General features: G+C 44.6%; 1 non-coding gene across 1 annotated transcript; it reads left to right on the top strand.

Moving 5' to 3' along the window:
* Positions 1-25487: 25487 nt before the first annotated feature.
* Trnat-cgu (transfer RNA threonine (anticodon CGU)) lies at positions 25488-25562 on the top strand. Its single transcript has one exon. It is a non-coding gene; the product is annotated as a tRNA-Thr (tRNA).
* Positions 25563-72089: the final 46527 nt, after the last annotated feature.

The following is a 72089-nucleotide window of genomic DNA, read 5'->3' as shown; positions in this document are numbered from 1 at the left end:
CTTCCGAAGTAACAGTGATTTCAGGTGTGCGGAAGGGGAGTGTCGTAGGACCGTTGTTATTCACTATATATACAAATGACCTAGTGGATGACATCGGAAGTTCACTGAGGCTTTTTGCGGATGATGCTGTAGTATATCGAGAGGTTGTAACAATGGAAAATTGTACTGAAATGCAGGAGGATCTGCAGCGAATTGACGCATGGTGCAGGGAATGGCAACTGAATCTCAATGTAGACAAGTGTAACGTGCTGCGAATACATAGAAAGAAAGATTGTTTATCATTTAGCTACAATATAGCAGGTCAGCAACTCGAAGCAGTTAATTCCATAAATTACCTGGGAGTAGGCATTAGGAGTAATTTAAAATGGAATGACCATATAAAATTAATCGTCGGTAAAGCAGATGCCAAACTCTGATTCATTGGGAGAATCCTAAGGAAATGCAATCCGAAGACAAAGGAAGTAGGTTACAGTACGCTTGCTCGCCCACTGCTTGAATACTGCTCACAGGTGTGGGATCCGTACCAGATAGGGTTGATAAAAGAGATAGAGAAGATTCAACGGAGATCAGCGCGCTTCGTTACACGATCATTTAGTAATCGCGAAAGCGTTACGGAGATAATAGACATACTCCAGTGGAAGACTCTGCAAGAGAGACGCTCAGTAGCTTTTGTTGAAGTTTCGAGAACATACCTTCACCGAGGAGTCAAGCAGTACATTGCTCTCTCCTACGTATATCTCGCGAAGAGACCATGAGGATAATTTGGGAGGAATTCCATATCACAAACTGACATCCGGCACTTGCACAACAAAGTGCCTGTAAGTTTGCATCCTTGCATATAACATTATGGCCGTTACACCGATTATTAATATACACGCGTTTCACATTTGCAATAGCTTATCTCGCACTTGCATTAAACTCTGATCTTGCGATATTAATCACTTAAATATGGTTCAAATGGCTCTGAGCACTATGGGACTTAACTTCTAAGGTCATCAGTCCCCTAGAACTTAGAACTACTTAAACCTAACTAACCTAAGGACATCACACACATCCATGCCCGAGGCAGGATTCGAACCTGCGACGTAGCGGCCGCGCGGTTCCAGACTGTAGCGTCTTTAACCGCTTGGCCACCACGGCCGGCACTTAAATATGTTACGTAGACAAATATATTCCCGAATTTTTTTTTTTTTTTTTTTTTTACGGTGTTGGGACTTTTTTCCCTTCTAGAGTAGAATGACCCTAGAGACGCCACGAGAAAACAGCACACGGGGAAATAAGCATTTTTCCAGGCAAAAATGAAGCTTTTATAGCCACCGCTGCTGCATGATTGGAATTGTGATGTTGTAACCTACTGCACGTAAGAAATGGTCTCCCGTTTCCTTATTGTTAATGTCCCACCACACCACAAGGCACATTGCCACAGTAGCAGCTCCACGACTGCGGCATGCAGATTGGACGGCGCCGGCTCGTAGCGGCTGGATGTGAAAACCGCCTTTTGGCTCTCCATAACACGGCTGTGTACACGGCGCGCACTAGAGGCTATCAGGCAAGTGTGGAATGCGCGTAAGGGTCTGGAGACATAGAATTTGCGAGTATTCTGCGCAGCGTTTATCAGTGTAGACCATAGCCCGGTCCTCTGCACATTCAGAGAGGATTGCGCTCGAAGAAAAGGGCGCAGTTTACTGCTATCTGGCCGTCCACTACATTTCTTTTTCCGTTTGGAGAGACAGTGTGGGACTCTCGCTTTGGTGCGACGAATGGTCAGCGGCCGGCGCCAGCTCTCTGCCTCAGTGGCCGCCCACTTGTTGTGAGGGAGGGAGTGCGCCGGCACAGCACAAAGGCGGTGCGTTGCTGGCCGTTCTTTGCCGCCGCCGGCGTCAGTCCCCCAGCAGGCGCAGCCTCCAGTCTCGCCGCTATCTGCACCCCACACCACCGCACACCACGCCACCGCCGCCCACTCGACGCTGCATAGGAAGGATAGCGGCTGGGAGACACCCAGTTGTCGCCGTCGCCTTCGTAGCTGTGAGGGGAGGACAGGATAGGGGGAGGAGGAAAGCTCTGCTCAGAGCCGGGCTTTGCGTATTACGCGGCACTCTGGAGCAGGGGGGGGGGGGGGAGCAGGAGTGGGGGTTGGGGGGACAGAAGGCGGTAGGCAGCGATAGGGGCGGCTTGTCGGCGCGGCTCAGCAGCGACGACCGGGGAACACCGGCTTGTCAGCTCCAGTCGGCGGGAGGGGGTGAGGCGGGAATCTCTTTCACTCGTACACCAAGTGCTACTCGAAGCTCAAGAGCGTTTGTGAAAACAACAGCACCAGTAAGGACACTAAAGACTGATATGGAAAACTCCAGAGACACATGACAACCCAGGAAAGAGCAAGGATACACAACCGTACATCTGTTTTTAGGTCACCTGTCACGTTTCTTTAGTTCTCTATCGGTGAACCGTGATTTATTTTCAAAGTATGTTCTTAAGAATTTATTTTATTTACTAGTGATTCATCAAGAACATTAACGCATTTAATCACACTATGTAAGCATGAAAGTAGTTGCCAGGGAGTAACTGATGAAATCATAACCAAGTTCCTTTTAACAAATGGGAATTTTATTCACTTTAATAGTGCCTAAAACCATTTTTAAAAGAAACAGATTTACAGTTGGGGAGAAAGCACCTTCTAAATATCAAAGTTACAATTTATTCAGAGGCAGAAAGAAACGAGATTTGACTGTATGAGCTCTTGGGCAGAGAACCTTGCCGCTCCCTTTTGACACGGCCGTAGTTAAGACCGCTCACAACAGTCTCTGAAAGACTACACTGGTGTAAATCTGCAACACACCAGATTACTTTAAACTAAGAGTTTTAACAACTTTCACAAGCACACAAACCATGCCCCCCCCCCGTAGGAGGGATGGAAGTTAAAATATTAACCTTGCCACCGAAGGTGCAACTTAATTTTGACTTCTAAGAAAAGTCTTCCGGTGAAAGGGTGGCAATTTTATACACTAAAATGATCATTTAAATAAAAGCCCATGAAATGCAATCTTATATAAAATTCTACAAGGTTGGCCAAAAAATAGTTAAGATGCTCTACAGTACACAGATACCGCCTCTCAAGATCATAGGCAATAATATCAAAGTTTCCAAATGGCTCTGAGCACTATGGGACTTAACTTCAAAGGTCATCAGTCCCCTAGAACTTAAAACTACTTAAACCTAACTAACCTAAGGACATCACACACATCCATGCCCAAGGCAGGATTCGAACCTGCACCGTAGCGGTCACGCGGTTCCAGACTGTAGCGCCTCGAACCGCTCGGCCACACCGGCCGGCAAAGTTTCCAAAGATCAAAACATATTTCAGGATTACGCCGTTACACTCCAAGCAATAAATTTGTTAACACACCAAACATGACAGAGGCAGCTACTAACGTACGGTAGATTGATAGGGAGATTAGCGAACAACCCGAACCGCAGGTTGCTCTAAGCCGCCCCTACTCCACAAGGGAAAAACGGACCACCCAGTTTATAAACAACCACCTTCCCGCGGGTGGGCAAACGGAGAAGAGTGGTGGGACGACCCCAAAGCAAAACGGCTGGTAGCATCAACAAGAAAACAAGTGGAATTTAACAAGAGTAAATCAGACAACGTATCACCAATCACTTAACTTTTAATAAACTGCGATTTCTCTAGAAGACCTGGCGCAGCACCCCCAAATCACTCTCCCGAGCCAGCCCCTTCATCGGACGCAGGAAGGCGCGCCGATCTCCCGTCTCACGGCGTCGCAGCTCGCACCGGCCAGACTGATGTCGTGGGTTGACTCCTGTTGCTCTCGTATCGACCGCGAAGTCACTACCCCTCGCTATACGCCGCGGCCCACTGGACTTACGTAGCGACCTCACATGCTCCGACGCTCAAGACGGACAAGTCATCTTGTGTCTCAGTGCGCGACCGACCAACCGATCGATCCAACCGCCAATGACTATTGCATGAGCAAACTCGAGCAGACTGGTGCCCTAACGCGCACACTCAGATGCAGGAACTAAGCCCCGACCGGGCGACCACTCGCTGAGCTCTTTTACTGGCGGAGTGGAAAGACTCTCATTTTTCTGGCTTTAAAGATTGATCCGAACGACAGACATACTAGCACTCCGAACGACAGACACTAACTGCCTAACAAATGCGGACGAGAGAAAGACTAGCAAGCTGGGGACGAGAGACTGACCCAGACTGCCCGACTGGCGAGCTCATAGCGCCCCTTAAATGCACGTGAACAGGCAACCTTCCCCCACCAGAGGGAGACAATAAAGCTGCGATTGCCAGAGCGGTGCCACCGCCAAAAACAGAGGGCGACTGCTTCACACTACGCGCTGCGGCGCGCTCTTTGAAACAACAATTTTTACCGCGGCTCAAGCGGCCTACAGTAGAGTTTTTGTTTCTTAGTATATTTTAATGAGATCTACTTTATTTTCAACTTCCTATCAATTTCAAAGTTAAAACTCACCTTGAGAATCCGGTGAACCTTGCTAGAGATGTGTTGCGTAGTGCCTCTAGTATGCCCAACTTACGCGCCATGTCACATTTTTCTGTTCTGAGTGCACAGCGAGGACATAAGTACGCCTAGAAAACCGTGTCTTCTGCCAAGTGTGAGCTGCCTGCTGACGGGTTCCGCCCTATTTCACACAGCACTCGTAACATAACTGTCATGCATTCCCTTCTCTGCCACACGCTGTAGGGGCAATGAAGAGCACGCCGTAGCGGTTTCAATGGGAAGTGATTCATCATCCAGCATACAGTCTGGACTTGGCTCTCTGTGATTTTCGTCTCTTCACTCACACAAACTGCTGGCTATGAGGAGAGCATTTTGGCACAGACAAAGAGCAGAGGTGTTTTATCCATCAACAAGAGCTGTTATTCTGAAGAGCAAAATGGATTTAGATCAGGTCGTTCACCCAGAGACAACGTGATGGTAATTAAAAACTTTAAAGAAAACCACAGAGAATTTAATTAGAAACTCAAATCGCACTTATCAACAATGAGAAGGCTGTTTACCATTTGAGCTGTGATGTAGACACTCATATCACCTAAAAGAGGCAGTGAAAAGCCTTTCCAAAAGTACACACATCTGTAACAAACTCAGATAGGGATCGATTAGAGCCGGCCGTAGTGATCGAGCGGTTCTAGGCGCTTCAGTCTGGAACCGCGCGACCGCTACGGTCGCAGGTTCGAATCCTGCCTCGAGCATGGATGTGTGTGATGTCCTTAGGTTAGTTAGGTTTAAGTAGTTCTAAGTTCTAGGGGACTGATGACCTCAGATGTTAAGTTCCATAGTGCAATTAGTGTACAAATTAGAATTCTCAGCAGTAGAAAAGATAAGAAGAACTTCAACCAACTTTCTCATCCTAGAAGGAGACAAGAGATGCGTCGTTGTCGAATTATTCGTCATATGAGACACAAGAAACGATAACACATGACAAAATAACATGCAAAGATTATACAGGGTCCGGTTCCAAGAGCTCAGAGAAGTTCCTAGATATGCGCTCCATTGCGGAGGAGACTGTTCAATACTGCTACAGAAAGTTATCATGAAATTACCAACAAGTTCTGGGGGGTGGGGGGAGATGCAACAAAAGCATAGAAACATTTAAGACCATATTTTGTGAATTGGAATTTGCATTTGACAATACAATAGAAGGAAGAGATGACAAAACCAAAAGAGAAACTTCAACAGACTGTCTCAGCATTCCCGTAGTAGTTACAACAAGACGAGTGGTTGTTCAGGAGGTGTTAATCAGTTCTTAATATGTCAGGAGGAGGAAATTATGCACATAATTACGGACTGCAAAGGGTAGGTTGGTACATGTACAAGAACCGTGACTCGAACCAGTGATTCATACAGAAGAGAGCAGATGGCGGTGGAAACAGAGAAAGGGCAGAAATTATCGAAATTAGAGAGCCAAAGCCACAGGCTGACCAGTGCAGAAACAGGAGAAATTCCCATACAAACGCGTTTGAACTACACACATTTGAACAGAAGTGAAAGGAACACTAATACGTGAAGTGTACGTATTATAGGATACAAATCACAAAAAAATATAAAAGTGTGATGCATATAATTTGGAGGAAAGAGTTATGTACGACTCAGAGAAAAGTATGCATGCTAGATTAGATGCACCAAAGTCTGGCATGTATTATCATGCATTATGAGTATCACAGGGACATAGCAACGTTGAGATGCATTAGGAACTGAATTTGTACCTCATGTAAGGTGAATGTTGTGTGGAAAAATGGGTACTGATCCTTAATAATGTATTTCGAAGTTTATTATGATTGCACTATAATGGGTTGGTAGTGTTAGGTTAGGTGCTTTTGTATTTAATTCTCGCTGATAAGCGACTATTTGACGTATCTGCTTAGAGGTTCTGACCAGAGATGCAAAGTGGGTGTTGATTTTGGCTGGTTTATGTGAAGTTACAGTCGTTCAGCATCAGAGAATGTAATGATTGTTCAATGGGGAGAGTTTTATTTCAGGGGAACATGTATGTCACAGGTCCAAAGTGGTTCCTTGGCTTATGAGGAGCACTATGGACGGTCCACAGTTGCAGAGACATATGTTGCACTGTAGTACGCATCAGTCTGCAACAATTCCACTTTCAGCACCGTTATATGACTGGACATGGAGCGTACAGGCTACTAATGTTTTTTATTTGTTGTTAAATACATGCAACAGAGTGAGAAGGCACCACAAATGGAAAATAATATGAAACAGGGGAATGACGGCAACGGCCTTGCCACAGAGGAAATACCGGTTCCCGTGAGATCACCGAAGTTAAGAGCTGTCGGGCGCGACCGCACTTGGATGGGTGACAATCCTGTCGCCATGCGCTGTTGCCATTTTTCGGGGTGCACTCAGCCTCGTGATGCCAATTGAGGAGCTACTCTACCGAACAGTAGCGGCTCCGGTCAAAGAAAACCATCACAACGACCGGGAGAGTGGTGTGCTGACCACACGCCCCTCCTATCCGCATCCTCAACTGAGGATGACACGGCGGTCGGATGGTCCAGATGGGACACTTGTGGCCTGAAGACGGAGTGATAGGGGAATTACAGGTTTTTGAGTGTATTTGAGTACCCAATATCATAAGGAAAATAAAGTAAGGCAATGATTACATTTGTATGAAGGTATATATTTCATGGGATTTACAGATTCACACAGTGAGCATTTCAGCTCGTATTCACATGCGATTCTCAAATGTATAATGACTTAATGAGCGTAATACGTATAATATGTGTAAAATGTTGTTTTCTATGTTGTGAGTTTTTTGTTGACTAGTAAACTTTGCAGCCTTGAAGCTCTTGTGAAGAGGATACCGTAGGATGCAGGACTGAACAATGATGATGGGTGGATAAAAAGAGATGGTACTATCATGAGGAAAAACATCAGTTTGTATAAAATGGCCTTAAATGATATAATTATTAATTAGTTACTAATCACTAATAATTCTATCATTTAGGTTACTTGCACAGTCTATATGACAGAGAGGAATCACTGAGTTTGCAAATAAGTAAGATTGCTCTACTTAAGATATGGCAAGAGCAGAAGAATGGACTAGTACTGATGAACTGACATAGCCGACTAACCTTGTACTAACCCCAACACCTGCAATGAAAAATATTCATCATTTACAAGAGATATAATAATTGTGTTGCTGTAACAGACGTTCATTGTCAATTAGATGGTTAATACAACGTTGAAGGCATCAACGCACTATACTAATAGGGGCTAAACAGAGAAATTTTCTAAAGCTCACATAATCGATTGGATTCTGTGAAAAGACTTTCTCTATTTATACTAATTATCGTTATACTTGGGTCTCAACTTGCAGGCATATTTAGTACATTTTATGCTATAAGATTCACACAAGATGCAAAATTTTTAACGTAATGATCATGGAGATATAATTATAGGTCTACATCTACATATATACTCCGCTAGCCACGAAGCGGTGTGTGGCGGAGGGCACAATTGCAGCCAAACTCATTTCCCCCCCCCACCCCCCCCCCCACCCCCCATCCCGCTTCCGTCCTCTCTGTTCCACTCGCGGATCGCGTGAGGGGAAAACGAGTGTCTGAACGCCTCAGTACGAGCTCTTATTTCCTTTATCTTTGAATGGTGATCATTGCGCGATTTGAAAGTTGGTGGCAATAATATATGCTCTACATCCTCGGTGAAGATCGGATTTCGGAATTGTAGTAGGATAGTATTTGTACTGAATCTTGCCTTGAGTACAGTATAGTCACACGAGCGAGAAGTGATGGCGCGACGGTGCTATCTTCCACAGAAAGGCGTACAAGGGGAAACATATGGGAAGCAACCACCCCAGCTGGTGACGGCTACAGCCAAGGCCAACCAGTTGCGACAGGTAGAGCAGTTTCACTGTTGACGTGAACATGAACTGCAGACCGGCGGATTTGGAGACACAGCATAAACTCCCAGGAGAGGACGGGTGAAAGGGAACACAGCTAGTTTCGCCGGCACAACTTAGTTGTGCTGCAGTCCAGGACCATACAGGTGTTAACTTAAACAGGGACTCTCGTGCATTATAAGTACGTTAATGACTCGTCATTCAATCTGGAACCGCACTGCTGCTACGGTCGCAGGTTCAAATTCTGCCTCGGGCATCGATATGTGTGATGTCCTTAGGTTAGTTAGGTTTAAGTAGTTGTAAGTTCTTTTTTTTGGTCATCAGTCTACTGACTGGTTTGATGCGGCCCGCCACGAATTCCTTTCCTGTGCTAACCTCTTCATCTCAGAGTAGCACTTGCAACCTCCGTCCTCAATTATTTGCTTGACGTATTCCAATCTCTGTCTTCCTCTACAGTTTTTGCCCTCTACAGCTCCCTCTAGTACCATGGAAGTCATTTCCTCATGTCTTAGCAGATGTCCTATCATCCTGTCCCTTCTCCTTATCAGTGTTTTCCACATATTCCTTTCCTCTCCGATTCTGCGTAGAACCTCCTCATTCCTTACCTTATCAGTCCACATAATTTTCGACATTCGTCTATAGCACCGCATCTCAAATGCTTCGATTCTCTTCTGTTCCGGTTTTCCCACAGTCCACGTTTCATACCATACAATGCTGTACTCCAGACGTACATCCTCAGGAATTTCTTCCTCAAATTAAGGCCGGTATTTGATATTACTAGACTTCTCTTGGCCAGAAATGCCTTTTTTGCCATAGCGAGTCTGCTTTTGATGTCCTCCTTGCTCCGTCCGTCATTGGTTATTTTACTGCCTAGGTAGCAGAATTTCTTAACTTCATTGACTTCGTGACCATCAATCCTGATGTTAAGTTTCTCGCTGTTCTCATTTCTACTACTTCTCATTACCTTCGTCTTTCTCCGATTTACTCTCAAACCATACTGTGTACTCATTAGTCTGTAAGTTCTAGGAGACTGATAACCTCAGGTGTTGAGTCCCATAGTGCTCAGAGCCATTTGAACCATTTGACTCGTCATGTTGGTGCAATATCATAGAAAATGAACATTTACCTGTCACATAAAGGGATTCAATCACCATGGTGTAAATTTACCTTTTATTCATTGGGCAGCCTGTACTACAACACAGCACAGCACTACATACCTGTTACATGTTATATTTGTGTTCTCATAATGAGAATGCCCAGATTATACCTGCTGCCACATTCGGTTCTGATCTTGATACTCCTTTTCAAATTAAACGTTTGGATAGTGACGACCACTGTCCACGCTACTCGACAACTAATTATTGTTCAGCTCAAGGGAGCAGGATAGCAACATGCTGTCAGAATACAGTCAAGTCGCCAATATAAATGACCGGAACTGTTAACAATACTGCCATAGGCTGTTGGTTACTGCTCACATACGCATGTTGGCATGAAGCTGATACCATGGAAAAGCCGAGCCCTGCCGTCATTGTATAGGTGACGTCTTACCTAGTTTCATTGACACCCCTTTCTAGCCCACGCGTGTTCTAACTGCTAGGTGATGCACGTGCTATCCAGCACAGTTGCTGTATACGCCATATGTATTACACCCACACTGTGAGTGGCGACCACATGGAGGTGCTACAAACTGATTCACTGCCCTTCCACTATACATTTTGTGTCGATGAAAACTCGCACTACAGTGAACCCTGCAGTACTTTTGAGAAAATACGAAATGATGTTACCCCAGTATTTTCAGAAAAAAGTTCATATTGTAATCATATCATATGTAGGGTGATTCAAAACGTGTAATATATTGATTATTCCTTGTTACTGTAGTGTTTCTTGAAGCTGTGAGAAAGGACAGGCGCTCCAAGGCGTGGAAGCAGAGACGATGCTGAGGGCAGACGAAACTAGGAGAGGTATTGTTACATAATGTAAACCGTAAGGGGGGAGCCTTGGCCGGCCGGTGTGGCCGAGGGGCTCTAGGCGCTTCGGTCTGGAACCGAGCGACCGCTACGGTCGCAGGTTCGAATCCTGTCTCGGGCATGGATGTGTGTGATGTTCTTAGGTTAGTTAGGTTTAAGTAGTTCTAAGTTCTATGGGACTGATTACCTCAGAAGTAGTCGTGTGGTCGGTTGGTCTCCTCCCTACTCGTGGCAGCTATCAGCAGCCCAAGGTGCCTGAGTGTTGAACAGCAACATGGACCCCAAGAGAACTTCGCTCGCTTCTTCACTGAAGTCCGGTACTAGCAGCACACTGCAATGTTGTGTTGTCGGAAGGCAGTTTCTCCATCAGTAGACGGTAGTCGGTAACCAGCATGGAGTTCATCAGGTGAAGGCCATTATCTTGAGTACATCTAAGGCTAGTTCATAGATTGTGCTGGAACATCTATGACATAAATTGACTACAGTATTGTAATCAAGGAATCAAGTGCTATTAAAGCCATCAGTATCCATGATCAACTTACTGCAAGAGCTGAAGTATTCAGAGGGAGTTAGCATGAGGCTATGATGCAAGGATCGGTTTGTAATAACTCCATGTGCCCCCCTTATTCTGCGATATTCACTTAATGGGCTGTTAGTTATTGTAAAAAAAATGGCTCTGAGCACTGCGCGACTTAACTTCTGAGGTCATCAGTCCCCTAGAATTTAGAACTACTTAATCCTAAGTAACACACATCCACGCCCGAGGCAAGATTCGAACCTGCGACCGTAGTCACGCGGTTCCGGACTGAAGCGCCTAGAACCGCTCGGCCACCCTGACCGGCGGAGTGCTAGTTCTGCGAGGTTCGCAGGAGAGCTTCTGTAAAGTTTGGAAGGTAGGAGACGAGGTACTGGCAGAAGTAAAGCTGTGAGGACGGGGCGTGAGTCGTGCTTGGGTAGCTCAGTTGGTAGAGCACTTGCCCGCGAAAGGTCCCGAGTTCGAGTCTCGGTGCGGCACACAGTTTTAATCTGCCAGGAGGTTTCAGAGACAGAGTTCCTTGCAATATGTCTTACTAGGCAATGCTTGTCTTGCTCCTCTGGTTTGCTATCACAGTCCCCTGAATGCGGTAGACATTGTTATGATGTGTCGTCGACCGGACCCACTGGTGACCTACTAGCTCACATCGTGCTTCTGCCTGTGGCTCTGACACGACTTGAGTTTGCCTGTGGCAATGTGAATGAGTTTTAATGATTATTTTCTAATGTCTACCCCTTTACTATTCTGTGCCATAACAGCCTGTTGCTGTCCCTGTCTAACGTGGACCACCTACAGTGCAAAATTTTGGTGCTAACGGCGACGTTATGAAAACCAGCTAACCATTTGGTGTGTCCTTTTTCATTTAAAATGAGAATTACATCCGACTAAGAGGATAACACGGACGCAGAATATTATAGTCAGAGCTTACAAAAGCGAATTGGACTTCAGCAAATGTCTGCATTGATCTCTAACGAACTTCATGTTTAAATACATTTAACATGGTGCAGGTTTTCTTTTTCCTTGCTTTCTGAGATTGGTTTAGAACAGCGTGCACACTATATTTTAGATGGGCAACGAGTGACTGACGTAAAAAAAGCGGGGCCTGAGCAGTTAGCAGGAACTCTGTCATTCACAGAGACCAGTTAGTGGCAGACATTGTCAGTGTGAAGGTTGTATCCCCAGGAGTCGGTGCTGTTGTTGATTAACGATACATCTCCAAACTAGCAGCTGTTCAGCTCTGATGGAAAGAACTTTTATCAACTGGAGACTAGCACTCTGCCATGTTCAGAAAGTGCCTTTAGCAGATCAAATTTTATGCTTCCAAAAAAGCATGGAATTCTGCAGTGCGATGTGGATATTGGCGCTCACCGAATCTCAGAGGGCAGCAGACTTCATTCAAGCAGTCGCCCAGGGTCCACAGTTAGTGTTAGCGGAAGGATGACCCTATCCACGTATTTCAGAGAGCAAGTTTCCATTGTAAAACTCAGTATTTCTGATGCCGATAATTTGCGGTCAGTGTTATTACAAGAATCAGCACCTTATGATGATAGTCGTTCAGACTTTAATCATCGTTATTGTTATCTGTCTCACGTCCACCAGTGCATTGTTATATGCATGCGTTTTTCAGTCTATCTGTCAGGTAAACATTCATTGTCTCCATTTCTTTAGAAACTCGCGTGCCTTTCAGAACGTGACTTGCATCTAGAGGGCACATTCTTAAACCTACCAAGTAACTCTGAGAAAGAGCACGCTCACTTGTTGTAAACTACAGTAAAGACCCAAAGAAGCTAGTACACCTGCCTAATATCACGTAGGATTCCCCGCGAGCAGTCGGAAGTGCTGTAACACGACGTGGCATGGACTCGACTAACGTGTGAAGTATTGCTGGAGGGAAATGACACCATGAATCCTGCAGGGCTGTATATAAATCCGTTAGAGTACAAGAGGGTGGAGATCTCTTCTGAACAGCACGTTGCATGGCATCTCATATATGCTCAATAATGTTCATGTCTGGGGAGTTTGGTGGCCAGCGTAAGTGTTTAAACTCAGAAGAGTGTTCCTGGAGCTACTCTGTAGCAATTGTGGACTTGAGGATTGTCGTATTGTTCTGCTGGAATTCAAAACTGGCTCTGAGAACTATGGGACTTAACTTCTGAGATCATCAGTCCCCTAGAACTTAGAACTACTTAAACCCAACTAACCTAAGGACATCACACATATCCATGCCCGGGGCAGGATTCGAACCTGCGACCGAAGCGGTCGCGTGGTTCCAGAGTGAAGCGCCTAGAACCGCTCGGCCACACCGGCCGGCTCTGCTGGAATTACCCAAGTCCGTCGGAATCCATACTGCACATGAACTGATCCAGATGATCAGACAGGATGCTCAGGTATGCGTCAGCTGGCACAGTCGTGTCTAGACATATCAGGTGTCATATATCACTCCTACTGCACACACCCCACACCATTACAGAGCCTATACCAGCTTGAATAGTCCCATGCTGACATGGAGAGTCCTTGGATTCATGAAATTGTCTCCATACCGGTACATTTCATCGTCTCAATACGATCTGAAACGAGACTCGTCCGACCAGGCAATACTTTTCCTGTCATCAACAGTCCAATGTCGGTTTTTATGGGCCCAGGTGAGGCGAAAAGTTTCGTCTTGTGCACTCATCAAAGGTACACGAGTGGGCCTTCGGCTCCAAAAACCAATATAGATGATGTTTCGTTGAATGGTTCGCACGCTAACACTTGTTGACAGCCCAGCACCGAAATCTGCAGCGGCCGGCCGGAGTGGCTGTGCGGTTCTAGGCGCTACAATCTAGAACCGAGCGACCGCTACGGTCGCAGGTTCGAATCCTGCCTCGGACATGGATGTGTGTGATGTCCTTAGGTTAGTTAGGTTTAATTAGTTCTAAGTTCTAGGCGACTGATGACCTCAGAAGTTAAGTCGCGTAGTGCTCAGAGCCATTTTTGAAATCTGCAGCAATTTGCGGAATGGTTGCACTTCTGCCATGTTCATCGATTCTCTTCAATCGTCGTTGGCCCTGTTCTTGCAGGATATTTTTCCGGTCTCAGTGATGTCGGAGATTTGATGTTGTACCGCATTCCTGATATTCGCGGTGCACTCGTGAAATGGTCGTATGGGAAAATCACCACTTCATCGCTACCTCTGAGGTGCTGTGTCCCATCGCTCGTGCTCCTACTATAACACCACGTTCGAACACACTTGAAGCCTGATAAACTGCGATTGTGATAGCAGTGACCGATCTAAAAACTGCACCAGACACTTGTTGCCTTATATAGGGGTTGCAGAGAGCAGCGTCGTATTCTGCCTGTTTAGATATCTCAGTATTTGAATACGCATGCCTTTACCAGTTTCTGTGGCGCTTCAGTGTATATGGTCCATTTTTGTAATATTAACTTAGTATTGTCAGGTAGTCAGATGCGTTTCATGTTTGCGTTTTATTTCAGCAAATTAATGTGTTCATTTACGCTTTAAGATCCACAGGCAGGGCTTTAACATTTCATCAGATTATTTAATCTGTTTACGCACAGTAATTCAGCTTGGGCCTTAATGGTGTATATGTTCCTTCATTAATTTTGTGAGTCAAGTTAACAAATCCAAACACACGCAGCGTTTCGCATCATTGGTAGAAAACTGGGCCATAATGTCAAAAACAGTGATGGCAGTCCCTGCTTTATTCTATGGAAGGTACAGCTCAGTTACCACAAAAAGAACAAGACAACAGCCGTGCTGTTCTAGGCGCTACAGTCTGGAGCCGAGCGACCGCTACGGTCGCAGGTTCGAATCCTGCCTCGGGCATGGATGTATGTGCTGTCCTTAGATTACTTAGGTTTAATTAGTTCTACGTTCTAGGGGACTGATGACCACAGTAGTTGAGTCCCATAGTGCTCAGAGCCATTTGAACCATTTTTAGTGCTCAGAGCCATTTGAACCATTTTGAACAAGACAACAAAATTCAAACAGCAGAGACGAGATTCTTAAGTGTGTGTGTCATATACGAGGGTATCACAAAAATAATTATATCATCCAAAACAGCACCTTCTCGAACCTAGAACCGACTGGGTTCAACTACGCGGACTGACAATACTCTGATCCGTATCCCCCATTGCGCCCGGTAATTTTAAGTTAATTCCCACCAGGAATGCTCCACTTTTCCTCAGTTTGGCTGAATATTACTTTCACACATGCAAGTAAGTACCTAAAGAGCCGCGCGGCGCAACCGCTGCTTCCCGAGTGGGAAGGCGTGCCGGTCCACGGCACGAAACCGCCCGGCGGATTAGCGTCCACGTACGCGTACCATGCAAACATTTGGGGCTACACTCGTCTTGTATGAGACGTTCCTGAGGGGGGGGGGGGGGGGGGGAGGGGGGGGGCACTGGTGGCCGAGCCGCACAATAAGCCGTGGAGGGTTCGGTGTGGGGCGGCGGTGGGGTGAGTAGACTGCTGTAGCCTGTTGTGCGGTTGTGAACCACTGAGGGCTACGGTAGAGACGAAGCCTGTCAGTCGTTTCCAGGTCCCCAGTCCAATACACAATACACAAGTACCTAAAAACAATAACACTACGGATGATCGCGTATTATCCCAACTAAAGCAAATTACCACTGATAAAATATTCTCCTAAACAAAACTTAACAAGTCGTGACGCGTTTCTATCTATTAATGGAAATGACGAATAATGCATAGCGCTCAAAATTCACATGCAAGGCACAGTAATTCGTACTAAATTAAATGTAGAACAGCCGACCGAAGTGGCCGTGCGGTTAAAGGCGCTGCATTCTGGAACCGCAAGACCGCTACAGTCGCAGGTCCGAATCCTGCCTCGGGCATGGATGTTTGTGTTGTCCTTAGGTTAGTTAGGTTTAACTAGTTCTTAGTTCTAGGGGACTAATGACCTCAGCAGTTGAGTCCCATAGTGCTCAGAGCCATTTGAACCATTTGAAATGTAGAACAACAAAACATCCAAATGTAGGTAAACACTGACAGAGTACATCAATAAAGAAACGAAGCCAATTAAAAAAAATGAAAAGAAAGCATAATTATTTAACTATTATCTCGTTTGTGTTAGTAGCTAGTGTTTGTCAGAAATTAATAGGTTTGAAAAGTTATTATGACTTTCAAAAGAAATAATTAAATGAATGAAACTAAGTTTTAACTACTGTCAGTGTCACTAAACGTAAAGCTGTTTAGTATTACAATATGCCCATGTATAATTACGTAAAATGAATGGCCAAGAAAAGTTATTGTTGTTCCTATTTAAAGAGTCTCTATATCATTGATTTGAACGATGTAGTTCGTTGTCACTCTCAGCCAATGTTCCTTCAAAACAATTTCTACTTAACTGATGCATCGTTAGTCCGTGATCCTTGAGAGTGTAATCCAGTACTTGCTGTCGTCCTGCTGATCCTTTTGATCGTGAGTGCCAGCTGTGAATGTAACAGGTACGCTCAGTGTTGCAGAACTAATTCCACTCTGAGTATCTGCATACAACAAAGAAAATGAAACACATCTCTTTCCCTTAACGCATGAAGTAATCTGACATCATAATACTTATTACACGCGTTAGCCACAGTTTTCAGATTTATGTTTTACAGTCACGGCACGGCAATTTTCACAGTATATCCGTCCGCACTACGAAAGTAAATCGCGTCGCTTGTACTGTAAATCATTAGTCCGTAGTTTAAATAGAACAATAATCTCCATGCACAATTGTCTACGCAATCACTTGAGTCTCGCTGCGATCAACACATCGTACATTCACAGTTAAAGTTCTTCGTATCAGTATACGACAAGCCAATGTGTTACCATATTTTCTTTATCATACCACAGACCGTGATATGCACGAAACAGTTTGTGCTGTCTACAATCGGAAACAGTATCTTTATGTTGTGCACATAGGTTACTGGTCTGAATGTCGAAGTTTTATGCCTATTGAGACAAAAACCCTGTGCCGACAAGTGAGCAACATGACACGTCAAATCAATAGTTCGTTAGTCGCGGTACACATCCAGATCATAAATGTAGCGCTGTCCAGACGCTGACATTTTCATCGGCCACGAACACAAGATGAAAATGCAGCAAATGAAGCTGGTGAAAGGGAATACTAGCGTTTAAAAATTAAACTGACAGGAGGTGGAAAATGGCTAAACAGGAGTGGCTAAAGGACAAATGTAAGGATTTAGAAGCAGATTTCACTACGTGAGAGACAGATACCGCCTACAGCAAAATTAAAGAGGCCTTTGGAAAAAACAGAAGTAACTGTATGAATATGAAGAGCTCAGTTAAAGTTCTTCGTATCAGTATACGACAAGCCAATGTGTTACCATATTTTCTTTATCATACCACAGACCGTGATATGCACGAAACAGTTTGTGCTGTCTACAATCGAAAACAGTATCTTTATGTTGTGCACATAGGTTACTGGTCTGAATGTCGAAGTTTTATGCCTATTGAGACAAAAACCCTGTGCCGACAAGTGAGCCGACTGGGAAACCAGTGCTAAGCAAGGAAGGGAAAGCTGAAAACTGTAAGGATAGAGGACTACGCAAAGAAGATGAACTTGACGGCAGAAAGAAGACATAGCCGAAGATCAGATGTAAGATATGATCGTGCGAGAAGAATTTGTCAGAGTACTGAAAGACTTAAGTCAATAGCCCTTGGGAGCGCCAGCCATAACAAAACTCTTCCACCTGGTATGCAACATGTATGAGATAGACGAGACTCCCTCAGACTTCAAGAAGATTGTGATAATTCCAGTTCCGAAGAAAGCACTTGGTGACAGGTGTAAAATATTACCGAACTTTAAGTTTAGTAAGTCGTGGTTGCAAAATACTGACACGAATTCCATACAGGAGAATGGAAAACCTGGTAGAAGCCGACATTGGGGAAGATTAGTCTGGATGTCGGAGAAATGCAAGAACACGCGAGGCAATACTGACCGTACGACGAATCTTAGAAGATAGGAAGAAAAAAGGTAAGCTTAAGTCTTTAGCTTTTGTAGACTTAGAGGAAGCTTTCCTCCAGAATATCCTGTTTGAAATTGTGAAGGTAGCAGGGGTAAAATACAGGGAACGAAATGCTATTTACACCTATACAGAAACCACAGAAACCAGACGATAGTGGTAAGAGTATAGGGGCATGAAGGGGAAGCAAGCATTGGTTGATAAGGGAGTGAGGCAGGGTTGTAGCCTATCCCCAATGTTATTCAATCTGTACATTGAACAAGCAATAAAGGAAGCCAAAGAAAAATTTGGAGTGGGATTTAAAGTCCAAGGAGAGGAAATAAAAACTTTGAGGTTTGCCGATGACATTGTAATTCTGTCACAGACAGGAAAGGGCCTGGAAGAGCAGTTGTATGGAATGGACAGTGTCTTGAAAGGAGGATATAAGATGAACATTAACAAAAGAAAATCAAGGATAACGGAACGTAGTGAAATTAAATCGGGTGATCGTGAGGAAACTGATTAGGAAACGAGACGCTAAAAGTAGTGGATGAGTTTTGCTATTTTTGCACCAAAATAACTGATGATCGTCGATGTAGGTAGAATATAAAAAGTAGGCTGCTAATGGCAAGCAAAGTGTTTCTAGAGAAGGGAAATTTGTTAACATCGTACATAGATTTTAGTGTTAGTAAGTCTTTCCTGAAGGTATATGTCTGGGGTGTAGCCATGTACAATAGTGAGAAATGGATGATAAACAACTTAGACAAGAAGAGAATAGAAACTCTTGAAATGTGTTGCTACAGAAAAAATGCTTAAGAATGGATCGGTGGATCATATAACTATTGAAGTGGTAGTGGATAGAATTGGAGAGAAAAGAAATTTGTGGCATAACTTGACTGAAAGAAGGGATCGGTTGATAAGATACACTCTGAGACATCAGCGGAGAGAAGACTGGAGGGTAAAATACGTAGAAGAAGGCCAAGAGATGAATACAGTAAGCAGATTCAGAGGGATGTAGGTTGCAGTAATTGCTCGGAGATGGCGAGGCTTACGCAAGTTAGAGTAGCATGGAGAGATGCATCAAATGAGTCTTCTGACTGAAGACCACTACAACAACAACATATTTATAGTAACTAATTTAAAATCATCTATATGGGAGATTGCTGTACTTTCTCTACTTTTATTATATACTAAAGGAAATTAAATTTAAACTGAGCCGTGCCGGCTCGTATCGAGTGATCGATCGGGTCGGCATGGTGTGATCTTCGGGCTCGGCCGCGACGGGCGAGTGGGGCTAGAGAGTGACAGCCGGAGAGCCGCGCGACGCTGGGGAATCAGTGGGAGCGTGGTTGAGCAGGCCGGGACACGACGCAGAGGTTGTGGTGTGTTTAGGACGTTTGCAAGACCGAACCTGGCTTGTAGAGTGGGAACTGGACTCTGCCACATTACCCGAATCTAGCCGTGCGGCCCTGATTTGGATGTGTAAAGGATTTCATAAGAGATTTGGTGAGAACTGCTTGTCATGTTTTTGGTGCGCATCTTATACTGATCCTTGCTTCACAAGTATCGGTACCATGACTGGAAACTGTTGTCTTGCCAACCAAAAGGTTCCCTCTATATATTGCTGTTTAAGTAAACACGTGTTATTGTGTTTGGTTAAAGGTTTACCTGGATTTTGTGATGTGGTGCAGTCCGAGCAAGCGAGATGTATTAATTGGTACTATTGTTGTTCGGAGTGACGGACGCCATAAGCCAATATGGTGAAATTGTAATATTTTTCCTGGTACACTGAGCTGTGTGGACGTTGTTATAGTTGGTTCAAAGCACAGGCTTAACATTGAATCTGTACGTTCTATGTTATCTAATTGCATTACTTGTTCACTCGTAAACAGTGAAATGGTAGCCTTAGTTGACTGTTTAAGTTTATCAGTATCCTGATTAAATGAGCTCCCCAGCTTCAGTGAGCATATGTTAACCTACTAATGTAGTTTAAATTTCTAAGCTGACTTGGTACTATGCTATTCGCCCTCGTCCTTTAAGGTTACGTCAAGGGCATTAGTTTTTGATTCACCCTTGACTATTTTATTTCAATGTTCGTGAAATAGGCTATCATTTTATACATTGTAGTTATTTTACGTTTCAGGAATTAATGTTTGCCATTTTGTCCCCCCCCCTTTCTCTGAAATAGTATAGTAGCACCGGCTCTAAGACCATTTTTTTTCCAGTGCGTTATAGTGTAGCGTGTGCAGCACCCCGTCCAGGTCGTCCGCTTGCTGTGAGTTCTGGGTCTAGCCGCCTCTGGTCTGGGTCCAGTGGGTCCCCCCCTTCTGCTGCTTGAATTAGCCCGTGCCTATGTGACGTCACCTGTTTTGAAAATCTGTCACGAAAGGGTGTATCTGTTTGTATTTTATTTTTAAAAAAATTTGAGATATCCACGATTGGTTAAACTTTATCTCATTATTGCTGTCTCCTTTTGCGAGTTTTACTGTGTACTGAATTTAACTAACTTGCGAATCACGTAATGCCTGTTTAAAGATTAATGTTGTTATTTGAATAGGGCGTTTACCCGTGCTTGTAAGGATTCTTTGCTAACTTACCTTATCACAAAAATTTTAAAGATAAATTTTTATTTCCTAAGGAAAAGTTTAATAAAAGTGTTGTTGTTATGAACTGTGAATGTTGCTTATGTGGCCCGGCCCTCCTGCTGAACAGCAATTGCCTGATTTGCGTGGATTGACCACCACATAAACAACAGCAGAGTGAAGTTTAACTGCAAATATTACAAAGATATGACTGTACACGATTCCCCATTCCATGGTATAATTCTCCGTACAGGTATTATCGCCATCATCACAAATGCTAAATACCTCCTATGCCTCTGGTGTTCCTGGCTTACTTCTGCATTTTTCTTCATTTTTGCGTGCTGAGTAAACCACCAACGTACAGCTTTCACATTCCTGTTCTGTAACCGAGTCTGCTGTTTCCTTTCATTCCTTACCTTCTTGTACGTCAGCTACTCCCAGCTTCTCTTGCACGGGAGGCCACATCTGTTTTCATTCAGTGAAACATTAACCCAGCCTGCTAATACATGCTTGATTGGTGGGTTGCTTGGGGATTAAGGGACTAAACATCGAGGTTATTAGTCACTGTATGCGAATACGTACGAACGCAATCATATTCTGCATATTAAATCGCCATTTTTACAAACCAAATCCTTGCAATAATACAATGAATTGCATATTTGAATACCATATTCAGATAAAAGTGAATCAGTAATAACTGTAAGGTAACCTACTTACTTTTCTCTCTGCCGAAAATGTCAAGAAACGACATATTTGGCTCACAGTAGAGCAATCCGTAGCTCAGAAGGCGCGATTCTTTCTTGCTGTACTTGCTGTTGTTTTAACAGGAATCAGAAGAAGGCATCAGTAGTGAAAACTCGTCACGCTTATTGCAAGCTTCAAATACTGAATACCTGCGACAACCCTCTGCAGACCGAGCGAGGTGCCGCAATGGTTAGCACAGCGGACTCGCATTCACAATGCCGACGGTTCAAACCCGTTCCGGCCATGATGATTTAGGTTTTCCGAGATTTCCCTTGAATCGATTCAGGCAAATGCAGGGATGGTTCCTTTGAAAGGGCACGGTCGATCTCCTCCCCATCCTTCCATAATCCTAGCTTGTGCTCCGTTGGTACTGACCACATTGTCGACGGAACGTTAAATACTAATCTCCATCTCCTTCCTCCTTACCCGCTGCATACAAAAGCCCAACTCGCCCTACTGTAAGGCAAATCGTTGTTGATGTGGAATTTTTAATTTCGTGCGGTTCGGTGACCGACAGCAAGTCTTTCAATTGGACGCCACTTCGGAAACATTTGTGTACCTAACTTACAGCAAATCTCCAATTTGAGGAAAGGGGACCTACAGTTTAAAGCGGAACCCGAACCACGTGCCGCGTCTGGTGACTACCAATATCATTGAGAGGAGTAGGCTAGATTGAAAGCAGACTGAAAATTTCTACAGTCGACTAGGATACGATTCCGCGACCACTCGGTTTCCCATCATGCATTTTACGGCTAGACCACAGGGTTCGACTACGATGTAGAGTCCATTGGCTACGAAAAACTGAAAAGGACCGCTGTCAAATGACTGAAATGTAGTGTTTCATCAACCCGACCCTAGTAGTGATGTCAGAAGAAACGGCACCATGCGTTCAGCTCGCTTTACTACATGGAGCGTTCCGTAAGAATTGAACCACAGTTTGGGGACCCTTTTTGGTGGAAAAAATGCGGAATTTGGTGTGGGGCATCTTGGAATATTCTCGCTTCAGCCCTTATAATTTCATTAAATTCCGTTACGTGGTGGAACTGTAGGTAGCCTTCGAAATGGCGTCTGTGAGGGAGATGGGTTCCAAGCAGGGATCTCTCATTGAATTCCTTTTGCGGGAAACCAGAGCATCGCTGATATTCATACGCTCCTGCAGAGTTTGTTTATGTGGCCATCCTCCAAAAATGGCTCTGAGCACTATGGGACTTGATATCTGAGGTCATCATCCCCTAGAACTCAGAACTACTTAAACCTAAGTAACCTAAGGACATCACACACATCCATGCCCGAGGGAGGATTCGAACCTGCGACCGCAACAGTCGCGCGGTTCCAGACTTTAGCGCCTAGAACCGCTCGGCCACCATGACCGGCGGCCATCCTCCGCAGCAAGCATGTAAATACTTATTTTCTAAATAAAACTGCCTTTTCCTGCTGCTAGTTACTTTATTTATCCCATACGCGTTTCGCCTTCTCCTGTTCTAAGGCATCATCAGTGGGATCTATAACGATACAGTTTTGTTAGTTACAGATTATCAAACACTTCACTTCACGATTTTTTGTAAGAAATGTAATTACTTACCATCTGCTGATCTGCGTTTCCTTACATATGGTCTAGAGGTCGCACTACCACTTTTATCACTGCCATATACTCACATCTTTGTGTTCTCGCCATTCACACACTGTTCACCATGTTTCTCACTCTTTTTTGTGGTGGACTATTGTTATTTTGTCACTCGATACAACTATTTCGTAGTACATTTCTTTTCACAGGCTGAATATTGCGACTCCATTACGTGTTTCATCTTCTTTGGTATGTTTACCTATTTGTTGCCAACCTAACGAAGTATATCTTCGTTAGTAACTTCTATTTATGATGTTTATACCGTGTGTGTGTGTGTATGAGTGACGGAGAGAGGGGTATAGAGCCGACCTTTTTTTGTGTGTGGGGGGAGGGGGGTGTTGTAGTAGCCGTTAGCGAGCGGATGAAAACTTTGGTGACAGCTGTTTTTACTTTTCGTTTCTATATTCTGTGGAGGGGTTCATGGATGAGTGAGTGAAAAGATGTTGGGTTCTATAATTATTGCATTGGACAGTATTATTATATTAATACTTTTTGTGAACGTTATTCTATTACTTTATCTATTAGTGTAAATAATGAATTGCTTGTCATGTGTGCTGGGCCATTCAACATTTGATGTCAGATACAAGGAAAACGTGAGAGCCTGGAAAAATGGAACAATCCACTCCACATCTGCAGAACACCTAAGAGAAAATGACTACAAACCAACCACTAGAGAAGATGACATGAAAATAATTAGAATCAACAATAAAAAAACCTCGTGACCATTCAAGAAAATTACCACATACATAAAACCAAAGCAGAGAGGAAAATCCTGTTGAATGACCACGTATACATGACAAGCTACTCATTATTTACACGAATAGATAAAATAATAGAATTAAAAAAGTGTCAGCTCTATTCTCCCCCCCCCCCTCTCTCTCTTCTCTCTCTCTCTCTCTTTCACTCATACACACACACGGTAGAAACATCATAAATAGTAGTAACGAACATATACTTCGTTAGGTTGCCAACAAATCGGTAAACATACCAAAGAAGATGAAACACGCAATGGGGTCGCAATATTTACGCTGTGAAAAGAAATGTACGACGAAATTGTTGCATCAAGTGACAAAATAACAATAGTTCACCACAACAAAGAGTGAGAAACATGGTGAACAGTGCGTGGAAGGAGAGAACGCCAAGATCTGATTATATGGCAGTGGTAGTGCGACCTCCAGACCAGATGTGAGGAACCGCAGATCAGGAAATCGTAAGTAATTACTTTTTTTTTTACAAAAAATCGCGAAGTGAAGTGTTTGATAATCCAAAACTAACAAAACTGTATCGTTATAGATCCCACTGATGATGCCTTAGAACAGGAGAAGGCGAAATGCGTATGGGATAAATAAAGTAACTAGGAGCAGGAAAAGGCAGTTTTATTTACAAAACAAGTATTTATCTTGCAGAGGGTCCAGGGAGACCTTGCAGTGAAGAAAATCAAGTTGGATCGTAGGACGAAGCGTCTGTCACCATGCAACAAGGTCGCGTAATCCTGTCCGACCTTCTGCGTGCCTGCAGGTGGGCGCACAGCTGTGACTCTTGCAGAGTTGGAACGTCTGGACACTCTCATTCGATGTGATCGACGTATCGAAAGACTGTAGGACTGAACGGAAATTACGTTGAAAAATAGGATTTTGTAGAATGGGGAATGACATGATTAACTGGAATCCTGAATAAAATCAATCTGATTTCAGGAGAAAATGTGTTGTACTTACTGGTTGACCATCGCATATGTAGTTTTCGCTTCTCTCCTCTGTTGCTGAGTTGGAAAATTAGGACCAGTGTTTGGGGGCCAGCTTTGGATATGCAGTGGCGTAACACAAAGTACGCCCGTACTCACAGTTTTGTAGCTTTGCGAATATGAAGTTTTGACACTAGGGATATAGCGTCAGCGTATAAGAATTGTCCGGTGTGATTTGGTACCGGCTGGGCACTCTGCAGAACAAACGTCAGTCTGTTTACCCTGAACGTGCCAATATATGCACTGTGTATTTCCCGTATCCAGATAGACCTACAAATAATGTTACATCGAGTTATTGAAAATAGTAACATGCCAGTAATAACTGTAATAATGTAACATTAATAATAATAATGAAAACTGGGGATTCATGTGGATACAGTATGCAACCAGTGTTTTTCTTGAATGATGACAGGATTTATATTTCGCAGCATTAACTAGTTCTCAAGCCACCGCACGTTAATCGACAGACGGAGGTGTTACGGGAATATAACCTGGACCATGAGCAGCTGGAAAATATGGTCGTGTAGACGGCGGAAATGACGGAAGTTTTCTTACAGCTGTACACGGTCCAATTTATGTTCCTGTGACACCTCCGTCTGTAGATGAACGTGCAGTGGCTTGAATCCCGTTTAACGTTGCAAAAAATAAGTCATGTCAAATTTAAAATAATCGGCTTGTTGCATATTATACTAAGATCAAGTGCCAATTTAAATGACAGTTGTTCGCCATGCGCAATGGGTATTGTGAATAATATAAAGATGAAACTTCCTGGCAGATTAAAACTGTGTGCCGGACCGAGACTCGAACTCAGGACCTTTGCCTCGCAGGAGAGCTTCTGTAAAGTTTGGAAGGTAGCAGACGAGATACTGGCAGAAGTAAAGCTGTGTGGACGGGGCGTGAGGCGTGCTTGGGTAGCTCAGTTGGTAGAGCACTTGCCCTCGTGAGGGAAAGGTCCCGAGTTCGAGTCTCGGTCCGGCACACAGTTTTAATCTGCCAGGTGGTTTCATATCAGCGCACACTCCGATGCATAGTGAAAATTTCATTCTGGAATATAAAGATGTTTCTGATTTGGTTTTTCCACTGTGTATTTACAAAGATAACTTTGTTCGCGAGTATTGTAAGGTTCCGACTAGTGCAGGTTGCACTGAGATTCTGGCTGACTACGAGCTGTCCTTCAGTTAGTGGCAGTCCGAAGCAGCATCTCTCAGCCCTATTCAGGTATCCCCATTTAAAGAGATTATTGGTTTCACGTCTTGAAACTCCAAATGAAACGTCCCCTTTGAACAATTCTACACGAGACTGTGCTTAAACTGACACACAATATTTTGTTAGCGCAACGCAATCTGACTTTCAAAATTCCCTACAAAAGAATGGCCCTGACTAACATTAAACTATACCTTTCACAAATCACTTACCTCACAAAAATCTTCGCTGCTCAAGCTACTGCAATACAGCAAGCGCCACTACTGCCAGCTAAATAAAAGATTCAAACTACTGAAGGCACTAACTACTGATAGGGGTAGTTAGCAAATGAAAGATATTAATAGAGAACAAACAATGTATTTACCTTGATATCATCATATATAAATATAGCAGTTCATGACAAATTACAAATCTCCGCCATCTCTCTCCCCACATCCACCACTGCTGGCGGCTCACCTCCAACTGCGCAACGTTACGCGCTGTTCACAGCCAGCTGCCTAACACTACAATGGCGAGTATTACAACAATGCAAAGCAGCCACAGACTGCACACAGCACAGCCAGTGATTTTCATACAGAGGTGGCGTTACCAATAAGAAATCCTAAACAGCCTACTTACATAAGAACCTAAACAGCCTCTTACATAAAGAAAACATAAACAGCCTACTTACATAGCCCCCATGCTCCCCACAAAAAATTTTTACAAATGGTGTTGGGCACTGGCCAATACAGATTTGACAAAAATTTTTCACAATTACAGTAACAAAGATATAAAATGCACACACTTATTGATACAACGTTGGTCAAAAGCTCAAATTTTCTCACAGTCCATAAAGACAGTCCTAATCGTACATAACAGCAGAATAGCAACATGCTGACAGATAATGGGCCACAACAGAGCAAACCCACAGCAGAGTCATTCGACGTTTTGAAGAATATTGGTAGGTAGGTCATCACAGAACAGACCCACTGTAGTCCTGGTAGAGATTGTGGTATTGGTGGGCCACCAGAGGTGCAGACCCACTGTAGTCCTTGTAGAGATAATGGTAATGATGGATCATCAAAGATGTAGACCCACTGTAGTCCTTGTAGAGATTGTGGTATTGGTGGGCCATCAAAGATGCAGACCCACTGTAGTCCTTGTAGAGATGGCCAGCAGCCATCTGTTGCGATTGTGCAGGTGCACATTCACCATCGAAGAGTCTTGCGGAGAATATAGCAAGTCCATAAACCACCACTTGTGCACTCACAATGTTTTTGGAATTGTCCTTAGAACCAGCAATGCTGTTATCCAGTCCCTTGCTGAATTATTAACACACGTGCAAACACTAACAGTCCCTACTTCTCACATATTGTCCATATACTATGACCAACAGAAACGTGTGCAGTGAAATGTTACTTAATTTGAAGAACTGGTAACAATTACAATTTGGTAACATAAAAATACAATAACAAAGGTACATGATACATCATTAAAAACATAATAATACAGATAACATCTGTAGTACAGGCTTTACAAAAGAATCGAACTAACATATACATCAGTGGAATTATGACATGAGTACATACATAAAAGATCACAATAACTTTTGAAACATCAACTTCACACATGAGCATGAAACAGAACAGAATTAATAATGTCTAACATCTTTACAAAGTAAATAACATATTATTAATGCCAATTATATTCGAGGATAACAGTATTCCTCATCATAGTGAATGTAGCTTAATATTAAAAGAAGAAAAAATTCTATGAAACTACACAGAGACAGGAAGAAAACAAATACACAAGGGTACACACACACATAGTGGGATAACACCAATAGGAAAGGACAGGGTTCGTTTTCAGTGTAACATTTGGTACTGCAGTCCAACCCAAAACTTCATACATCTTTCCTCTTATTTCATCCTTTGTTTCCACCAAAAAAAATTCTAACTAAGCATGCTTTCTGTGTTTATATGTTCACACATTTCTTACCTCATTTTTATTTTCCATTATCTTACCTCATCATTTATTTCCAAGAAAATCCTACCTAAAATACTTTTTTTTTTTTGGCCAAACCATTTTCTTATAGCGTCTAAATGCATTTCTTCCAATTCATCATAGTTAGTTTCTTATATAGTCTACCCCTCTTAAGCTAACTTAAATCTACTGAGCTCAGATGCTAAACTAAGGGACGAGGCAATGCAGCAGCACATAAAACAATTAACACAAGCAGCAATGACCAAAAGTTCAGATTGGCAAAGCTAGCAGCAGCAACTGTAATAACTTATATCAAAACATGACATAGCTCAAGCAGAAAAAAATATTACACTAAAAATGGCCATGTCTAATACCTATATCACATCTTAACACTAGAGTGATGCATCACAATTTATTCTACAAAAGAAATTACCAAGTACTTGAAAAGAAAATTATGTGTTACTGTTACTAGTTCCTTCTTATTGTTCTTTCCTTTCCAAGTGCTCCTTTTTTAAAGAATGTGGATCATAAAATAGTTATTTAATAGATCTGTTGACAGAAAGTGTTCACATTAGCAAATGCATTTTATTTTATAAAAGCAATGCTACAACACAGCTGGAAACCAGATATCAAATGAAATAAGTAACTATGAAAAGCAAAGCATAAAAATATCATTCAATAGTCATGTGGCATTTCGTAAGTCAGTAGCTCTCAACTCTCGTAGAAAGACATTTGTCATTATCAGGTTTGCAGATGTAAGTATCTTTCCAAGTAATCGCCTCCCTTTTTTTTCTTCCTGTGCTCTGAAAAGGCACGCGCTAATGGCTTTTTCTCCAGGCGTTTGACACAGCTGGGTGCCCACGACGCATTGCGTGCAGGTGGTCACTTAATTTTCTTACGGAAATATTTACGACAGCAGTTTCCACTACAGTGGCAGTCACATATAAAAAAATTCACAGGTTAAGAATTTGCGTTACAAATCTGTAGAAACAAAATGCTATTGATATAACAGTGTCCAAAAAAAATTTTCGTCTGCATTGTAATACATTTACGCATATACACACACATTTCATAACTCTTAAAGTACGATTCTTGGTTTCCAACATCCTGTTTCACAAGTCAAGAGTCCCTACCCACTATTCATTACTCCTTACCTTATTACACATATACGTATCCATCGACACTCGTCAATATTTCGTCATTATAAATATGAAGCATAATAAACATTCCTCAACAACATAATACACATCGTCGTTGTAATAATAACATCATAACACTTCAGTCAAATCTCAAAATCGTCATAACTTCCTCCAATAATTTCTAAGCCTAAAAAAATTCTCTGCTCATGTCAAAAGTGTCAGCTGCCTCAAACGTACTTTAAAAATCATGATCTCATACCAAATACATCATTCAAAGCTCTCATAGTATCACAATGATTCCGAAAAAATATGAACAGTTTACAAAGTACAGACAAAATACAGTTTTATAAGTGTGAAGTTATCCAACTGTGTAATTACGTAAACATCTGTCACTGATATAGTAAAATAAATGTTTGTCTCTCTCAGTTAAATGATCAGATAGCTGTGTAATTTGTGTGTTAGAGAAATATGGTACCGATGTGTAAAGTTGTATAAGCAAATACCATATTAGCTAGGGTTCCTTGTGCTTCCCAAACACATGGTACACAAAGTAGGCGTGTACCCCCATGAGGATTAATGTAATTATACCCTCAGGTGTTACAGATTACACCAATGGAATGAAATATATCACGGAAAACTTTCTTTGTAATTCAAAAATCTTTAAAAATAAATGTTTTAAGTATAAAATTGATCACTCAAATACGTGTACTGTAGCGCTAAACTGTGCGTCTTGTAACATAATCTCTGTGGAAGTGTCGTAGTTATCGTCCTCCGAAAGCTAAGTTCTGCAGAAGTCAATGTACTTACCTCATGATAAACAAAAGTGAAATGCTTTATGTATAGATATCTTAGTTATTACGCTTATTGCCATGATGAAGAAAGTACTGTGCTGTAACGTATTGTTGTGCTACGGAAAAGGCAATCTCATTGTAGCTATACCACAAAAGTTACTACTAAAACATGTTTTACTTTGCAGAATAAAACAGAAAACTGTGCAGATATAAAACAGATACACCGCAAAAGCAACAAGGTAAATTGTGTCACACATTAGTAGCGTCGTGATATAGTCATGTAGCTATCAAATAAACTAACCACTGTGTCACCTGGTATCTCTCAGAAAGCACCTTGAATCCATAATGTATTTTCAAATAAACCAAAATGTTGCATTAAAATCTCATTAGCAGTACTGGTAAATGTTCTAAGTATGTGAGCCTTATAGTCGTTACGTAATCGTGCAACAAACAAGCAAGAATGTACACACACAATAACACTGTGACGTCTGTTCACTATAACAATGCATTCGTCATTTCTGTTTAAATAAGTTCTCTTGGTTCTTGATTGTATATTTAACTACAAACATTGTTACATGTTAACAGATTCTAAATCTGACAAAGCATACTAGAAATGTGAAGTGAAAAGTTTTATGGCAAAGACAAAGTTAAAAGGCAGATTATCTTTCAATAAACGGTTTTACATGTGAAATGTGGTGTAAACCTTTACTCTTCCTAGTACGTAGAGTTTCAACTTCAACGCAATTATCATGTGGTATACGTCGGATTCTGTAAGGTCCATTGTAAACTAGAAAGAATTTGTGACTCAAGTGTTTCTTCTTATGTGACAATGAATGAGCTTTAATGAGAACTTTCTGACCAATATACAATTTCTTTGCATTTGCTTTACCGTGTAGTTTTCTCCTTTTGTCTGCTGCAGATTTTATATTTTTAAGAGCCAAATCAATTATGTCTTTGTGTCGAAGTTTACGTGTATTTGGGAAAGGTACAAGCTCTCTGATTCTGTTCGGTGGTTCTTCATTCTTTAGTACAAGAGTAGGTGGTAAAGCAGTGGAATCATGAGGCATTTCATTCAGCACATTTTGAAATAAGTGTAAATATCTGTCCCAATGCTGATGCTTTCTGTGACAATAAAGTCTGCAAAGCTTATTGATTTCTTTCATAATCCGTTCAGACGGGTTACAATGTGGTGAGTACAATGAAATAAAAACAGGTTTGATTTTATGGTTGCGAAGCATGCGTGACCAAACAGCAGATCTGAATTGCGGTCCGTTATCTGAAATGACTTTACTAACGTGTCCAACTTCACGTAAGAAATTTTTAACAAAGGCGTTGGATACAGACCGTCCAGTGGCTTTACGTAACGGTGTGAAAGAAACAAATTTTGAAGTAAGTTCAACAGCGACTAGAACGTACGAAAATCCATTAGATGTTCTGACAAGCGGTCCCAAGAGATCAACAGCAGCAAATTCTTTTAATTTAGAAGGAATGATAGGAAACAGCGGAGCACTATGGGAGATAGTAGATGGTTTCGCCTTTTGACAAAGTTTACAAATAGACAAGACTCTTCGAATTCTCTTTTCCATATTGTTAAAATAACAAGTCGTTCGAAGAATATGATAACATTTTCTTGGGCCAAAATGTGCATAGCTGAAATGAATGTACCAAATGAGCTTATTAACAAAATCGTCAGGAATGCAAAGTACCCATAGCTTGTCATCAACAGTGCAGCGTTTGAAGAGTATGTTGTTTCTAACCAGGTAATAATGCCGAATCTGAGTGTGTGTCTTTTCATGCCATTTGCTCTTGATGTCTTTCCAAATCGGATCTTTATCTTGTTCACGAGCAATGTCCTTTAAAGATGTGGTGATGAAGTTTTCAAAGGCGACTTTCTGAATGTAAAGAATACTGAAATTTTTCTCGAGGTTGCCTTTTGTGTTACTTTTCTCAAGCCCAGCCGGTGCGCGTGACAGTGCGTCCGCAACAATGTTCTCCTTGCCGGGAATGTAGACTATTGTGAAGCGGAATTCTTGCAGAAACAATGCCCAACGTTTTAACCTGTCATGATTTAATTTTGAGGACATAAGAAATTGTGATGCACGATGATCACTGTATACTTTTACGTGCTTACCAGAAAGAAAGAAACGGAATTTGTTAAATGCCCAAACGATAGCTAAAGCTTCTAATTCAGTAACGGAATAATTTTTTTCAGATTTGGTTAGCACTCGGCTAGCAAAAGCAATGGTTTTCTGAACAGTAGTGTCATTTTCTGTGGCTTCTTGAAATAAATGGGCACCAAGTCCGACTTTAGAAGAATCCGTGCTAAGGCAGAAATCTTGTGACAGATCTGGATGAGCTAGTATTGGCGCGTTAAGTAGCGATTCTTTCAAAGAATTGAATTCCATCTGTGCTTGTTCGTCCCAGTTCCAAATAGTGTTTTTTCCAGTGAGAGAACAAAGTTTTGGTGTAACAAGAATTTGCATATTCAGAAAACGACGGTAAAAATTTACGAGACCTAGAAAACTGCGAACTTGTCTCTTTGTGGATGGAACTGGAATGGCTCTGATTGCTTCTAACTTTTCAGGATCCGGCTGAATGCCTTCAGAAGAAATAATATGTCCCAAAAACCTCACCTTTGACCTACCGAATTCAGACTTTTCCAAGTTAACTGTAATTCCAGATTCTGCAAAAATATGTAACAAACTGTTGAGAATGCGATTATGTTGTTCCCATGAAGCTTCTGCTATCAGAATATCGTCCACATATAAGGTGATGTGACGTTTTAAGAACTCAGGTAATATGGAATTTAACCCACGAATGAATGCTGCCGAAGAAATGTTCAAACCAAAGGGAAGTTTCCGAAACTGATAACAAACGCCGAAACAAAGGAAAGCTGTGTATTTTCTACATTCTGGATGAAGTTCGATCTGATAAAAGCTGGATCTGAGATCAATGGAAGACAACACTTTTACACCATTAAAATTTTGAAGAAGTTCTTCCAACGTTTGCGGCCTGTCTGTTTCAGGAATAATGATCGTATTGATTTGTCTCGAATCCAAGACAAGCCTGATCGATCCATTTTTCTTCTCAACAACATGTAACGGATTGTTGTATGAGCTTACTGCAGGCTCAATAATGCCCTCGTCAAGCATAGATTGTATTTCTGTTCTAACACGGTCCCTATAATGCGCCGGAATTACGTATGGTCTAACACAAAATTTAGTATGCTCACGAACACGAAATTGGTATTGAAATCCCTTGATTGTTCCTGTTTTGTGAGTAAAAACTGTGGAATGTGCTTGTAAAATTTCAAAAAGGTCCTGCCTATCAGTGTCATTACAATTCTCAATTGCTTGAATTTTATTCTGAATTAACTCATTAATTTCAAATATGCCGTCGATGTCATCCCTGTCAGTACTTGCAGAGTGATTGTTAGTGTCAAGTTCCGTCGAAAATTCCGAACTGTTGTCTAACAGGAGGTAAAGCCGATTAATTTCCTCGTCATGGTTTGAGAGCCAATCTTCAAATTTCAAAGCTACTGACTTACCTTCTTTTTCTAAACTTATTTCAGCATCGTGAAAGCTTAAGATTGCTTTGTATTCATTTAAAAAGTCTACTCCCAGTATAATTTCCGTCGACAATAATGGAACAATAAGAAAGTTCATAGAGAATCTGTGGCTTTGACAAAAGAATTCTAGGTTGGTTTGTTGGCGTACATCTACACTTTTTCCAAAGATTGCACCTTGCAATTTAATCTTACGTAACGGAAGTGTGGGGCAATCGTTCGATTTGTTGCATTTGCTAAAGGCTGTTTCACTGATTACTGAAATGGGACTGCCAGAGTCAAGTACTGCCGTAAATTTTACGTCATTTACTGTAATGTGAATCACAGGATATGCAATTTTGTTATGTTTTACGTCGTGTTCTTGGAGTAAGATGTCCCTAATGTCTTCCAGTTTTACGTAATTACTAGCTACGGCAGCTGCGTCGTTAGTGTCATAAGAACGTTTTGTGGCTCCCAGCGGTGTGAGTCATTGCCTATTGTCTCTTTGTTGGCGAGCGTCGTTATTGGGATTTGGAGACCTAACTTCTACAAATTCACCGTGACGAGAGGGCCCTGCCCTGTTTAAATCCCGCCAGTTCTGATGCAATTCAGGTCTGTCGTTACGATCACATCGTCTGTCGTCATGTCGATAGTTCCTGTAGTTTCTTTCTTGTCGGTTAAGTGGTGGAGAATTTCTCCCTGAATCGTAACTGCGCGCTGGACCGTTGCGTCTAAAGTTATTCTGTCTCCCTTGATAATGATTGTTTTGGTTCCCATATTGTCTGTTTCTCTGATTGTCTCTGTGATAGTCATTACCACGGAGAGGTCATCTTTCCCTGTAGTTATTACTACTCTGCCAACGGTTGTCATACGGGTGGTGTCTGTTTTGGTCACGATATGTGTTGTGAGAATAGCCTTGTCGTGTCCAGTTATTACTTCTTTCATCGTGGAATTGTGACAGATGTGACCTGTAATTGTTGTGCTCCTGTTTCCGCGTTCCCCGATTGTCAGTGTCAATTTCCAATTCTTGTAACAGACCCTGAAATGCTTCAATGTCATCTTTGCAACGTCCTGCTAAAAATAATATGTCGTAAATGTTCAGCCAGTTTGATTAAGCAAATGCGGATGAGTTCTGAGGGGCTGTATGGGTTTGACAGGTACTGATTCTTGTGCAACATGTCTTCAAAATATTTGACAAGACTGGAAAATTCAGATTGTTCAAAGTGTTTCATCATCATGATGCTATGTTTTACGCGGTCTTGTGTGGCTTGAGACCAATATGCTGAGAGGAAGGCATGGTAAAATTCTCCTTCACTGTGGCAATCGTGAATGACCGATCGCATTCTTACAGCTGGTTCATTCTCTAAGTAGCCACACATAAATTCTAACCTGTGCTCCAATGACCAGTTGGGAGGGAAACAATGAGAGAATTGATGGAGCCACGCTTGTGGATGAATGTCATTGGCAGAATTCTTAAACGTTTTGAATTTACGTGTAGTAATGAACAGCTTATAATCAAAATCATCGTGTCGGCGAGTGGCATATCGGTCATTGTTACGTCGTGTCGGCGGTTCCATCTCAAAATTTGGTGCACATTGCCAATTTCTTTCATAACTTCCGAAATGCCCTGTGTTATTATTTTGTGGCTGTTCCGTATTTCTATGTCCCTCTTCCCTTATTGGGGCGCGAGTGTCCTCTGAAATACGTAATTCTTGTATTACCTGTGTCAGCTGATCTTGTACTTCCCGGATTTCTCTTTGGTGTTGCGTATTAATTTGATTCTGATTTTGTTTGAATTTCCTAATTTGTTCATACTCTTCTGTGTCAGTGAAGGCTACAGGTGTTGTGTCATTCAGATCATCATCTACCTTTGTAGATAAGTTAGTGAACTGATCTGAAAGTTCGGCTACTTTATCCGATAGTGTACTTATTTCCTCAGTGTGTTTTTCTGAACCAAGTTTCAGAGTATCTACTGTGTCCTTTAAGTTTTCCTGAGTTTTTGCAAGTTGCGTAACCGAATCGGTAGATGTAACTGAGTCAAATTTAGCTTGCAAGGTCTCATGATTTTCATGAACAATAGTTTGCAGTTCTTTTATGGCTGCTTCGTGATTCCGTAATGCATTTTCATGCCACGAAAAAATAGGTTGAAAATGCTCACAAATTTGAGTTTTTACGTCATTACAGACCTTTTGACATTTCGATTCGATGTTATGTAACTCAGTGGTTAAATCTTAACGTGTTTGTTCAAGTGTAGTGTCTAACTTTTGAAGATTTTGTCCCATTGCGTCTAACTGTTGCTGTGTTTGTCTCTGGTGTTGTTCCATTGTGTCTAACTTTTGAAGATTTTGTTCCATTGTGTCTAACTTTTCAAGCTTTTGTCCCATTTGTTGCATTAACTGTAATAACAATGCACTGGTGTCTGAAACATGTTCCTCAGTGCTTTTCGGCAGTGAATTTGCACCGGCAACATTCACATTTTGACAAGCGGAAAATGTGTCTTGACTCATTTGAGAAAACGGTGAGGACGCAAAACCTGAATCTACAGTATTTGCAAAATTGTGTCCTGTCATTTCGGATTCCTGAGGCGAGCTGTTGCCGACCGATCGATCGATAATGCTTCCCTCTTCACTAATTGTTTCACTGTCCGTGCCATTGTTTGCCGCCCGCTCCATTTCCCTATGCACGATTACCAAATTACTACTTTGAACATCAGTTAATTCATTACTCGGTGGCGCTAACACACTGCTTTCATTTTCACTGTCATTTCTCAGTTTACTTTGGAGCCTAGTGTTACGTTTTTCACACGCCATTATTGTCACAGTATTTCACACGACAACACAGAAAAACACAATTTGAAGATCAAAAATAAGAGAACACATTAACATAGCACTGAAAATAATATCTAGTTAATTGCAAGCGCAGCTGCGAAATACTTAGTGCAAATCTACATGCATGCCACAACTGTTTTACTATACAACAATGAAAGACTGCAACTACAAAGGAAATTCTCTCTATAATTACGCGCTAGCAATAAACAAATCTACACTAATTACACAAACTACAAGAAAAAATCAGAAGATTCCAGTGAGGTATCCTCGGCTAAGGGTCGACATATGAAACGTCCCCTTTGAACAATTCTACACGAGACTGTGCTTAAACTGACACACAATATTTTGTTAGCGCAACGCAATCTGACTTTCAAAATTCCCTACAAAAGAATGGCCCTGACTAACATTAAACTATACCTTTCACAAATCACTTACCTCACAAAAATCTTCGCTGCTCAAGCTACTGCAATACAGCAAGCGCCACTACTGCCAGCTAAATAAAAGATTCAAACTACTGAAGGCACTAACTACTGATAGGGGTAGTTAGCAAATGAAAGATATTAATAGAGAACAAACAATGTATTTACCTTGATATCATCATATATAAATATAGCAGTTCATGACAAATTACAAATCTCCGCCATCTCTCTCCCCACATCCACCACTGCTGGCGGCTCACCTCCAACTGCGCAACGTTACGCGCTGTTCACAGCCAGCTGCCTAACACTACAATGGCGAGTATTACAACAATGCAAAGCAGCCACAGACTGCACACAGCACAGCCAGTGATTTTCATACAGAGGTGGCGTTACCAATAAGAAATCCTAAACAGCCTACTTACATAAGAACCTAAACAGCCTCTTACATAAAGAAAACATAAACAGCCTACTTACACAAAACCTCACCGATTGAGGAATAACGAAGTTGGATAAGGTAGATAGAAGCAAGCAGAGGAAGCCTCCTAAAGCTCCAGTAATGGGGCTCGTTGTTGCTCTCTCCACAGTTAATTTCTGCGAGTTTCTGCACTACCAGCAAATGGTTTAAAAAGTTCCATCTAGATCTTAGTCTGGATGGCACCTTGTAATGGATGACGTAGGTCAACAGTTCGCTTTACTCCTCGATTTCTCGTGCGACGATACTCCCCTGCGTAAGGTGGAGTAATTCCTACAAGGAGGTATATTTTCTCAATAGGGGTTGGTTACACGCACCCTGAAACAATACGTCCACTCTCTTTAAGTATGACATCAGTTTTCTTGGCGTGGGTGCTGTTTCTTCCAAGCTGGTAGTGCATTTCTGCAGCTGACATGCAGAGTGCAGTGCCTGAAGTGCAGACGGAGTGAGGATGTGCACCCACACCTAGTTCCGCTCCGAACAGCTTTCGTATAAAGTTGTCTTGGTTCTAATAGTGTTGGTTCAAAGATACAATGGTATCTGCGGCAAGATACTTTGGTGTTAGCGGTGATCAAGATCTTGTTGTCTTAATTTTATCGATATATTCGTCCAAGGTTGCCTGCTCCTTAGGTTTTGTGGGGTTTTGAATCATGTAGTTCAGGTAGTACTGCGCTGTCTGATCAAAAGCAACCGGACTCTTACCAGCGGACATTGTTATAGCGTGTATCCAACGGCCGCCTTTATGATGGTCCGAAGTCTGCTGGGAGCCCTTTCAATAAGGTGTCTGAATGTGTGGAGGAATGGCAGCCCATTTTCTTCAAGATCCGAGACCAGAAGACGTAGTAATGTTGGGTTCTGGAGTCTGGAGCGAAATCGACGTTCAAACTCATCACAAATGTATTTCACTAGATTCAAGCCGGGACTCTGGACGGGCCTGTCCATTTCAGGTACGTTATTGTTCACAAGGCATTGCCTTACTGATTCTGCTTTATGACAGAGTGCGAGTGAAACAGGAACGGAAATCTCAAGTAGTAGTACAGGGTACCTTCCACCACGCACCGCACGGTGGCTCGCGGAGAATATCTATGTAGCTGTAGATGTAGACTGTCATGTCGATACAGTCATCAACGCCGAATTGTTCCTTTATTGCACGGAGTACACAGTGATGCAAACAGACAGTGTATAAAACTATCGAGAACATCGAGTTCACCACGACAGCTGGAGACAAGAAGAACCGCATACCAGTTAAGAGTGTTGCTGCTACCGCACTTGTCGACGGACCTTGTGTTTTCTGTGGTTGTAGACATAATTTTAGTATTGATATTAACGATACATTCTCACATGGTAATGGTTGGCTCACAGTAGCCATTGTACGTGGAGGTACGGGAGTTCCTAACGTACCTGGACTGGGAAGTTTTGTTGATAGAGACATTATCGCCTATCGTACGTACCATACGGCAGAACTTGCAAATAAAGACTTTAGTAAATCAGGTCATTTAGCGTTTGCATAGGCTAAATAAGGAGACCACACTATGACCATGAAAAACATCCCCGTGCCGCAACATCACCTCATCTGTACAGCACTGTTGGCAGTATACATAATCTTCTATTGGATTATCCTAGGGTGTAACCTGGTTCATCACTCTAAATCACTCGTATCCAGACATCTGCTGTCCAGTGGCATCCCTGTTTACACCACCTCCTGCTTCGATAACCACTGAGTGCAGAAATGTGTGGCTTGTGAGGAACTGTTTCACCATCGCATTGCTTTGTTTATCACTCTGTACATGCAGTCATTGCGATAACTGGACTTGTGATATTGTAAGTGGGCTTGTCTGCATGTCAAGAGTCAGCATTGTCTTTCCGTTGCAAGGACAAGACTACTTCTTCAAGACTGCATGGAAATCCACTACTTCCATGAGCATTTTCTTTTACTGCTAAGACTTTGAGAAAAAAAACTGCAATTACTACTGTGATGAATGATCAGGACTTTCTTTATGGACTGTGAGAGAATCTTTGCTTTTGACCAACAATGTATCAATAAGTGTATGCATTTGACCTCTTTGTTCTTGTAATTATGAATTTTTTTTTTCAAAGCTATATTGGCCAATGCCCAAAACAATTTGTAAATATTTTTGTGGGGAGCATGGAGGGTATGTAAGTAGGTTGTTTAGGTTTTTATGTTGGTAACGTCACGTGGCGCTCTGTATGAAAATCACTGGCTGTGTTGTGTGCGGTCTGTGGCTGGTTGGCATTGTTGGAATATTCGCTATTGTAGTGTTGGGCAGTTGGATGTGAACAGCTCATAGCGTTGCGCAGTTGGAGGTGAGCCGCCAGCACTGGTGCATGCAGGAAGAGAGATGACAGAGTTTTGAGAGCGGACAATCTGGACGTGTGTCCATCAGAAAAACGAAATTTGTAAGACTGGATGTCATGAAAGACTTTTGAATATTATTAAGGTAAATACATTGTTTGTTCTCTATCAAAATCTTTCATTTGCTAACTATGCCTATCAGTAGTTAGTGCCTTCAGTAGTTAGAATCCTTTATTTAGCTGGCAGTATTGGCGCTCGCTGTATCACAATAGTTCGAGAAACGAAGATTTTTGTGAGGTAAGTGAAAGGTATAGGTTATTGTTAGGCACGGCCATTCTTTTGCAGGGATTATTGAAAGTCAGATTGCGTTGCGCTAAAAATATTGTGTGTCAATTTAGTGATGATCAGAGTCACTAAAGAGAGAAATGTCTGAGTACGTTCAGTTCTCCTCAGCTGTTTGAAAATCAAATAACGTAAGAGGTTTTCCAGCCCAGTAATTTTCCTAAGGGGATGTTTCATCACTTGGGAAATCACGACTGGTTCCTTCCCGCCGACTTCACGAAATATTTTACTACCACTACCTGCAATGCACGACGGTCTCTGCTGCTCAGTATATGAAGTGTACCTGGTACTGATTTAGCTATGTTAGTTCCTTCGCTTATACAGTCCACAATCACGTCAGCAATAGCGAACTTTGGAAGGGTTGAAACGTCCCTGATGCATTTGGTTCTCAGGTGTCACCAAATAACTAGTACACGTTCAAAATCACTAAACTCTACTTACCCACCAATTCTACTGTCACTGTTTCTGTGCTGACGATATTCCAAGGTTCCATACTGGCGGTACGCATCACGCGACATCTAATAGCCAGCTTCGCATTTCACAGCGATTGTGCGGCTACTTTCCATTAGACAGTGTACGAGTATCGGCAGAATTCTTGCAATGATCTAGTGTTCTACGGGTCCTAAGACATGTAGACTCATTCCGCCACCTGTGTATCTTCAGCACAGCACTGCTGCCTGACCTCCAGATTAACTGGGTTGGTAGAATCCCATCGACTCAAGATTTTAAAATCGGTGAACAGAGAGCGACTCTACGAAGGAATAACTGTACACTACTGGACATTAAAATTGCTACACCACAAAGATGCCGTGCTACAGACTTGAAATTAAACCGACACGAAGAAGATGCTGTGATTTGCAAATGATTAGCTTTTCAGAGCATTCACACAAGGATGCCGCCGGTGGCGACACGTACAACCTGCTGACATGAGGAAAGTTTCCAATCGATTTCTCACACACAAACCGCAGTTGACCGGCGTTGCCTGGTGAAACGTTGCTGTGATGACTCTTGTAAGGAGGAGAAATGCGTACCATCACGTTTCCGACTTTGATAAAGGTCGGATTGTAGCCTATCGCGATTGCGGTTTATCGTATGGCGACATTGCTGCTCGCGTTGGTCGAGATCCAATGGCTGTTAGCAGAATATGGAATAGGTGCGTTCAGGAGGGTAATGCGGAACGCCGTGCTGGATCTCAACGGCCTCGTATCACCAGCAGTCGAGATGACAGGCATCATATCCGCATGGCTGTTATGGATAGTGTAGCCACGTCTCGATCCCCGAGTCAACAGATGGGGACGTTTGCAATACAACCACCATCTGCACGAACATTTCGATGACGTTTGCAGCTGCATGTACCATCAGCTCGGAGACCACGGCTGCGGTTACCATTGACACTGCATCACAGACAGTAGTGCCTGCGGTGGTGTACTCGACGACGAACCTGGGTGCACGAATGGCAAGACGTCATTTTTTCGGATGAATCCAGGTTCTGTTTATAGCATTATGATGGTCGCATCCGTGTTTGGCGACATCGCGGTGAACGCACATTAGAAGCGTGTATTCGTCATCGCCATCTACATCTACATTTATACTCCGCAAGCCACCCAACGGTGTGTGGGGGAGGGCACTTTACATGCCACTGTCATTACCTCCCTTTCCTGTTCCAGTCGCGTATGGTTCGCGGGAAGAACGACTGTCTGAAAGCCTCCTTGAGCGCTCTAGTCTCTTTAATTTTACATTCGTGATCTCCTCAGGAGGTATAAGTAGGGGGAAGCAATATATTCGATACCTCATCCACAAACGCACCCTCTCGAAACCTGGCGAGCAAGCTACACCGCGATGCAGAGCGCCTCTCTTGCAGAGTCTGCCACTTGAGTTTATTAAACATCTCCGTAACGCTATCACGGTTACCAAATAACCCTGTGACGAAACGCGCCGCTCTTCTTTGGATCTTCTCTATTTCCTCCGTCAACCCGATCTCGTACGGATCCCACACTGATGAGCAATACTCAAGTATAGGTCGAACGAGTGTTTTGTAAGCCACCTCCTTTGTTGATGGACTACATTTTCTAAGCACTCTCCCAATGAATCTCAACCTGGTACCCGCATTACCAACAATTAATTTTATATGATCATTCCACTTCAAATCGTTCCGCACGCATACTCCCAGGTATTTTACAGAAGTAACTGCTACCAGTGTTTGTTCCGCTATCACATAATCATACAATAAAGGATCCTTCTTTCTATATATTCGCAATAAATTACATTTGTCTATGTTAAGGGACAGTTGCTACTCCCTGCACCAAGTGCCTATCCGCTGCAGATGTCTCTCCATTGATAACAACATGCTGTGTTCTGTTTGCTAAAAACTCTTCAATCCAGCCACACAGCTGGTCTGATATTCCGTAGGCTCTTACTTTGTTTATCAGGCGACAGTGCGGAACTGTATCGAACGCCTTCCGGAACTCAAGAAAAATAGCATCTACCTGGGAGCCTGTATCTAATATTTTCTGGGTCTCATGAACAAAAAAAAGCGAGTTGGGTCTCACACGATCGCGGTTTCCGGAATCCATGTTGATTCCTACATAGTAGATTCTGGGTTTCCAAAAACGACAGATACTCGAGCAAAAAACATGTTCTAAAATTCTACAACAGATCAACGTCAGAGATATAGGTCTATAGTTTTGTGCAACTGCTCGACGACCCTTCTTGAAGACTGGGACTACCTGTGCTCTTTTCCAATCATTTGGAACCCTCCGTTCCTCTAGAGACTTGCGGTACACGGCTGTTAGAAGGGGGGCAAGTTCTTTCGCGTACTCTGTGTAGAATCGAATTGGTATCCCATCAGGTCCAGTGGACTTTGCTCTGTTGAGTGATTCCAGTTGCTTTTCTATTCCTTGGACACTTATTTCGATGTCAGCCATTTTTTCGTTTGTGCAAGGATTTAGAGAAGGAACTGCAGTGCGGTCTTCCTCTGTGAAACAGCTTTGGAAAAAGGTGTTTAGTATTTCAGCTTTACGCGTGTCATCCTCTGTTTCAATGCCATCATCATCCCGGAGTGTCTGGATATGCTGTTTCGAGCCACTTACTGATTTAACGTAAGACCAGAACTTCCTAGGATTTTCTGTCAAGTCGGTACATAGAATTTTACTTTCGAATTCACTGAACGCTTCACGCATAGCCCTCCTTACGCTAACTTTGACATCGTTTAGCTTCTGCTTGTCTGAGAGGTTTTGGCTGCGTTTAAACTTTGAGTGAAGCTCTCTTTGCTTTCGCAGTAGTTTCCTAACTTTGTTGTTGTACCACGGTGGGTTTTTCCCATCCCTCACAGTTTTCCTCGGCACGTACCTGTCTAAAACGCTTTTTACGATTGCCTTGAACTTTTTCCATAAACACTCAACATTGTCAGTGTCGGAACAGAAATTTTCGTTTTGATCTGTTAGGTAGTCTGAAATCTGCCGTCTATTACTCTTGCTAAACAGATAAACCTTCCTCCCTTTTTTTATATTCCTACTAACTTCCATATTCAGGGATGCTGCAAAGGCCTTATGATAACTGATTCCCTGTTCTGCACGTACAGAGTCGAAAAGTTCGGGCCTGTTTGATATCAGTAGGTCCAAGATGTTATCTTCACGAGTCGGTTCTCTGTTTAGTTGCTCGAGGTAATTTTCGGATACTGCACTCAGTATCATATCACTCGATGTTCTGTCCCTACCACCCGTCCTAAACATCTGAGTGTCCCAGTCTATATCTGGTAAATTGAAATCTCCACCTAAGACTATAACATGCTGAGAAAATTTATGTGAAATGTATTCCAAATTTTCTCTCAGTTATTCTGCCACTAATGCTGCTGAGTCGGGAGGTCGGTAAAAGGAGCTAATTATTAACCTAGCTCGGTTGTTGAGTGTAACCTCCACCCATAATAATTCACAGGAACTATCCACTTCTACTTCACTACAGGATAAACTACTACTAACAGCGACGAACACTCCACCACCGGTTGCATGCAATCTAGCCTTTCTAAACACCGTCTGTACCTTTGTAAAAATTTCGGGCAGAATTTATATCTGGCTTCAGCCAGCTTTCTGTACCTATAACGATTTCAGCTTCGGTGCTTTCTATCAGCGCTTGAAGTTCCGGTACTTTACCAACGCAGCTTCGAAAGTTGACAATTACAATACCGATTGCTGCTTGGTCCCCGCATGTCCTGACCTTGCCCCGCACCCGTTGAGGCTGTTGCCCTTTCTGTACTTGCCCAAGGCCATCTAACCTAAAAAACCGCCCAGCCCACGCCACACAACCCCTGCTACCCGTTTAGCCGCTTGTTGCGTGTAGTGGACTCCTGACCTATCCAGCGTAAGCCTAAACCCCACCACCCTATGGCGCAAGTCGAGGAATCTGCAGCCCACACGGTCGCAGAACCGTCTCAGCCTCTGATTCAGACCCTCCACTCGGCTCTGTACCAAAGGTCCGCAGTCAGTCCTGTCGACGATGCTGCAGATGGTGAGCTCTGCTTTCATCCCGCTAGCGAGACTGGCAGTCTTCACCAAATCAGATAGCCGCCGGAAGCCAGAGAGGATTTCCTCCGATCCATAGCGACACACATCATTGGCGCCGACATGAGCGACCACCTGCAGATGGGTGCACCCTGTACCTTTCATGGCATCCGGAAGGACCCTTTCCACATCTGGAATGACTCCCCCCGGTATGCACACGGAGTGCACATTGGTTTTCTTCCCCTCTCTTGCTGCCATATCCCTAAGGGGCCCCATTACGCGCCTGACGTTGGAGCTCCCAACTACCAGTAAGCCCACCCTCTGTGACCGCCCGGATCTTGCAGACTGAGGGACAACCTCTGGAACAGGACAAGCAGCCATGTCAGGCCGAAGATCAGTATCAGCCTGAGACAGAGCCTGAAACCGATTCGTCAGACAAACTGTAGAGACCTTCCGTTCAGCCCTCCGGAATGTCTTTCGCCCCCTGCCACACCTTGAGACGACCTCCCACTCTACCACAGGTGGGGGATCAGCCTCAATGCGGGCAGTATCCCGGGCAACCACAGTCTTAGTCCGATCGGGGGATGCGTGGGACGAGCTGGCCGTCCCCGACAAACCCCCATCCGGACCCACACAGTGATGCCCATTGGCAACAGCCTCAAGCTGTGTGACCGAAGCCAACACTGCCTGAAGCTGGGAGCGAAGGGATGCCAACTCAGCCTGCATCCGATCACAGCAGTTGCAGTCCCTATCCATGCTAGAAACTGTTGTGCAAAGAACGTCTGAACTAATCTACAGAGAGCGCAAACAAATCGACAAAATTTAAACGGGTATTAAAATGCAAGATTGCCTAGTAAATGCAGTAATGCTGCTACTTGCGCACTGCTGACACACTGCTCGGCGGCGTAAAGAGACTACGCGATTTTACACCATTCAGGTACTAAAACGCGATGCTACAACTCTCAAATACTATAATACGCCCGAAATTTATGAATTAAACAATGCAAGTACCAAAAACACGCAAAGAAATTAAGAATTAAACTATGTAACAAATGAGTGAGCTAGGAGTATAAGACTTGCTGCTGCAGCTGCTTATCCAACGGCGGCAGGGAGCACGCCATACTGGCGTATCACCCGGCGTGACGGTATGGGGTGCCATTGGTTACACGTGTCGGTCACCTCTTGTTCGCACTGACGGCACTTTGGACGTTACACTTCAGATGTGTTACGACCCGTGGCTCTACCCTTCATTCGATCGCTGCGAAACCCTACATTTCGGCAGGATAATGCACGACCGCATGTTGCAGGTCCTGTATGGGTCTTTCTGGATACAGAAAAAGTTCGACTGCTGCCCTGGCCTGCACATTCTCAGATCTCTCACCAATTGAAAACCTCTGGTCAATGGTGACCGAGCAACTGGCTCGTCACAATACGCCAGTCACTAACTCTTGACGAACTGTGGTATCGTGTTGAAGCTGCATGGGCAGCTGTACCTGTAGACACCATCCAAGCTTTGCTTGACTCAATGCCCAGGCGTATCAAGGTCGTTATTACGGCCAGAGGTGGTTGTTCTGGGTACTGATTTCTCAGGATCTATGCACCCAAATTGCGTGAAAATGTAATCGCATGTCAGTTCTAGTATAATATATTTGTCCAATGAATACCCGTCTATCATCTGCATTTCTTCTTGGTGTAGCAATTGTAATGGCCAGTAGTGTCCCCAACTGAATTTTTACCATTCTAGCTGCTCGCTCTTGAAAAACTTTTTTTTTCTTATTACAGCACGGGGCTCATCTTTTATGATGCTTTTAATTCCAGACATTTATGGTAACTGCGTGCTGCATACCGTCTGAAAATTGGAACAAATCTTTTTCGACTACGACGATAATCATGCAGACGAACATTAACAGCGCTGAAGAAACGTCGTAGAAATTAACCGCGGGTATCAGTCCAGGTTGAAGTTTTGTTTGTTTTCTGTAACGTAACGCTGGGTGATGCCTCTGTGATTTACCCGCTGTAATGATGACGACTGGCTACGGGCAAATAACTGCCGCGGTGCTCCGGCGAGTGCGGAGAATAAAGTAACAGAGAGGGTGGGGGCGAGCGGCTGTTAACTGCGGTCGTTGCATCATACGGTCGCGGTAGCCGCTACTGCGGCCGGTGCATTATGCACTAATTAAGCACCGGGGACAGAGCGGGCAGCGGGCAGCGAATGCGTCACGCCGGCCGCCGCCGTCACTCGGCACTGCGCAAAACTGCCCAGCCGCGGCGGAAAGGGCCCTCCGTCGGCCTAAATTAATAATTAGGCGAGCGCGGCGCCGTCACAGCCGGGATGACAAAGCGCGCAGAGTCTGCCTGCAGTCCGTGCGACGCCACACAGTGGGCGCTGCGCTGTGTGTACAGCATGTGGAAGGGCCGTATCGCTAACGTCGCTGACACGCACGCCTGGAACACGACCTGAACTGGCTGAGTTGTTTGTGCGGAACTTGGTACGAGTTTTTTTGTGCAGATGCCGTCCTTATATACAAAAGTGACAAAACTCATGGGATTGCGATATGCGCGTATAGGCCAACAGATGGGGGTAGTATCGCGTACACGAGGTATAAAAGGGACTGCCAAAAGGTGACATCTTATGGGACTTAACTGCTAAGTCCCAAGACTTAACTGCTAAGTCCCTAAGCTTACACACTACTTAACCTAAATTATCCTAAGGACAAACACACACACCCATGCCCGAGGGAGGACTCGAACCTCCTCCGGGAACAGCCGCACAGTCAATGACTGCAGTGCCCGAGACCGCACGGCTAATCCCGCGCGGCTGGACTACTATTTGTACTCATCTGATAGGAATTAACAGACTTTCAACGTAGAATGGTTCTTGGTCCTATGCGCATAGCACATTCCATTTCAGAAATCGTTTGGGAATTCAATATTGCGACATCCACAGAGTCAGGACTGCGCCGAGAATAGCCAATTTCAGGCGTTACCTCTCACCACGATAACGCAGTGCTAGATCGCCTTCACTCAACGACCGAGAGCAGCAGCGTTTGCGTAGAGTTGTTAGTGCTAACAGACGAGCAACAATGTGTGAAATAATCGATTAACGTATCCACTAGGACAGTGTGGCGAAATCAGCTGTTAATGGGCTGTGGCAGCAGACGACCGACGCGAGTGCCTTTGCTAACAGCACAACATCGCCTGAAGCGCATCTCCCGGGTTCCCAACCGTATCGGTTGGACCCTAGACGACTGGAAGACCAGACTGGATGAGTACCTCTTTCAGTTGGTAAGAGTTCATGGCAGGGTTCGATTGTGGTGGATACCCCACGAAGCCATTGTTGTAACTGCGACCAGAACGGCCGCGGAGTAGAAGTTACGGAAAGCGCGCCGGGACCCGCGGAGCGGCCGACGAACAATAACAAAACGGGAGAGGGCGGACACGACCAACGAAGGACAGCACGAACAACAACAAGTACGACACAACGGAGTAACTAGGAAACCTAACAACCACTGATCAAGAAAGTAAGAAGCTGTCTAACGCAAGGCGATGGGTACAAAGACATATGCAACATTAGACTGGCCATTTTGAGCTCTTTTTTTTTCCTTTATTGCTATTTTAATACCTGAACAATCAAGTAGGCTGTCAGCGGCATGCTACGCCGCTCTTCAGCCATAGTGTTGACAATAACAGAACACAGAATGGAGAATCAGGATGAACATAGTGACGGGCAAAAAAAAAGTGGTCACAGATACACAAAAAACACGGAGCCGTTCACACTCGACGATAACGACACTGAAAACACGTTGACACGGCGCACATAACACTGATGAATCCGACGGCACAAGTGAACACAAAAGGACGTCACACACACGAGACACTGATGGCGATGATCTCCGGCGCGCGGAAGTCCACGTAGCGTGTGCGAGTCCGGGGACCTGCCAAGAGGGGAAGAAGGGTGAGGGGCGGTGGACGGTGGAGAGGGGAGAACAAAGATGCCAATGGCTGAGGAGATTGGAGGAGGAGTAGAGGAACAGGGGAGGGGAGGCCTGGGGGAGGAGTGGGGAGAAAAGAAAGGAGGTGGGAGGGAGGGTGCTCAAAGGAACAGACACAGGAAGAGGGAGGGAGGATCAAAGTTGGTAGGAGGGGTATATGGAGGGGAGGAGGACATCATCAGGGAGGGGGAGCTGGCGGAAGCCACCTTGGGAGAGGGTAAGGAGGGTGGAGATGGAGACCGGGTGGGACGTGGGAATACAGGCGTGGCAGCGGGCGGCGGAGGGAGAGGATGGGCGAGACAAGTGGGTGAGGAGGATCGAGTTTGCGGGAGGTGTACAGGATCTGTATCCTTTCAAGGAAATGGAGGAGGTGGGGGAATTGAATGAGATCATACAGGATCCGTGGAGAGCATGGCGTTCAAGGATTTGAAGGAATTTATAAAAGGTGGGGGGGGGGTGGAGATCCAGGCTGGATGGGCGTAACAAAGGATAGGACGGATGAAGGAATTTATAGGTGTGGAGTATGGTGGAGGGGTCCAGACCCCACCGTACGGCTGGAAAGCAGCTTGAGGAGACGGAGTCGGGAGGTTGCCTTGGCTTGGATTGTCTGGAGATGGGGAGTCCAGGACAGTTGACGGTCGAGGGTGACGCCAAGGTACTTAAGGGTGGGGGCGAGGGCGATAGGACGGCCATAGATGGTGAGATAGAAATCAAGGAGGCGGAAGGAAGCGGTGGTTTTGCCTACAATGATCGCCTGGGTTTTGGAGGGATTGACCTTGAGCAACCACTGGTTGCACCAAGCAGTGAACCGGTCAAGATGGGATTGAAGAAGGTGTTGGGAGCGCTGCAGGGTGGGGGCAAGGGCAAGGAAGGCGGTGTCATCGGCAAACTGGAGAAGGTGGACGATGGGTGACGGTGGCGGCATGTCCGCCGTATATAAAAGGTACAGAAGGGGGGAGAGGATGGAGCCTTGGGGCACACTAGCAGAGGAAAAAAATGTGTAGGAATCCATGTTATGGATGGTGACGTAGGAAGGACGGTGGGGGAGAAAGGAGCCGATCAGACCGACGTAATCAATGTGAAGGGCGAAGGTTTGGAGCTTGAAGAGGAGACTGGAATGCCAAACGCGGTCATAAGCACGTTCGAGGTCCAGGGAGAGGAAGATTGCGGAGAGACGGGAATTAAGCCGTTCGGAAAGGAGATGAGTGAGGTGAAGGAAAAGGTCGTCGGAAGAGAAGGATGGCCGAAAGCCATACTGGGTAACGGGAAGGAGGTGGTGCTGGCAGAGATGCTGGTGGATGCGGCAGGTGAGGACAGATTCCAGGACCCTGCTGAAGACCGAGATAAGGCTGATGGGACAGTAGGAGGAGATGGCGGACGGCGGTTTACCAGGTTTAAGGAACATCAGGATACAGGAGGTTTTCCACAGGTCGGGGTAGTAACCGATGGACAGGGCTAGATTGTAGAGCCTGGGCAGGGTGGAGAGGAAAGAGAGAGGAGCTTCACGAAGGTGACGGTAGGTGACACGATCGTGACCAGGAGCGGTGTTGCATTTCATGTGGAGTGTAGCAATGAGATCCTGTGTAGTGATAGGGGCATTGAGTTCCGTGTGTGCAATGTTGTCCAAGTACTGGAAACCAGGAGCGAGGGGAGGGACAGAGGTGTCAGTTCGATCGCGGACATCTGGGAAGTGGGAGTAATCGAACTGGGGATCATCGGGGATGGAAAAGACATTGGAGAGGTAAGAGGCAAAGTGATTGGCCTTCCTAAGGGTGTCAGGGAAGGGGTGATCATCACGGAGAAGAGGATAGTAGGGGGAGGGTTTAGTTCCGGTAAGGCGACGGAAGGCTGACCAGAACTGGAACGAGTTTATAGGTAGGGTAGCATTTAAATGGGTGCACGTCTGTCGCCAGTCCCAGCGTTTCTTAGCCACAAGCAAATTTCGAATCTGTCGCTGGAGTTGTCGGTGGCATTGTAGTGTGTCCGGGTCACGCGTGTGGAGGAAGGTACGGTAGAGACGGCGGGATTCACAGAGGAGGAGAACGGCCTTTGGGGGTAAGTTAGGATGGTGCGGGTGGATGGCGACAGTAGGGACGTGGGCCTCCACGGCCTCAGACAAGGTCTCCTGGAGAAAGGAGGCGGCATGGGTTACATCATCAGGGTGGTGGTAGGTGAAGGGGTGGCTATCAGCCTGGGTGGAGAGGGTATCCCGGTAGGCATTCCAGTTGGCACGGGAATAGTCATGGACATACATTGAGGGAGGGTCATTACGAGGGTTGGGGCGGGGGCGACGACCGTTTGAAACGGTGAGGAGGACAGGGAGATGGATGCTACCAATAGACTCAAGGACATCCACCATTATGCGGCCAAGGAGGTTAGGGGAGGGAAGGATAACATCAGGAGTGGAGTTGGATTTCGGATGGGTGTGCTGGGGGATGGGGATGAGTTCGCCTTGAAGGGAGGAGAGGAACCGATGCCACTGCCGTAACTGGGCGGCGGAACGACTATGGATGTTGAGGTCGGCGGCGATCACGTAGGAGGAGAAGGTATGGTCAATGTGGGAGAGGAAGTCGAAGGGATTAGGGACGTTAGGGCGGACATAGATGGTGGCGCAGGTGACGGTAAGGCCGGGGAGGAAGAGGCTAAGGATCAGGTGTTCGGTGGGGTCGGGAAGGAGAAGTTGGAGCCGAAATGGGATCTGGCGGTGGTGACCAATGGCAACACCGCCACGCGCAATCTGGAGGGGATTATCGGAGCGGTGGAGGAGGTAGGGCGATGTGTGGATGGTGTGGTGGGGTTGGAGGAAAGTTTCATTGAGGAGGAAGGCATCCACGCGGTCGGTGGCAAGGGTGTGCAGGAAGAGGTTCTTGTTGGTGGGAAGGGAGCAGATGTTGTTGAAAAGGATACAGTGCTGTCGCGCCATGACAGGGATTTAGACAAGGGTGTCAAGACGGGAGAAGGTGAAATGGGCCTGGTTGTTGGAGTAGGTGGCATACATTTTTAAGTGGAAAATGGAACGGGCGGCGAGGGACACCTGTTGGAGGGTGTGAGGATGCTGGAAAGGGTGGACGTTCTGTAGGACAATGGTGAGGAACCTGGTGATGTACTCAGCGGTGGGGGGGGACAAAGGGAATTGCCAGGAGGGGTGGAGACGTCCAGAGGACGGACAGGGACGGTGAGTTCAGGAGTGGTCGGAGGGGGTCGGGCTTTCCACTTTTGGGAGTAGGTGGGATGGGGGACATTGCAGGTATTGCAGGAGGGAGGGGATTGAAGGTTAGGGCACTGCCGGAGGAAGTGTGCTTGCCTACAATGCGGGCAGGTGGGGGCCTCACGGCACTCAGCTGTTGGGCATGCGTTATAGGGCAGACACCTCTGGCAGCGCAGGGATTGAGGAGGGGAATGGGAGGGGTCGGCCTTATAGTGCTGGTTGAAGAGGAGGGCACCCTCCTTCAGGAGATGGTCAATGGAGGGGGTGTCCTTGGAGAAAACCCACATAAGGCGGGTGGGGATGGCCGAGTTGAAAATGCGGCGAACCGCCCGCAATTCCAGTGTGGGATGCGCCTTGTGCTGCGCCAACACCTCCTCCTCCGTGATCGACGGACTGAGCCAAGTGATCACGGCGGTGAGGGTCGGCGGGCGACGCAGGGGTTGGGGTTGGCAGGTAGGAGATGGAGAAGGAGCAGGGGTACGGGAGGCGTTGGGGCCAAAACGGGTGATGGGGAGGTGGGAGAGGATGTCAGTATGGAGTTTGGGGCTGGGGGAGGAAATGAGAACGGAATCCCGTCTGGGAGTGAGGAGAGAGATGGGGGTACCAGGGAAGTGTTGGCGGAGGAGGAGGGAGAGATTCCGTGCCTCAAGAAGGGAAGGATCGGGATGGGTGAGGAGGTATTTGTATAAAGAGGGGGGGAGGAGGAGAAGGAGGAGGAGGAGGTGGAGGGAGCAGGGCCAGGCGGGGAGACATCCATGGCATCCTGGGGGTGGAAGGAGGACGGGGCGGGGCCTTTTTCGAAGCGGAGGAGGCGGAGGTGCCATTAGGGCGTTTAACGGTGGCAGAAGCGTGGGTGGTGATATGAGGGATGGGAGCTATAGGGAGGTGGCAGAAAGGGGCAGGTCCCGGCGTGGACGCAGCAGTCGGCGCCGGAGGTGGTGATGGCGACGGCGACGGTGGTGGCGGTGGTGGCGGTGGTGGCGGTGATGGCGAAGGCGATGGGGAGAGCTGGGCATGGGCTGTGGCCCAACTGGCCACCACCCTAGCTGGAGTGGCAGGCTGGGGGAGTGGGGGAAAGGATCAGAGGGAGAGGAGCGGGAGGAAGAAGCTGGAGAGGGGGCGGCAAAGAGCGAGGGCGAACGGAGAGTGAGAAGAGGAGGGATGGAAAGAGGGGGGTGTGACTGGGCATACCATGTAATGGTGGTGGTGGCGGTGGAGGGGGGAGTATAAACTATGGCTGTGGTGGTAGAGGTGGTAGTGGTGGTGGGGGCTGACATGACGACAGGGATAAACAAAAATGCAGAGGACGAAAAGGAAAGGAAAAAACCGGGGACAGACGAAGACGAAGGATGAAGACGAAGACGGACGAAGACCAGAGTCGCATGCTGCTGGCGCAGGTGCTGACGCCGACAACAGCTGGCAGGAATGCCGCAACTGCTGCTGCTGCCGCGGACGGGGCCGGGGCCGGGGTTGCTGCTGCCGCCGCTGCTGCCGCTGCTGCTGGAGGGCTGGCTGGCTCGTTGGCTGCTGCCGGCTGGACCGCTTCTGCTGACTGGGACCGCTGCCGCTGCTGCTGCTGCTGCTGGATCACTGCTGCTGCTGCTGCTGCTGGACCGCTGCTGCTCGGCTGGACCGCTGCTGCTCGGCTGGCTGGCTGGCTGCCACCTGAAAATTTAGCGCTTCGATTAGTGCTGAAATGGCACAATCGAAGGGCGGTATCCTTGCGGAGTACCGCCGGAGATGCCGGCTGAGCGGGAGGCAGGCGCTTAAGTACGCTATGGGGCACGCCGCTATTGGCCGCTGGGACCACGTGTTCCACTGTGGCGCCCTCACACTAAAAGCGGGCCAGGAGGCGCGCGCCGCCACATCTTACGGCACGATGGTGCAGAGACCTCTAGGGGTCTTTGACGTCCATGAAGTCTGGCGGGGATTCAAAATCCCCGGGGCGCGGTACCTGAGCCATGGTCTCAAGTTTTGAACAAGGCACTGAGCAAGCTGATGGTGGCTTCATAATGGTAGGGACTCTATTTAAATGGAATGAAGTTGGTCCTCTGGTCCAATTGAACTGATGGTAACAGTGTGGACTGTGTTTACATGGAATGGACTGGATCGTCGGCTTTTTTTCGCTACTTGGAGATGATGTGCAGCCTTCCATGGATTTCATGTTCCCATAAAACGATGGAATTTTTGTGGATGACAATGCGCCAAGTCACTGGGCCACCAATCGCGATTGGTTTGAGGATCATTCTGAACATTTCCAACGAATGATTTGGCCACCCCGATTCCTCGACATGAATCCCATCAAACATTTGTGGGACATCACCAAGAGGTCAGTTCGTGGACAAAATCCTGCACTGGCAACACTTTCGCAATTAGGGATGCCTATAGAGGCTGCAAGGCTCAGAATTTCTGCACGGGACTTCCCGCAATTTGTTGAGTCCCTGTCACGTCTAGTTGCTGCACTACGCCGGGCAAAAGGAGTTCCGAAACAATATTACGAGGTATTCCACAACCGAGGTGACTGGGTGTTGTGATGTCCTTAGGCTAGTTAGGTTACAGTAGTTCTAAGTTCTAGGGGACGGATGACCATAGATGTTAAGTCCCATAGTGCTCAGAGCCACATTCCACGAGCGACCTTTGTCACCTCAGTGTATGTTGGTTACAAAATTTTAGGAGTTTGATCCGGAAGTACACCTCATCTTCACTGATTTTAGACAAGCGTATGACAGTGTTGACCTCTGCATGCTATGGAAAACGTTAGAAGAACTCGACATTCCACCTAAGTCATCCGACTAATAGCAACTTCCTACTCCGAATCAACTTGCCAAGGAATGTTCGGCAGCCAACTATCATCACTGTTCGGTATTCAAAACGGATTGCGGCAAGGGGATCCATTGGCACCAATACTAGTCAATTTGACCTTGTAAAAAGTAAGTCACGACACTGGTCGGAACAGAGAAATGAGGACTGTGGGAACAGACACAATCCTGGCATTTGTAGCCGATATTGTGATCCTTGGCGACACCCAGTTCCTCCGTAACGCGAAACAAATAGGGCCGGTAGCGAACGAGAGTAAAACAAAATATCTCGTTGTCTCGCGACATCAAGCTCCACTCCCCTCTGTTATTGTTGACGGGCATGCCTTCGAACGATTAAGAGAATTCAGATGCCTGGTATCAATATTGACCAATAAAAATGAAGTGACGAAAGAGGTGCAGCAGCGAATAACAAGCGCTAATCGCGTTTTCTTCAGCCTAGACAATCTATTCAAATCCTGGCTGACATCACTAAAGAACAAGATTCGGATTTACATGACATTAGTATGGCCGTTACTTTTATATGGTTGCGAAACCTGGGCAACTTCAGCTACAACTGAAGAAGCAATGTATGAGTTCGAGACGAAGGTACTTTGAAAGATATATGGACCCGTCGACAATAACGTGGAAGGTAAATGGGAACAAAAGGAGACCTTCACCAGTGGTATAGAAACCCACACATCAGCCGAAGAGGGTACAGAGGTTTGACATCTTCCGAGCTGGTGGACCCCTCGCTGACCGTGTTCTTCGTTCCCAACCTGCTGGGAGACACCCAAAGGGGAAGGCCGGGGATGCGATGAAAGGATCGGGTACTGGCACTACTCAAACAAGTGAGACCGGCAGCGGTAGAAGATGAGGCTGGGGACCGACAGCGATGGACCGCCACCTGCAATAAATGTCTCCTATACTGAGATTGTGACTGACTTCTTTTTGTAATAATATATTATAATATGCAGTTTGTTATATTCTTTTTTATTGTGGTTTGTACCCTTTATTTTTCTATAGGTCTTAAAGGCCCATAAATGATGGTGATGATGATCTGAACTATTTATAGACCACGTTTCGCTTCTGTACGAGGTAAATACGCTCATTTTAACTTAGGGAAGTCACGAAAAAATCTACATCAGTTGCTGGCCCTCGAATCATGAAACGACGCAGTCATGTTTTCGATTCATGAGTGTCAGCAACTGATAAAAAAAAAAAGAGTCCCCCGGGGTCCCAAGGTCGCGATGGCGGCGTCACTGTCCCGCCGAGATAATTTGTCCTTTTAGGACAACTATCTGAGCAAGCACCCACGCCAGCAAAAGGTTGCCCGACACGTGTTGATAACAGGATTTGTTTTAACCGTCTGTACCCGAATTTTAGTATATAAGGAGGATGATTTGGAGCACAGCACATCATGTGCTCTGAACCGATAACGTCGACATCTACGAGGAGCCGCAGTAACACCACATTTGTAAGTACATTTCTGAATAATGGAGACGCTATATAATTTGGCCAAAGTAGCAGTATGTGGTCAACTGGAAAATGCATTAGATGCTTTTTCAACTGTTTCGCCACTCGTATCCAAGTCATCGAATGTTGGATTATCTCCATACCGTATACGAGTAGCAGCATCCTCTCTTTGCACTGTTCGAATATCATTACTGCTACGTGAACGATTAACATTTGTTAATGGAATTCTTTCCGCCATTTCAATGTCTTCCTCAGTTCCCGGATGTAAAACACCTCCTTCGTATTGTATAGATCCATGGTTGCCCGTGCTTAAATACTGATATATCCAAGACATTTTGCTGACTACTCTAAATAAATTATTACCACCTTTTATATACATTACGTTATCAAACAGCACGTGTCGGGCAACCTTTTGCTGGCGTGGGTGCTTGCTCAGATAATTGTCCTTAAAGGACAAATTATCACGGCGGGACAGTGACGCCGCCATCGCGACCTTGGGGGGCCCCTTTTTTTTTATCAGTTGCTGACCCTCATGAATCGAAACATGACGCGTCGTTTCATGATGAGGATTTGAAACGTTTTCCTTCCCAGTGCGAGTCCATTGTACTGAGCACTGCGCCATTTCGCTCGATTTCAAAACTACGTTGGCAGGCTGGTCAATGCCGGATGAGCCCATTGGTACTGTTTCTTTTTGTGTAAAAAGCTCGTTGTTGAAGGTGAAGTAGACGATGCAAGGACATATACTGTCACCGATATGCAAATATTCACTATCTGGTAGATTATACAGATACCTGGATACAACAGATACACAAAGACGTAAAATAAGTCCCCCCCCAGCAGACGCACCACGTAAATTAACACCAAATATGCGAAATTAGCGCCACACTGTACAGAAAATGAAGATGAAACTAAAGGTGACCAAAAAGGAAAGAGTAAGGCCGAATCGTCTGACATAAAACTAGCCTCAGAGAATTTAGAGAAAGAATAAGACTCAAACGCCAAAAAGTAACAGAGGATGGAGTAGCTCCCAAAATATGGGACAAAATGAAAGAAATGATCAGTTCATCTCTCCCTAAACAGGTTACTAAGACTCCTCAAGCGAAGAATCCCTTAATCTCTGACAATATTCCACTACTCATCGAAGAACGGAGCATACTAAAGAAAAGTGGCAAACAAACCGCTCAAGATGAAGGAGCATACAAAGAATTTTCCCGCAAAATACAGCGCAACTTCCGTATCAACAAGACACAGCATCTCACCAGTATTTGTGATGACACAGAACAACATCAAAAACTAAATGAATCGCATGACCTATTCAGGAAGATATATAGCATCACCCGAGTGTTCAAACCGCTCACGTGGATGGTAGAAGACACAGATGGCGCTAGTATTAGTGCCAAGCAATTAGTAAGGTGGAAACAACACTGTGAAACACTGTATTGCAAAGGAAACAACATCGGTGAAGAGAACATTTGCTGTTGTTGTTGTTGTGGTCTTCAGTCCAGAGACTGGTTTGATGCAGCTCTCTATGCCACTCTATCTTGTGCAAGCTTCTTCATCTCCGAGTACCTACTGCAACCTACATCCTTCTGAATCTGTTTAGTGTATTCATCTCTTCGTCTCCCTCTAAGATTTTTACCCTCCACGCTGCCCTCCAATACTAAATTGGTGATCCCTCGATGCCTCAGAATATGCCCTACCAACCGATCCCTTCTTCTAGTCAAGTTGTGCCACAAATTTCTTCTCTCTCCAATTCTGTTCAATACCTCCTCATTAGTAATGTGATCTACCCATCTAATCTTCAGCATTCTTCTGTAGCACCACATTTCGAAAGCTTCTATTCTCTTCTTGTCCAAACTATTTATCGTCTATGTTTCACTTCCATACATGGCTACACTCCATACAAATACTTTCAGAAACGACTTTCTGTCATTTAAATCTATACTCGATGTTAACAAATTTCTCTTCATCAGAAACGCTTTCCTGGCCATTGCTAGTCTACATTTTATATCCTCTCTACTTCGACCATCATCAGTTATTTTGCTCCCCAAATAGCATACTCGTTCACTTCTTTAAGCGTTATTTCCTAATCTAATTCCCGCAGCATCACCCGATTTAATTCGTCTACATTCCATTATCCTCGTTTCGCTTCTGTTGATGTTCATCTTATATCTTCCCTTCAAGACACTGTCCATTCCGTTCAGCTGCTCTTCCAGGTCCTTTGCTGTCTGACAGAATTACAATGTCATCTGCGAACCTCAAAGTTTTTATTTCTTCTCCACGGATTTTAATTCCAACTCTGAATTTTTCTTTTGTTTCCTTTACTGCTTGCTCAATATACAGATTGAATATCATCGGGGATAGGCTACAACCCTGTCTCACTCCCTTCCCAACCACTGCTTCCCTTAAATGCTCCTGCCGGCCGGAGTTGCCGTGCGGTTCTAGGTTCTACAGTCTGGAGCCGCGACACCGCTACGGTCGCCGGTTCGAATCCTGTCTCGGGCATGGATGTGTGTGATGTCCCTAGGTTAGTTAGGTTCTAAGTTCTAGGGGACTGATGACCTCAGAATTTGAGTCCCATACTGCTCAGAGCCATTTGAACCCCTTTTTTAAATGCTCCTGGACTCTTATAACTGACATCTGGTTTCTGTACAATTTGTAAATAGCCTTTCGATCCCTGTATTTTACCCCTGCCACCTTCAGAAATTGAAAGAGAGAACATTTGTATGGAATCAAATGAAGAACCTGATATCCTGTACAGTGAAATCGTAAAATGCCATCAAGCATCTGAAAAACAAAAAATGGTTCAAATGGGTGAGCACTATGGGACTTAATTTCTGAGGTCATCAGTCCCCTAGAACTTAGAACTACTTTTACCTAATTAACCGAAAGACATCACACACATCCCTGCCTGAAGCAGGATTCGAACCTGCGACCGTAGCTGTAGCACGGTTCGAAACTGTAGGGCTTAGAACCGGTCGGCCACCACAGCCGCCTTCTGAAAAACAACAAAGCCCCAGGTATAGATGGTATTTCCAGAGAACTGCTGACTGCGATGGGAGAGGAAGGCATGCATGCCCTAAATTTAATATGTAATAACGTGTGGAAAACGGGTGAATGGCCTTAGGACTGGAATGCATCTGTCCTAATTCCTCTGCAAAAAAGGACCAGTTAGGTACCGCTCCATCTATAGGACCATAGCATTGATATCACATCCTAGTAAAGTCCTCCTGCATATAATACATCAATACCTAAAAAATTTTCTGCAGTCTCAGATTTCCGCAGAACAAGCGAGTTTCGTGTCTGGTAAAGGTACTCGAGCGGCATTCTTGAATTTAAGGCAGATAAGTGAAAAATTTTGTGACTTCTGTGTCCCTGCCTACATTTGATTCCTAGATTATAAAAAGGCCTTTTATTGTGTCATGTGGGACAAGTTGTGGCGTGCGCTCAACGAGTCTGGGGTTCCAAAACACCTGGTACCCTAACTAAAATGTCTTTATAATATCCATACTGCAACCATAAAAGTAGATGGTGAATATTCGGAACTTTTCGATGTGACAAATGGCGTCAGACAAGGTTGCATACCGTCACCTGAGCTCTACAATATCTGAACAGAGTGTGTATTTAGAAAAGCGCTGGATGGCTAGGACGGTGGGATTTCAAATGGCGGCAAGAAAATCAACAATTAACGCTTCGCATGCGATACTACTAAACTCATAGCAGGGAGTGAGGAAGAACTTGGTAATCTGTTCTCAATAGTGGAAGATATTAGTCTACACCTTGGCCTAGAGATTAACAAGAAAGAAACCAAACTAATGGTTATAAATCGCCAAGGCATCGATCAAACCCAACTTACAGGATGCTTAAGGAATCTGGAGATAGAGAGTGACCTTGTATATCTAGGATCTCTCACCAATTTTGAGGAAAGTGAGATAAAGAAATCATTCTTGGCCGAGCCGCAATCATCCAACGCACTAAGATGTGGCAGAATCGGGCAATATCCAAGACAACGAAGATGCTCTTGGTAGTGATAAAAGCCGCATTGATGCCTTCGAGATGTGATGTTGGCGGAGGATGCCTCCTGTACCGTGGACACAAAAAAGAACAAATGTTTCAACAATAGAAGAACTTAAAAGCACAAGAAGGTTATCTTCTTGTGTCAGCCAAAGATACCTTTAGTTCCTTGGGCACATCTTGAGAAGGAAAGGATATAATTTAGAGAAGACCATCGTACAGGGTAAAATTGAGGGCAGAAGACCTCGTGGGAGTGCAGCAAACAGATGGTTGGATCAAGCGAACAAGATTACCAGCCTGCCGCTTCACGTCACATTCAGAACGGCCGAAGATCGCTGTGGATGGAGACGTCTGTCTGAAGCTTCAACTACGTAAGAATGAATGACGAAATGAGGTCACGACACTCAGCAATGAGTAAAACGACTAATGATGATGCTGTACAGAAAGACGAACAAGTGGAGGGCGGCAAGAGCGTGGCGTCTCTCAGTGAGTAAGGTGACGCATGTTTACTTCTGAATCTCGTTTTGTGTATGAAAACTCATGATTGCAGGTGAGGGTGAGGTGCAATAGGTGTGAAAAACAGCGTGTATAGCTAGAGAAAAGAAACAACAAACACCAAAGATGCACCAGAAGAAAGAAGACACAAGTGCAGAATATACAAGGTTATTTCTGCCGGAAAACATACACCCCTGGAAATGGAAAAAAGAACACATTGACACCGGTGTGTCAGACCCACCATACTTGCTCCGGACACTGCGAGAGGGCTGTACAAGCAATGATCACACGCACGGCACAGCGGACACACCAGGAACCGCGGTGTTGGTGAATGGAGGGACGAATGGAGACGTGTCGTCTTCAGCGATGAGAGTCGCTTCTGCCTTGGTGCCAATGATGGTCGTATGCGTGTTTGGCGCCGTGCAGGTGAGCGCCACAATCAGGAATGCATACGACCGAGGCACACAGGGCCAACACCCGGCATCATGGTGTGGGGAGCGATCTCCTACACTGGCCGTACACCACTGGTGATCGTCGAGGGGACACTGAATAGTGCACGGTACATCCAAACCGTCATCGAACCCATCGTTCTACCATTCCTAGACCGGCAAGGGAACTTGCTGTTCCAACAGGACAATGCACGTCCGCATGTATCCCGTGCCACCCAACGTGCTCTAGAAGGTGTAAGTCAACTACCCTGGCCAGCAAGATCTCCGGATCTGTCCCCCATTGAGCATGTTTGGGACTGGATGAAGCGTCGTCTCACGCGGTCTGCACGTCCAGCACGAACGCTGGTCCAACTGAGGCGCCAGGTGGAAATGGCATGACAAGCCGCTCCACAGGACTACATCCAGCATCTCTACGATCGTCTCCATGGGAGAATAGCAGCCTGCATTGCTGCGAAAGGTGGATATACACTGTACTAGTGCCGACATTGTGCATGCTCTGTTGCCTGTGTCTATGTGCTTGTGGTTCTGTCAGTGTGATCATGTGATGTATCTGACCCCAGGAATGTGTCAATAAAGTTTCCCCTTCCTGGGACAATGAATTCACGGTGTTCTTATTTCAATTTTCAGGAGTGTATATCCAAATTATTTACTCTTTAAGCAAATTCTTGCCGCAAATTTGCGAATGTTATGATGCTAATCTATAAAAACACATAAAACAGAAACTTTTTCAGCAGCTGCTAAAGAGTAACAACGTCAGTAAATCAGCTGCGCGAATTCATTTGGTAACTGCAGCTAACGATAATATAACGGTGCAAATGATCAATTTACTAGTCGATCTTCCGAATAGCCTGGAAATAAGAACACATAAAACCATTACCCAACAAGTAATCTGCCTAACAACCTTCCGGCTACAGGCCCATATGTATCCTACCAGCGTTATGCGAAGCTTTCGAATGTGTACTTCACGGTGGGTTTACTGATTATTCAACATCAAATAACCTTTTAGATCAACACTAGTGTGCTTTCCTGTAAAATCGCAGAACGACGACCGTTCTTATAAAAGTGACTGGTGAACTGAAACAAGCTATGAACAAACAACAGGAGACTATTATGTGCTTCTTGGATTTCTGCAAAGCTTTCGACTCTGTCGACATCTGATTTGCTGAATTAACAAGTCTAACTTTTCCTTCAAGTGCTGTACAGTGTTTCCAGTCATACATTATACCTCGCCAACAATGTATAATGATTGGAACAATAATAGTCGATGGAGGCACGGAGCATCACGGGGCCCTCAAGGATCAGTGTTTGATCCATTTCTCTTCTCATTACTATTTAATTATGTGTCAGCTATACTCTCCCACTGAAAACATCACCTACGGCCTTCAGTAATACCTAAGTGCAAATCCAAAAACCAGTGCACAGCCATCTAGCATGGAAATGCCGATTTACTTGCCACATCAGAGTGACTAAGAGCATAGGTTTGTAACATAACACATGTAAAATGTAAGCAATCTTAGTCAGTCACGAAAGGCTTATTGCCTCTCACTTCAGAGAAATTCTTCCCCCCATTAAGCCTCAACGGCACAGAAATAACCTATTGTTCTTCTGCAAAGAACTTGGGAATAATTCTGGACGGTCACTTCGACGTGACTTAACACACAACAGCAGTCTGTAAGAAGGTGTCAGCATCACATCACTCACTACAGAAATATAAAAAAGTATTTGTTTTCTAGCTCAGAAAGAAGCTCATAGAGACACTTATTCTCCCTGTACTTAACAGTACTGATGCCATTCTTCAAGGAATTTCGTATGAAAGCTCAAGCAGACTAGAACTGACGACGAATGCTAGTGTATGATAGATTTCTGAGGCACGCTTTTTCTACCATATCACGCCAGATTACGGTCAATTATCACGACTACCTGCCGATAAGCGTACACACTATCACGCTCTTCGTTTGCTCCATCGTCTTCTCACTCACTGCCATTGCACTCCCTCTTATTTGTCTTCAACGCTTACAATACTGTCCCCACATTACAGTACTCGTTCCCAGCAAAACAAAATTCTCGGTCTATTGATCGCTGCCATATTCTGTATATCATTTTCTGTGTCAGGAACCCGAATTTGGAACGAAATTACAGACAAATTAAATTCCTTCCAAACTTCAAAGGACAGTTACTCGTCGACCTTTTGTCACAACAGCCTTCTCTCCCACACATTCTGTGCAGCTCACTCTCCTCAGCACCACTCCCCACAACTTTTCCTTATCCCTTCTCTGCAGAGAAGACATTGTCATTGCCATTTCAGTCTCCTCCTCCTTTATCAATTCTGTTTCTCGTAATACCAAACATGGCTCCGAATGTGGTGAGCTAACCTTTATCATTGTAGTTCCCATTTACTACTGTTATTAGTGTCATTGTTATCAGTGTCATTATTATTATTAATTCATTCATTAATATCATTTTTGCCCTTATGGACAGTGTTTGAACTCACAGATCTCATGATGACACCATTTTCACTTCTTTCCTTTCTTCCTTCTCTCTTCCAAAAATCTCTTCATCCTTTGACTGTTCTCTTGTTTCCTGTGTTCCGTCCACAATGCTCCCGTCTTCCTCTTCTCATTTACCATAAATTTTGGGTTCCTAGTTTTGTTCTTGAATTCCTTTCTGTCTTTTATCATTTCTTTGTTGATCCCCAGCTGCCTTATGTCTTCCTCTATTTCATGATACCAATTTCTTTTACGGCTTGGATGTTTACTACGTCAAAGATTCTCTTTGTAAGTCTGGTGTTGTCCATTCTCTGTGTGTGTCCGTAGAAATTCAGTCTGCGTTTTCTGATCATGTCTGTGAGTGTCAGTGTGTTGGTGTAACTCATTGGTAGGTCTCTTCATACATATGCTATCTTTGTGTACGGGTCCGAATATTTTCCTGAGAATTTTGCGTTCTATTTTTTCTGTCTCTATAAAGCCTGAAGCTCCAATTGTGCTCGTTTCTGACGCATATGGTGCTTCCGGTAATACAACTGTTTTGTAGTGTCTAATTTTGGCCTTTCTTGATATGCTTTTGGCTCAAATGGCTCTGAGCACTATGGGGCTTAACATCTAAGGTCATCAGTCCCCTAGAACGTAGAACTACTTAAACCTAACCTAAGGAGATCACACACATCCACGCCCGAGGCAGGAATGGGACCTGCAACCGTAGCGGTCGCGCGGTTCCAGACTGAAGAGTCTAGAACCATTTGGCCACAGCGGACGGCGATATGCTTTTCTTATTATAGTGTGACCATGTGAGTTTTTATGCTTTCTGAGTCTTTGTGTTCGTTCTATGTTAGATGCCTTGTTTTATCCTCTTGTTTGTATGTATTCCCCTAAATATTTAAATGTTTCGACTCTTTTTACGGATCCATACGTCGTTTGCATGATGTGTACATTGTTGGTTTGTCGTTCCATGTATTGAGTCTTCTCATACAATATCTGTAGACCTGTTTTGGTAGTTATTTCATGCAGGTGTTCCAGTGCTTCCTTTGCCTCCTGTGTGTTATTACTAAGTATGGCTATGTAATCTGCAAATGCCAGACATTTTATGATCGTTCTTCTTTCACGTGTTCTTCCTAGCTGTATTCCTTTAACTTGTTCTTTCCATTGTTTGACAATGTTGTCTAAGACTATTTTAAACGGGACTGGTGAAAGCCCATCTCCTTGTCGTACACCTGTGTGTATCTGGAAGGATGCCGAAATTTCTCCCATGAACTTAATCTTTGAGGTGGTGGTGTCTGTGAGTGTCTGTTGTATAATTGCCCTGGTTTTTCTGTCGATGCCATATTCTTCCAGTATGTCGAAGAGCATTTGTCAGTCTTGGGAGTCGTATGCCTTTTTAAAGTCAACGAAGGTAACTACAGTGTTTCTTGTCTGTCTGACTTTCAAAAGTGTTCTCAAGTTCCAGATCTGTTCTATGCCCGACCTCCCTCTTCTGAAGCCTGCCTGGTATTCTCCTATTTGCGGATCTGCTTGTGGTTCTAGTCTGTTTAATAACACATTTGAGAGAATTTTGTATGTGAGTGGTGCTAGAGAAATACCCCTGTAATTATTTTGATCTAAATTATCACCCTTTTTAGGTAGGGGGTGGATCAAAGCACACTTCCATTCCCCTCGCAACTTCTCTGTGACTCAAATTTCTGAGTTATGTTACAAATTTCCTTGGTGATGTTTTCATTTTGGAGCTTCCAGATCTCGGCAATAATACCATCTTCTCCTATTGCTCTGTTATTTTTCAACTGTTTCATGGTTCTCTCTATCTCTTCTATTGTGGGTGGATTAGAATCTGGGATGGCTGCGGCTTTTTGGGAGGTTAATTTTTCTGTGGGTTTCTTGCAATTCAGAAGTTCATCAAAGTATTGTTTGAGGATTTTGCAATTTTATTTCGTGTTCGTTTCGAGGGACCCATCTGTTCTTCGGAAGCAGAGGCTAGGTGGTTGGTAACCCTTCATATTTGTTGAATGTTCTGTAAAAATTTCTAATGTTATTTCTCTTGAAATCTTGGTCAATTTCTTTCAACCTGTTGTTGTCATATTGCTCGATTTTCTATTTTGATTTCCTTTGTGGATTGTTTCTGAATCTCGTGAAATTCCTTCCATGTTTCTGATGTTCTGTTACTGCTGAATTTCGTCCATGCCTGTGTTCTTCTTTCAATTGCTGTATCAGAAACCGCGTTCCACAATATGTTTTCGTTCCCTAGGAGGTTGCCCCATCGCATTGCCTTCTGAATTGTTTTCGCAGAGATTGTACAAGTGTCTGTTGAATTATTATTAATATTATTATAGAATTATTATTAATATTGTTATTATTACTATTATTGCGAATTTTTTGTGATATCTAAGGTATGTATTGCTCCTGGTCAGATGTAAGAGACGGCCTTAAGGCCATAATCTGCTCATCTTAAATAAGCAATAAATAATTAAATAAAGAAATGAAAACCAACTTGCATAAATCCATTTTCACACTTCATGTAATTTGAGGTGAGTATCCAAAACTATAGAAAAACGCACATGTTAAATTTTTATGCTTAAAAGAGAAAACAACCGTGAACTTCGTTTAACATTTTTAGAAAAATAAATCGAAAGCGACAGTTGTTGACATATGATTGTCAAAGATGTCTGGGTAAATGGAAATAAGAAATACACTTTGCTTTGCAGAAGGTGGTGTGTAAGAACCCAAACTTATAGCTCCTTCTTTAGATAAACTTTCCTTCGCTGTGTATTGTCCCTCATACTTTCAAAATTTCCACGAATAGGTTATTAAAAGAAGATGGCCAGAATTCCTACAGGGGATATTAGTGGTCAAAATTAGAAAAAAAGTCCTCTAAACTTATGTCCCGGAACGAATACTTCATTAGAGATGTTGGGTCAATCCATTCTAAGATATCCAACTGCCTATTGAGTGCTACATGCGGTTGTCAGCGCAAGTGCAGTTACCACTCGTCTGTATGCATCCTTCAGCCCGCATTCTCAGATGAACACCAACGTATGCTAATACACTTAGCTGACCTTTGATTCGGCAACATGCTTGCAACACACGCTTCTGTAACAAGCACAAGTTGTCAATGTGTTTTAAATTCATCAAAGGCTTTCAGTATCCCCAAGGCCCGAAATCTGAGCGTTTAAGGTCAGATTTACCGGGAAACAATGTTACTGAACTAATATGACCAATACATCGCTGCCGCGCGGGATTAGCCGCGCGGTCTTAGGCGCTGCAGTCATGGACTGTGCGGCTGATCCCGGCGGAGGTTCGAGTCCTCCCTCGGGCATGGGTGTGTGTGTTTGTCCTTCGGATGATTTAGGTTAACTAGTGTGTAAGCTTAGGGACTGATGACCTTAGCAGTTAAGTCCCGTAAGATTTCACACGCATTCGAATACATCGCTCATTAAACGTTTATGATGGTACGACCGTTCAAGGCATTTTTACCAGAAGACTTCAGAATCTGTGGAAACGAACCACTTTGTATTGTAATAGAGGCACTGTGTACTGGTCAAAGTGCTTCATTCTCCAGTCGACTACGATGTCACAGTCGAGAAAGAAGCTTGCAGTCAGAGTTGAGACGAGAGAAAACAACCTGTGGATTGCGAAAGCAACGATCTAACCACGAAACACCAACACTTCCCCACCTTTTGGAAGACGGCCAAGGTCCTGATGTTCAGGAAGCCGGGGAAAGACCACAGCCTCCCACTAAATTACCGACCCATCAGCCTTCTGAGCTCGCTCAGTAACATTGTTGAGAAGGTGATTCTCAAACGCATCACTAGGCACTGCATAACAAATGACATCCTGAGACCGGAGCAATTCGGCTTCAGGAATCACCACTCCACAACACAACAACTCCTACGGGTCGTTGAACATATATCACATGGCTTCAACATAAACAAAGCTACAGGGGCAGTGTTCCTGGACATCGAAAAGGCTTTGGACCGTCTATGGCACAACGGCCTCATCCGCAAACTCAGCGACGCGGGATTCCCCGACGGGCTGCTGCGTCTAATACACTCATACCTCACAGACAGGAGTTTCAACGCTGACGTGCAGGGAAAACAATCAACACGACACGGTATACACGCGGGAGTACCCCAAGGAAGCATCCTAGGGCCCCTACTGTTTAACCTCTACATAAACGATTTCCCAACCACACACAACACAATGATGGCAATCTACGCGGATGACACAGCCATCCTTGCGCAAGATTGGAAACCATCAAAAATTGCATCACGCCTACAGACTGCACTCAGAGTGGCCGAGCCTTGGTTGGAGAAATGGCGTGTTAGAGTAAACGTCGACAAGTGCGAAGCCGTTCTGTTCACTAGAAGACCGAAGCAACTGCGCAAACACCGCTACTGCAGACCAATAACTCTACATGCACGCCCAATACGTTTCCGTGAGAAAGTCAAATACCTCGGTGTCTGGCTGGACCGGAAATTACTCTGGGGGGGACCACATACAACACATGACCAACCGAGCTAGCACGAGGCTCAAACAGCCCTATCCTATGCTCAACAGGCGTAGCACACTGAACAGAAGGGTGTCGAGGTCCATGTACATGACACTTATCCGACCCCTGATGACGTACGCAGCTCCTGTCTGGGGATACGCTCCGCCTACACGCCTGCGCCGTCTGCAGCTCATACAAAACAAAGTACTCAAAATCATAAGCAATGCTCCACGATACACACGCATCGCGGACCTTCACCGGGAATACCGACTTGAGACTCTTACGGAGGTAATCCACAAACTCACCACAAGACTATACAGAAACTCCAGACATTCGCAGAACCCGTTTATTCTGAATCTGGGGAACTACGACCACAACCATAGATGGAAACATAAAAGACCAAAAGACATACTTGTAAGGACATAACATCTATGGCCAAGCATACGCAAACATAACGGCTCAGGCGAGCCCCTGTTAATCAGACGCCATTACTGGATATCCAGCTGAAATACACTGCCGAATAACTGGCACCACATAGGGAAGCTGTACCGCACACTGCATGCAAACAAGCTCCACACATCCCCCACAGAGTGAGATGATCTATGGCCAATCTCCCACTACTGTATAACGATCTTGATTGTTCCAGGAATGTAGCAGCTGCAGCAACTGGGACACACCGCCATCGCTTGTCACGGTAATGATGCATGATACCTATACTAACAAATCCAACCTTGCATGAGCTATCGCAGCTAGTAAGCCACTACTGCTCTTACTACCCATCCCACTGTCGCAGAGGTTTTTTTCCCACAGCACGAGCCATGGCACTTTTTTCCCTCTGCTCTTCAAATCGCTACCCTCACTCGCGTTTCGTCCACTATCTATCACCTGATGGACCGTGTTAATGCGTAGCCTTACCCAGACGCACGGACAACATCACAGCCCAGCATCCTGTGATCCACTTACTAGATGACTAACATGTTTACGGAGGTGACAGCTGAACTTTTGGTTTGGTCACCACGTTGGTGCGGGCGTGGAGGGGCCCCATCTCTGAATAAAAGATCTAACCACGAGACCTACTGATTAGAAAGGCGATCTCATACAACACCTCTACTTGTTTTAATCGTTATCTACAACAGAATATATTGTCAGATTTGAACTAAGATTTTGAAGCATACCAAAGGATTAAATGAGCATTACTGCTTATGATAAATGTAAATTACCTGGTTATGAGAGTTCTAATTTTTCACACCCTACTTAGTCTAAATTTAGTTCACTTACATTGCTCAGCTAAAACATAAAGACCACCTGCTTAGTTGTGGGTTGGTCCACATCTGAAACGTACTACAGCAGCAATACTGCGTGACATGGATTCTAAAAGTCCTTTGTAGGTTTCAGGAGGTACATATCTACGCACAACTCACACAATTCCCGCAAACTACGGGCCTGTGGTTTGTGGTAATGGAGATATTGTCGATAGAGTCCGACATTTGTGACACTGCGCTCAAACCAGACTAATATAGTGTCAAGTAGACCAACGTGAGTTCATTAGTATGCTCTTCAGGCTATTGTAGTACCTTGAGGAATGGACATTTATCCAACTAGAAAATGCCTCCAATGTTGAACACTTAAATCGTGATGGAATGCAAGTGGTTCTCAATATGGTCACGTAATCCACAACTGACTGCTGCCTTCCATTACTACTGTCGTCCGATGCAAGCCCAGGTGACTTTCCCCCCACCAAAGCATAATACTGCCCCCCCTCCCCCCTCCCACCCCCCACTGGCCTACGTCCGTGGCTTGTTGCGTGTTTCGACATCTGTTCACACTGACGGCAGAATATCGACCTGGTTTAAGAATAAAGGTTGAACAGGAGACGCGGTTTCTACTATGCTAGGTCCAATCTCGATGAGCCCGTGCCTATTCCAGTTAAAAGCGACTGTCTTTCGGTCAACACTGGAGAACGTAGGGGTTCCTACTGCAGAGCACCACGTTAAACTATGTGCCCTGGAGGACGTGTTGCGAGACACTTTTGCCTATACCAGCATTGTACACGGTCGCCGAATCTGCCACAGAACACCGCCTATACGACTTTACAGCGCAATCAAGCCTCCGACCCCCACATTCTGTGATAAGGCGTGAAAATCTAACATCACATTGTTTCGCGGTCCTTTAATCACTTTCCATAAATACTCATAGCCGTAGTGCGAAAACACAGCCGACTAGCTTCGCAGTTTCCGAGACGGCCACTATTCGGGACTGGGTCATAATACACCGAAGCGCCTAAGTAATTGGTATAGGCAAGATTATTCAAATACAGAGATATGTAAAAAGGCAGAATACGGCGCTGCGGTCTAAAACCGCTATATAAGACAAGTGTGTAACGTAGTTGTTAGATCGGTTATTGCTGCGACAATGGCAGGTTATCATGATTTAAGTGAGTCTGTACGTGGTGTTATAGTCGACACACGAGCGATGGGACGCAGCATCTCCGAGATAGCCACGAAGTGGGGATTTTCCCCTACGATCATTTCACGAGTGTACCGTGAATATCAGGAACCGGTAAAACATCTAATCTCTGACATCGCTGTGGCCAGAAAAAGGTCCTGTAAGAACGAGACCAAAGGCAACTGAAGAGAATCGTTCAACGTGACAGAAGTCCAACTCTTCCGTAAATTGCTGCAGATTTCAATGCTGGGCCATCAACAAGTGTCAGCGTGCGAACCATTCAACGGAACATCATCGATATGGGCTTTCGGAGCCGAAGAACCAGTCGTGTACCCTTGATGACTGCACGGCACAAAGCTTTACGCCTCGTCTGGACCCGTCAACATCGACAATGGACTGTTGACGACTGGAAACATGTTGCCCGGTCGAACGAGTCCCATTTCAAATTGTACCGAGCGGATGGGCGTGTACGGATATGGAGACAGTCTCATGGATCCATGGACGCAGCATGTCCGCAGGAGACTGTTCAAGTTGGTGGAGTTATGAAAAGGGGCGTGTTCAGCTGGAGTTATTTGGGAGCCATGATATGTCTAGATACGACACTGACAGGCGACATCTACGTAAGCATCCTGTCTCATCACCCGCATCCATTCACGTACATTGTGCGTCCCGACGGACTTGGACAATTCCAGCAGGACAATGCAACACCCCACATGTCCAGAATTGCTACAGAGAGGCGGCAGGGACACTCTTCTCAGTTTCATCACTTCCGCTGGTCACCAAAATCGTCAGACATGAACGTTATTGAGCACGTCTTGGATGCCTTGCAACGTACTGTTCAGAAGAGATCTCCACCCTTTCGTACTCTTACGGATTTATGGACAACCCTGCAGGATTCATGGTGCCAACTCCCTCCAGCACTACTTGGACATTAGTCGAGAGCATGCCACGTCGGCACTTCTGCATGGTCTCGGGGACCCTATACGATATTAGGCAAGTGTACCGGTTTCTTTGGCACTTCAGTGTAATTTCCCGTTTTCAAAGTCTCTTGTATCAGTGGATTTTCTTATTTGTGGCCCGTATCGTCCCATGATTGCTTTCCCATTATTTTCTGCTCAGTTTTTATACTTTATTAATTAGTCTCTGCTGGCAGCCACAGTCCATTAGTCCTGATTAGTCCCCTTAGTGAAAATATCGATGTTATGGCTGCCGGTATATGAGTGAGGTGTCGTGCCTCAAATGATTCTAGTAATAAAGTTATATGGCGTACATATGCTCGGACACCTCAGACATTGCCTAAATTTTCCCCTGAGCTTTGATGCTGTTATTTGATCTTAAAAACATCATAAACAAAAATAGTTATCCAGAAGAGTATTACGCCCCTGTGACGATCACGTGAATGGCGCATGGTCTGTTGCTTTGTTGCTGTCAACCCTAGCGGAGAGTTTGCGTGACTACGGCATGTGACGCAGGTGGACGCACCTTAAAGAACGGACTCCAGCTCAGTTTGGGTCGAACAGTAGCAGTGAAGGTATCGACGACGTGGGAGTGTGCTAAAAAAAACAATGATAAAATTGACATCTAGACAGAATATCGAAGTTGCAATAAAGATGCAAGTGTTCTAAGTAAAATAACGAATGCACTACATTTGACAAAATGAGTGACGTGATCAATCACGGGGCCGCAGTTTGTACCAGTTTTCCACGACAACAGTTGGCGCCGAGAAAGATGGTGAAAAATAATAATTTACAGTTCAAAAACAGGTAATCGTGAGTTCCTTCTTACTTTTAATCATTTTCCCATCAAAACGTCGCCACGCAAGGAACAATACGATCAAACAGAGCTCTCTGCTGTCTTGGTGGCGAATCAGACACGTTAGCGGAGTGCTCACGAGACCATCTTTTCCAAACGTAGAAGACGGGTCACGACACACTATTGACATAAATACTGTGGGAGGAAGTCCAAGATTTGCATTTATAGGGTCAACAATATTAATACACAGTTATTGTATGACGGAACAGATACTCAAAAGCGGTGAAAATAATTAATGATACCACAACTTCTAGTTAACTATTCACGAGAGTCTTGCAGTAATTGTATACACCGAAGAGCCAAATCATTATGACCACCTGTTTAATAGCGTGTTGTTC

Source organism: Schistocerca serialis, chromosome 5, assembly GCF_023864345.2.
Source record: "Schistocerca serialis cubense isolate TAMUIC-IGC-003099 chromosome 5, iqSchSeri2.2, whole genome shotgun sequence".
Classification (NCBI taxonomy): domain Eukaryota; kingdom Metazoa; phylum Arthropoda; class Insecta; order Orthoptera; family Acrididae; genus Schistocerca; species Schistocerca serialis.
The sequence above is the reverse complement of the archived record's forward strand: the minus strand, read 5'-3'. Positions and strand labels throughout refer to the sequence as shown.